The following is a 72,089-nucleotide window of genomic DNA, read 5'->3' on the forward strand; positions in this document are numbered from 1 at the left end:
AGGAGAGACCATTTGTTTATTTGTAAATGAAAAATAATTTAATAAAGTAATTAAGTAATTAATGGCATAATAATCTAAACCAAATTCTCAGACGTAGATATTAATAATACAACCTTACAAAATCCTCAACTTTTGGGGGGTCTATATATATAGACCGGATGATATATATATATATATATATATATATATATATATATATATATATTTTTTTTTTTTTTTTTTTTAAGAAACGTTTGTTGGACGAAATATTATTTTAGATAACATTTTACGTTTTATAAACGATATATTTACATTATACTTAAATGTTTCGGATTGAATGTCGTAGTGTTGGCATGTCAATCAAAGTTTCTAACGCAGTTCATTGGCCCCACTGGGTTTTGTTAGGAGCGTTTCTAGGATACGAGCGGACGGGACGGTTGCTCTTATTGATGTGTACTGAAAGGTTTTAATATAATTCTGCTTTAAATACGATTAAAATGTCTGATAACGAGGGAGAACAAGCCGGGCCAAAGAGTACCTTTACCACCTATATGTCTGAAGGTGACCAGCTGTTTCAGAAGAGCGAGTATGTCAAAGCTATCGAGTGCTTTTCCACGGTGAGCTAATAACTATGCGAACACACATATTGCATTGCTTACGTTCAGACGAAATTAAATGGATTGCTTTATTTTACATTTTATAATAAGCGTCTTCTCTGCTATCCAACAGGCTTTAAGTTTACAGCCGGATGATAAGGACTGTCTGGTCGCCAGATCCAGGTGTTATGTGAAATTAGGTGATGCAGAGAGCGCGCTGAAAGACGCCGAGACCTCCCTCAAAGACAACAAAAACTACTTCAAGGTGTTCATCCGTCCTAGCTTCCTTTTTTCCTTTTGTCTCATCGTTTGTTCCAAAAGTTCCCAGCAGCCACAGCTTTGAGTCACTGTATGTGTACCTGTAGTAAGACACTTGTCCTGAAGGGGGCGAATTTACTGATACTTTATCAGATGACGATTCGGTCTCAGAAAAAGTGACCAAATATCACAAGCACGTTTTTTGAACACAAAATATTACAAATATAACTTTGTGAATGAATATACTGTTTAAGATTAACACTAAAAAATGTTAAGGCAAAAATGACACTTGATGAAACATGACTCTACCTGTGAGGGGGAAATCCACTAAAATGCTAAATAGCCAAGAAAAGAGGTTCTCTTACGAGAGGTCTCTCGTACTGCGTAAGATATCTTACGCTAGGGGAAAATCCTTTTCCGCGAGATATTGAAGCCAAAAATTATCCTTAATTTTGTAATAATGCAAAACGCGTTGCAGCAGCAATGCAGACATAGGCGAGACAGCTCGCGCGCCTATTGGCTGCTCTGCGGCAACTGCAGCAGCCTATCGAGCGAGGCCTGGCGTGACGTCAGACCCAATCAGGGCACTTCGCGCCCGCTGCGTCACGTCCCGCCGAAATGGGCGTGGTCTAGGCCTATAAATATCGCTCGCAGGCAGCTATTATCTGATTTTTCATCCTTCAAGCGAAGCACACGCATCGCTGGAGCTGGATTAGAAGCCGCGCCGTCTGAGAGAGAGCACCTTCAGCGGGACGAGTCACTGAAGTCGCTGGCCGCGCCGCCTTCCTTGCCTTCCTGCTGCGCTATCCGGCGTTATATCCTTTCTCTGCTACTGTGTTTATGTATGTGTGTGTGCTCGCCGCCGCGACACACACTCCCATTGCACTAAAAGAGCTGGGCGTCTTTTTCAAGACGCCCCTTTTTTTCCTGATCACGCAGCTCTCGCGCTCGCTGACGGCGACTGCCCTCACTGCGAGCTAGGTACTGCCTATGGTGACTCTGAGGACTCACCTGGCATCCTTCTCCGAGACTGCTCCTCCGCCCCCCCCCCCAACCCGCAAAGCTTGCCGGTTCGCCCGCTTGCCTTGCCTGCTTGGGGGACGATACCTGTTCTCCCTCTGTTCGAGCCGCGCACACCGCGCCGTTCACAGAGGATGTCAGGAGCGGGCGGCCACGGGGCTAGCTTTCTCTCTCCCTCTGTTCAAGCCGCGCAAACTGCGCCGCTCACAAGGGAGGCTGGAAGCGGACGGTCGGGGTTAGTTTTTCTTTACGTTATAAGAAAGCTACCCTGCCTCTGCGCCCCATTCATGCGTCACTCACCGGCGAAAGGAGAAAGGTGTGTTTTAGTCCCTCCGAGGATGGACTGACCTTCAATTTCTCATACATTTCCCAGTTCCCTGATCATGCGACTGGAAATATCAATATTGCAGCAGGCGAGCCTGTTTTAATACAAGCGCGCCTGCAAGCATACGCCGAAGAAAGCATGTGACGCTGTTATATGCTCGTGCATCCAAAAGCCTTTGTGTTCCCCCCCTGTGGCTCAGTGGCGGAATCATTGGTTTTCCTCACGAGAGACCGGAGTTCGAATCCCGGTCTAGCGGCAGTTAAAATTATGCCGCCAATGCTTCGCTCTGTCAGTTCCCTGAAAAGCGACTGCAGATGTGCATTTTGCAGCCAACGAGCGCGTTGCACAACCCGCTCGCCTGCACCCAAACACCGTTTCTATGGTTTCCGTGCGTCACTGGCGAAAGGAGAAAAGAGCGTTTCTGGTCCCCCCGCGGACGGACCGACCTCCTCTTTCTCGTACATTTCTCATTCCCCTCTGAAGTTCGGGCGACTGGAAATGTCAGTATTGCAGTGAGCAAGCCTGTTGTAATACACGCATGCCTGCAAACAAACGCCAGCACGTTGACGCTCTCTTATAATACTCGCGCTAACTGAGTTATAATGTGTCTCCCCCTGTGGCCCAGTGGCAGACACTCAGGTTTTGCACGCGAGAGACCCGCGTTCGATCCCCGGGTCTACCGGCAGATAAAATTATGCCGTCAATGCTCGCTCTGTCAGTTCCCTGAAAAGGCGACTGCAGATGTGTATTTTGCAGCCAACGAGCGCGTTGTACAACCCGCTCGCCTGCACCCAAACACCGTTTCTATGGTGTTCCGTGCGTCACTGGCGTAAGGAAAAAAAGGGAGTTTTTCTGGTCCCGCTGCGGACGGACCAACCTCCTTTTTCCTATACATTTCCCATTCCCCTCTGGAACTCAGGCGACTGGAAATGTCAATATTGCAGTGAACAAGCCTGTTGTAATGCACGCAGGCCTGCAATAAACGCCAGCATGTTGACGCTCTCTGTTTCTATGGCAACTTCTCGCTCGTTCAGTTCCAGTAAATGTGACTGTTCCAGTGTATCCTGCAGTAAACAAGTCGGTTCTGTCACCCGCTTGCCTGCACACAAACGCCGTTTTTACGGCTACCCAGATAAATCCCATAAGCGTGAATTTTTCTGGTGTCCCGGCCACGGCCGATGGTGCTTTATGTGTAGAAAGAATGCCCACTGCCCAGTGCCCATCTCTACACACAAGCACAGCCCGTCACACAGGGCTTGCGCACATGAATCGACTCAGATCGATTGCGCTTCAAACATGGTGAATGTGCCCACTAACACCACGTTATGCATGTCTCACGGTTTCTGTAAAAACGAAACCAACGTGCATTCGCTTCACTCAAGCGAACAATGCTTTCAGTGTGATATGTGCCCGCTGTCCCGCGCCCACATCCACACATAGACATGACAGTTCCTACGGGAACCGCCCAGCCCTCCCCCTCGCGGTTGACCACCGCAGAGGAGTCGAGCGCGGGCAATCTGCCCGCTGTTATCAGCGCGCCCCATGCCTCAAATGTCACGAGCGCCATGCTTGTGTTACAGCACGCCGAAGCTTCTCCATCGCTGAGCGAGCGGAGCGCGCTTCGTATTCAACCCCTAGCTATCCATGCAGACGCATGGGCAAAGCTACCCGGGGTTTCGAAGTGGGTGCTGAACATTATAGAAAGAGGCTATTCGCTGCAGTTTCGCCGACGCCCTCGCCGCTATGTGGCGCGCGTCGAGACCACGGTAAAAACAGAAGTAGCACATTTACTTCGAGCCGAAGTGACGAAACCATTGAGCAAAGGGGCCATAGAGTCTCTCTCTCAAGTTCAGAGCGAAGGAGGGCTATACAGCAGATACTTCCTGGTACCAAAAAAAGACGGGGGTCTCAGACCCATACTAGATCTAAGGCAACTGAACAAAGTGCTTGTGAAGCGACAGTTCAGGATGCTCACGACCAGGCAAATCCTTGTGCAGATTCGCCAAGGAGATTGGTTTGTGTCAATAGATCTGAAAGACGCGTATTTTCAAATACAGATAGCGTCACGTCACAGGCGATATTTGAGATTCGCCTTCGAGGGCCAGGCATATCAGTACACAGTCCTGCCGTTCGGCTTGTCCCTGGCACCCCGTACATTTACGAAGTGCATGGATGCGGCGCTCGCACCCCTCAGAATGAGAGGCATGCGAGTGCTAAACTATTTGGACGATTGGCTGATTCTAGCGCAATCTCGCGCAGTGCTCATAGAACACACGACCATTTTACTCGATCACCTCGAGGATTTGGGTCTGAGTGTCAATTGGGCGAAGAGCTCCCTGTCACCCAGTCAGAAAATATCTTTCCTGGGCACAGAACTGGACTCACTATCCATGATAGCGCGACTATCACAACAGCGCGCGGTAGACATTCGACGCACAGCGAACTCTTTTCGCTGCGGCGCGTCTGTCCCGCTCAAGAGATTTCAGAAGATGCTAGGTCTCATGGCCTCAGCATCGTCAGTGCTCCAGCTGGGCCTGCTCCGCATGCGCCCGCTGCAGTTTTGGCTGAAAGCGCGAGTCCCACGCGAAGCGTGGGCACCCGGTTTGCTTCGCCTCAGGGTCAATCAGAAGTGCGTCACAGCTCTGAAACCCTGGAAAGCGAACGACTGGTACCAATCAGGTGTAAGCCTGGGGACTTCCTCGAGGGTAAAAGTGGTGTCCGCGGACGCGTCCACCTCGGGATGGGGAGCGCTGCTCGAGGGCAGACCGTTCTTCGGCCAATGGTCAGAACGGGAGAAGCTCCTGCACATAAACTGCCTCGAAATGCTGGCAGTAGACAACGCGCTGACGCGTTTTTGTCCCCAAATAAAAGGACACCACGTCTTGGTCCGTTCGGACAACATGTCTGTGGTGTCCTACAAAAATTGCCAGGGCGGCATCAGATCCGAGAAACTGTACAGGCTGGCAGAACGCCTCCTGGTATGGGCTCAGTGCAACCTGCGCTCGCTCAGAGCAGCGCACGTGCCAGGGATCTTGAATATAGGACCGGACAGACTGTCCAGGAACAATGTTCCGGCAGGCGAGTGGTCTCTACACCCACAGACAGTCCATCTGCTGTGGAAGAAATTTGGCAGAGCGGAAGTGGACCTGTTTGCGTCTCAAGAAAACGCTCACTGTCAAGAATTTTTCTCCAAGAGCAGGAGCGCGCTGGCCCATGTGTGGCCCCGCCGCCCGCTCTATGCTTTTCCCCCTGTCTCTCTCCTGCCTCAGGTAATAGAACGGATCAGGGAAGAAGGATGCTCAGTACTGCTGGTAGCACCGTTCTGGAAAAACCAACCTTGGTTCCCAGTCGTGATGCAGTTAGCAAGTACTGCCCCGTGGCCAGTACCAATGAGGAGAGATCTCCTCTCACAGGCCCGCGGCTCGATCTGGCATCCTCACCCGGAACTATGGTCCCTTCATGTCTGGGCCATCAACGGGTACATGTTGGACTCCCTAAAGGAGTATTAAACACGATCACGCAGGCTAGAGCTCCGTCTACAAGACGACTCTATTCTTCGAAATGGTCGGTGTTTTCGGGCTGGTGCACAGCCCGTGGTGTGTCACCCACAAACTGTGGTGTGACGGAGGTGTTTTCCTTCCTACAAGAGCTGTTGGATGGGGGCAGGGCCCCCTCCACGCTCAAAGTTTATGTGGCGGCTATAGCAGCGTTCTCAGAAACAACGCTTGGTCAGTCAATAGGAAGGAACGATTTAGTCATCCGCCTCCTTAGAGGGGCTAAGAGACTGAATCCTCCCAGACCTCCCTCAGTCCCCGTATGGGACCTTTCTACGGTTCTGGAAGCCATGAAAGGTGCGCCATTTGAGCCTTTACAGTCAATCGATTTGAAACACCTGTCTTTCAAGACGGTGTTTTTGCTGGCTCTCGCTTCAGTGAAGCGCATAGGGGATCTGCACGCGCTCTCTGTGAGCGCGGCGTGCATGGAGTTTGGGCCCAATGACTCAAAAGTTATACTCAAACCTAAGCACGGTTATGTTCCAAAATCCCTCAACACACCGTTTAGGGCACAGGTTATCTCCCTGTCAGCCCTACCGGTCCCTGATGAGGAAAAAGACGCGAGCCTCCTTTGTCCAGTCAGGGCATTACGAGCTTATGTGTCTCGCTCGTCTGTTTTCAGACAGACGGAGCAGCTTTTTGTTTCGTTTAGCGGACGTTCTAAGGGACTAGCCGCGTCGAAACAGAGCCTATCCAGATGGATAGTTGATGCTATAGCGCTGGCATACGCCTCCAAGGGCATGCAGTGCCCATTGGGTGTCAGAGCGCACTCCACGAGAGGCATGGCCTCTTCGTGGGCCTGGTCAAGTGGGATTGCCTTGCAAGATATTTGTATGGCGGCAGGCTGGGCCTCCCCGTCTACATTTATAAGGTTTTATAACCTAGAGGTTCCCGCCCTGCAGGCCAGGCTGCTGTCGGTCTAAATTTACCAGTATTATCTGACCTGATGCGATCAGCTCAGAATGCTGCGTCTGCTGAGCACAGCTCAATGTTCGACAGTATAAAGCTGGGCAAACTGTGTAAGACCCACATTTCCCCATCAGTTCAGGCCGTACCCCGCCCTGTCTGTATGATGAAATTTGCGTCCCATCGACGCTGCTATATGTGGAAGAGTGAGGCTGCACCCCTCCCTCTTCCCGGACTCCCTGTGAGTTCCCTGAGTGATTGTGCACTATATGTACCCCGGGCTTTCGCCCTTGGGTCTTTGGTGTCAGATCTCAGCATGCACTGCGTTTTACATTGGGTCCCCTAGCGTAAGATATCTTACGCAGTACGAGAGACCTCTCGTAAGAGAACGTACTCGGTTACTAACGTAACCTCGGTTCTCTCTAGAAGAGGGAACGAGTACTGCGTATCTTGCCGTGCATGCACACGCTCTGGTTGCTTCGATGATGAAAAACCAGATAATAGCTGCCTGCGAGCGATATTTATAGGCCTAGACCACGCCCATTTCGGCGGGACGTGACGCAGCGGGCGCGAAGTGCCCTGATTGGGTCTGACGTCACGCCAGGCCTCGCTCGATAGGCTGCTGCAGTTGCCGCAGAGCAGCCAATAGGCGCGCGAGCTGTCTCGCCTATGTCTGCATTGCTGCTGCAACGCGTTTTGCATTATTACAAAATTAAGGATAATTTTTGGCTTCAATATCTCGCGGAAAAGGATTTTCCCCTAGCGTAAGATATCTTACGCAGTACTCGTTCCCTCTTCTAGAGAGAACCGAGGTTACGTTAGTAACCGAGTACGTTCGTTCTGTGGAAAGTGTACTGTTAGCTTTTCACATGACACTTAGATTGGTATTTTGTATGCAATTGTAATCCAATGAAATTCATTAATTTTTAACTGTGGCTTTTTTGGAAACACTATATAAGCTCTCTAAAAAGCACAGTAAAAGCACATCTGAATTATCTGATGTTTAGCAAAGGTTTGGGGTCACTATTCATTCACAAAGGATGCATTAAATTGATCAAAAGTGATAGTAAATACTTCATTTTTACATAATAAAATGTGTCCGACGTTGTAAAGTCAAGAGCGATATCATTGTGCAGCGTTTACCTCAGTAAGTTGACTGAGTGGGTCTCTGAGCTGGTGTGAGTGACTGGAGGCGGGGCTAATCTGAAATATTCATGAATCCGCTTATACTAAATGAAGCAAGGATGTAGAGTTAAAAAACTTGTCATTTTGGTGTTCAAAGAGTTTTAAGCGATAAAATGATTGACTACAGTGGGACTTTAAGCAGCACAACTGTTTTCAACACTGATCATAAAAAAATGCTTGAGCACCAAAGCAGCATCTCAGAATATCAGAATGATTTCTGAAGGATCATGTGACAATGAATGAAGACTGGAGTTATAATAGTTCACAATATTCCTGTTTTTACTGTATTTCTGATGTGCTAACAAGTCACCTGATTCTCTCTGGTTCTCCATCCTGTGTCCTGCAGGGTCTGTATCAGAAGGCTGAAGCCCTCTACACTATGGGGGATTTTGAGTTTGCGTTGGTCTACTATCACAGAGGCCATAAGCTACGTCCAGAGCAACAGGAGTTCAGACTGGGAATCCAGAAAGCTCAAGAGGCAATCGAGAACTCAGTGGGCAGTAAGTCCTTAGACACAACATGATGAGAAATGAAGAGTTCATGTTTTGGTTACACAACAAAGTGACTAAAGTCAGTAACCCTCATCTGCCTCTCTCTCCCGAACTAAAAGATCCTTCCTCTGTGAAGTTGGAAAATAAAGGAGACCTGTCTTTCTTTTACAACGGGGTGAGCTATCTCTTGCTCGCTCTCTCTCTTCCGTTATGCCACCTACCCCGTCACTCATACCACACCGTCACACCATTGTTTATAATGTACGTTTATGTTCATTTTAGCAGTTAGTAATGCATAGGCTATTTGTTTGTTTGATGTGTTCCCAAAAGGTTCGTCCCAAGCATTTGAATCATTCTCATAAGAAGGAATCCAAAAAGCATGGCCAGAAGAAGAGCAAATATGAAAAAGCAGCCAAGCAACTTCTGGGAGAACTGTACAGTGACAGAGAATTCTTAGATAAACTTCTACAAGATGAAGGTGTGTGTTTACATGTTTTTTTAGGCCTTGTTTGATGTTAGTTTGCATCTATGATGGTGTATATTCTATATAAAGTATGGCAATCTGCTCCCATACAGATCTTATAAAAGGTAAGATTGGAACTGGAGAGCGTGTGCAAGATCTGATCGTGGGCTGTATCTCCTATCTGGACACGCGGACAGCATTCTGGCAGCAGCAGAAGCCCATCTATGCTCGTCAACAAGACCGAAAACTAACGCAGCAGCGGTGGAACCGGGTTCAACACAAGCCACCCTCAGACCCAACCCGATATGTCCTCGCCAGTCTGGAGGATATTGACAAAGGTGAACCTCTGCAGAGTTCAAAGTTCACAGCATTAGGTTCCTAACAACAAAGTTTAGCATTAGTTGCATACTCATGTTGCACATGCAAAATCATAAACTACTGTCAAAGTTGGGGGTCAGTAAGATTTTTTTTATGTTTTTGAAATAAATATTTGATGCTCATCAAGCATCAAGTTTGTTCGATCATACTGGGAAATATTATTACGGTTTAAAATAATTTCAGCATCATTACTCCAGTCTTCAGTGTCACATGATCCTTCAGAAATCATTATGATATGCTAATTTGATGCTCAAGAAATGTTTCTTATTGTTATCAATGTTGTAAACAGTGCTGCTTAATATTTTTGTGGAAAATTTTATACTTTCTTTTGTAACATTATAAATGTCTGTACTGTCACTTTTGATCAATTTAATGCATCCTTGCTGAATGAAAGATTAATTATTTATTTATCTTATCTATAAAAAATCTTACCGACCCCAAACTTTTGAACTGCAGTGTATGCCTATGATTATTAGCTAACTGATGAGTGACTGACCTACGACAACTTGGAGATAATGTTGGAATTATGATCCTAATTATTCTCTAGGTCACTCCACAATGTGTGTGTTAGCAGACCAGATACATGTAACACACCCAGCTGTGTTAAAATTTATTTAAATTTTATTAATGTAAGTTAATAGTGCTTGCTAAGGACATTTGAACAAACCCCTAAATATAACTATGAAACTTTGGCACATAACTGTGTACCATTTGTGCCATGGACATGAACAATACATCAAATTCTGCTACTTGTTGAGAAGTGTTATTACTTTTATAAAGCTGCTGCAGATTTACTGTTGTTCGGTGGATTTTCGTGGGTGAAATCCAGTCTTTTCAATGGGAATCCAGTCCACACATTCTGGAATTTCACATGAGGGAGAAACAAATTTCACAGGAGATTCACATTTGTCACGTGGGTTCACCATGTTGACCAACAGAAAACTTCCTGATTTGAAAATGACTTCTGTGAAATTTTACTAAAATTAACAATTACAGATTTTTTAGGTGGCACATGATTTTTTCCTGGTGGACAATAAAACAGGCCAAAAAATCCTATAGACTCATAGAAACAATCTTAGCAACACTCTGGTATCACATTTGGATTGGCAAACATTTTCAGAAAATGTTGTGTATGTTATTGGGTTTATTGAGAATTATTTGATTAATTGGCAGCCTTGAGTGCCGGCGATGCAGAAAGCGGCCTGAAGAAGGCCCGTGAGCTCATGAAGGCGGTGAAGGAATGGTCTGAGCAGGTGCTGCCCAATAAGAGAGAAGTGCTTGGGAACCTGCACAGCTGCATTGGTAGAGTCTGGGAATCTCATCGGCCCAATACTTAAATATATAATATCAATAGCAGAAGAATCAGAGATACAACATTTTCTTTTATGTCCTGTGTAGGCAATGCATTGATGGATCTTGGGAATATGGACAAGGTTCTGCATCATCATGAGAAAGATCTGGAGCTGGCCAAGAAAGGGTGAGCGCTCATGAGAGCAGGAAAACTACCTTTTGTTTTTTTTGGTTGGTTAATTTGGCCTAGCTTTAGCCTAGCATACACATAACACATTATAGACTTCTCATTTAATTTATGCATTTGGCAGACGCTTTTATCCAAAGCAACTTACATTGCATTTCAAGATACTCATTTACATTCTTATCAGTTCTTGCTTTCCCTAGCAATCGAACCCATGACCTCGGCGTTGCAAGCACCAACGCTCTACTGTTTGAGCTACTTGTTACATCATAAGAAGGATGGCGTCTACGCTAATATTAGTCTCTCAGTTTATCCGAGGTTTACCGCAGTTCGCCGGATGCAGGCCGTATCCAGATCTGATGAAGGACCTGCGCCTGGACACGAAGACAACTCAGTCCTGAAGTGTCAACCAATCCCCAGATAAAATGTTGTCAGGATAATTCCGGTTCGCGTGGCTACGCAGACGCGACAAAAAAAAATCTGTATAATAAATGTTTAAGGCCAGACAAGTAGTTTATTGAGGGTTGATTTGTAAAGAAGGACTGCACGCCTGCGCACATATATATTCAAATATAGTTTTGTGTGGATGGGTGGCCGGAGCGCGTTTAGGGTCTTCCTGTTAGAGCGGTGTTGTGTTAGCGGCCCCTACGTTAATAACTAATGATCTTCGCAACGGAAGTGAATCAGTCAATCAAAACTAACTTTAGCTGGACAATAACTTTATCCTAGAGCTGTTGTAGAGCCTAAACAATCTGTTACGGTAATTTCCTATTATCACTGTAAAGCTGCTTTGAAACAATCCATATTGTTAAAGCGCTATATAAATGAAGGTGACTTGACTTAATAAACTACTATTCATCAGGTGTGTTTGGTTTGTGCTTCGTGTCATAGCGACCTGACGGACAGTAAATCCAGGGCTCTGGACAACATTGGCCGTGTGTACGCACGGATTGGCAAGTTCCAACAAGCTATAGAAGTGTAAGTGCATTTGCCTTTAATTAATGTTTACTTTGGTGTTGATGTACACAGACAAGTCTATTGTAATAGTGATTTTGTTGTGTGTGTGTTTATGTGTGTGTTTGCATAGCTGGGAGGAGAAGGTGCCTCTAGCATGTGGCGGGTTAGAGAAAGCCTGGTTGTTCCATGAGATCGGCCGCTGTTACCTTGAGCTGAAGCGCTATGGCGAAGCACGAGACTATGGCTCCCGCTCGCTCACGGCAGCGGATGACATCACTGATGAGAAATGGCAGCTCAATGCCAGTGTGCTCATGGCGCAGGCCGAATGTGAGTCCAAACTACATCGCCCAGAATCCCAGGAAGTCAGCAGTTTAATGCACTCTGTGACCATGAATAATCTGATTTCCCACAATGCTCAGAATCAATAGGACGTTCATGTGGTCGTTATGTATATTTGATCTACGCCATGCTGTGCGATTACATCACTTTACATCCTCTTTCTCTCTTACATAGTGAAGCTGGGTAACTACAAGGCCAGTGTGTTACACTTTGAGAGAGCACTGGACCGGGCAATACTGCTGCAGGACGACTCCGCCAGCGAAGCCATCCAGAAGGTCTCACTCTCTCTCCCTCATCCCTGTCACCATCCATCTCGCTCGCGGCCTTTTCTATAGTCCCCTTCAAACTACATTAAAATTACTGAGATTCTGAATCACACAGGATGCACGCTATTGTTTCTGTGTATGTCACAGAGGACCAATATGGAAGTTATTGTCAGTTTGACTAAAGGTGCGGTCACATTTACCATTGTTCGGCAAATGTTTGCAGGCAAATTCCAGTCATTTCAGTTAGAATCCATGCGATCAGAAATTTTGCAAGAACAAAAGATTTCCCCTATGCAGATTTAGCATTGGGTTTATATTGGTCACGCTTGGTTTGTAAAGCTGCTTGGGTTGAAAGTGTGAGCCTATGCTTCATACATTGCTACTGATAATGGACAACTGACCTTTTTTGCCAGCAAAATTTTGAAATTTTCACATTTCCAAAATCTTGGTTTCAAAAAACCGAAATCTCACTAATGTGAGCACACCTAAAGCCTCACACCTTGAGAGTCTGGTTAGTAATATTCTGCAATGTCTATCCTGTAGAATTCCCTTGAAACTGTTTCTCACTGTTAGTCACTCATTTAAATGGTCAGGCAACTCCGTCAAGCCACACTACATTTTGTCTTTCGCTTAGTTTCTACTTCTATGGCATCACCCCGTGGGGCTTGTGCATATTAAACATTAAAAGGGGATAAAAGGATATTGATTATGGAAGCTAAGAAATATTAGCTTATATTATATGACAAAACCACCGTGACTTCCGTAAGGAAAGCAATGACAAAGATTATGCTTGGAGAAGCATTTTAGAAGTCATGAACATAAAAAGTTACGAAAGCGTTGTCTTAATTTTATGGCAGGAAAACAGCTGTTCTGATGTTGCATTGCACGCATTACGTCTCTGGAATCTTGTTGTGTTGTACGTAGTTAGTACATGGTGACAGAATACTCATCAATACTAGTTGTTTTGTCATAATATGAACTGATAATTTTAATATTTACTTTTTCATTTTTTGCATGTTACCTGATTCTTGACTATCCCGTTGCTCTAATATCATATTTCTTCATGTTGCTCTGATATTATTTGACTCACTTTAAAGGTGAACTAAGTAACTTTTTTACCTTAACCGAACAGCTTCGGAGTCATTGGAATAGTTATGACTTTTTTCGGGTTGAATGGTGGTCGTCTCGCACCCCCCAAGCGCCTGTGAGCCGAAAAACCACCCTTGCAACTTTGGGCAGGCGGGAAAGTACAAGGTTGGTACAGAGGAACAAATAGGTTGGTGTTTTCCTTCATTCTCTTTAAAGCAGCACTCAGTAACTTCGGGATTTCTTCGCTGTATTCTCGCTTTTTGCTCGCAGGTTTCTCTCTAGAGCTCCCTCCACAGCTTCGGAATAGATATTTGACAACACTGTTGTAAAAACTCGTTGGCTATTCTCAGACACCAGAGGCTAGTAGATCAACGACATCAAAGCAGATGGGACATTCTTTAAAATGTCTTCTTCCTTCGGGTTCGAACAGCGTGAGGGAGCGCAATAATGACGGCATTTTAGCAGATTTCTTTTGGCCGTAAAGCAATTGTTTACATCGCGAGACCTGATATCACGCGAGACTTCCTGACGCGGCGGCCGGCGGCCCGCCGGCTCAAAGTTGCAAGTGCGCATTTTCCGCTCACGGGCACCAGGGGGGTGCGAAACGACCACCATTCAACCCGAAATAAGTAATATAACCATTCCAATGACTCCGAAGCTGTTCAGTTAAGGTAAAAAAAGTTACTTAGTTCACCTTTAATCAACTCCTCAATTTCTCGCCCTGCAGGCTCTTCGTGAAGCAAGACACAGAGTGACCCAGTAAGACGAGGAACCCATCTGAATAAAATGTCTGCAATCAAAGTCAGAACTAATGCATTCTTACTAGTGGAATAAAATCTGCCTGAGGAACATTGTGTTGGATTGCATTCGGGTGTCATTGGTTAAGGATTACTTTATGACTGCCTTCTCTGTGCTTGTTTGCATATGGTAAAAAAAGATGTTTTGAATAGTTTTACATAAACAGACTGTCACAGTTTGAGTTATAACAAATCACGTCCAAGCGATGTTGCCCAGATACCGTTAATGTTTTGCTATAGACACACACTTGTGCTATTACCTTCTGTTGATAAAGAGAAACACTCATAATCCAAACATGTCTGAATTGAAAATCATTCAAATGAGTTTAGGTTTGACCTCTAATTAAGTTTACACTCCATCTACTGAGTCGATATTGACTTTGCGTATGTGCTCAACAAAAATGAACACAAGTATATGCCCTGACAGATTGCGTATACGAATTGCTGCCAATTTGTTTGTGTGAGAGAGTACGTTTGTGTGGGTTACATCTGCTAACTACTCAAACACACCACAAACACGTGTGAGAAAGTGGTCGCAGCCAACCTGCATTCATAGTAATGTATTCATTATAGCATAATCTGACAATCTTCATATTCCTTTTGAGTCTGCCAGAAGTCAAGTTCATAGTTGATGTGTGTGTGTGTGTGTGTGTGTGTGTGTGTGTGTGGAGCAAGTGGTGGTTTGTTGTTGTCTCACTAATTGCCTCATCAGGTTCATTTTACTGTTGCTGTAGGTTTATTCTGATTGAGGTGTATTTTAATTCTGATCGAATTAATTGATGAAATTTAAGAATCTGACATGAGGACACAGATATCACAATGCATTAATAAATACTGTTCTTCTTTGGCTTTATTGCTCAGTGTTTGGCTATTTCAGGGTTTTGATCTTTCAACAGAGAGAGAATCTCATGTATTTTATTGTATGTAATGAATGTTTAATATTAACTCTAAACTTTGACTAGGCTAGGCATGTTGCATTTTAATTGTTCTAGGAACCTCGAAGCATATTTACATTTTTGTGTATTTTGTGTTACTCCATAACAATGTTCTAGTTGATGTCATAGTGTAGGTAGGGCCCAAACATAAACTCAAGCCCAGGGGCCGTCAGTCCTGCCCTGTATGTGACCCTCCCAACACATAATTGATTCGCACCCTCTACTAACAGCATTAGACGGCTTAGATTGAGCCAGGATTAGGCCTTAGTTCAATTAGGATATTTATCTTAATTGTGTATCTTGAGACAAAACAATGGCACTGACATATTTTAAGATACACCAGTGTAAGTAGCTTTCAGTTAAGACAGCTCAAACATGCATTTTAGTCTGGGACTAAACTTAAACCTTGTTTGTGAAACCGGGGTTTAAGAGATTTACAGTAGACCTAGCCTATTTAGAGTTAAAATTTGTCATTGTTATAAAATTAAAGTTAAGATGGAATTGCAATAATGTAGGAATTAAACCATATGATAATTTGAGACATAAAAATGAGCAGTAAGATGTCAAAAAGTACAAATTCCGGCTGGTGACGTGTCCAGCAGTAGCGGGAGCGCGCTTAAAATTTGCCGTTCTGCATCTGCCTCTCCCTTCCGTGTCCGCGCTCTCGTGCACGCGCAGGGAGCGTGCTCAAGTGCAAGTGGTTTCTGTTTTGTTTCCAGATTATTGCTAGTGCTCGGCCAGGCGGGGGTTTCAGCGCAGCGCTCTGGAGAAACGTGGAGTTTGGCTGTACGGTGCTTTGAACCTTCAGCCTCGGGAAACGGTGACAGCTTTTCATACATATCTGCCAACGCTGTAATCAAGTGAGTTGCAATTACGCTGTGCACTGACTATTACATTTTTAATCTTGTTTATATTTGCAACCAATACGTTTGATTATGCAAATCTAAGTTTATAAAAAAAAAAAAAAAAAAGAGTTTAGATGTAACAAAAAAATGTGTTTGTGGTGTGCTTTATTTTCCAGCTGCGCGAGGCATTGCCGCTGATTTGTTTTGTCTGATGCACGGCCACTCCCCAAATCCCTGGCTTTAAGTGGCATACTATTTATTTGAATTATTTCTTTGTGTGTTTTTGTGTTTTTTTTTTTTTTTATACAGTGAAATAATGGCAGCTGAAAATGTCAATTGTAATAATATTTCAGTTTTCAGATTGTAGTATCCCTAAAAAAAAAAAAAAAGTTAAAGGCAGGTTTTTTCAAAAAAATTTTTTTCCAAATTTGTTTCAACTTTCTTTATATACCAATACATAATTAAAATGTAAGTACTCTGAAAAAGAGAGTATAAAAATCGAGTGTCTGTAGTCCTCTCAGGGGCTACTTATTTCCATTCGGCACGAATGAAATGATTGGCTGGGCGACTGTCACTCTCCCTCGCTACCATGGCTACCACCCCTGCTGCTACAGGAGCTGCCCACATGCGCCCACCCGTTTGACTCGAGGAGGGGAAGAGGCACGGAAGCTAGGAAGAATCACAATTATGGCAGAGAAAGAGCAGTCAAAATTCCCTGTACCTGCATACAGTCAGCGAAGGCAAAAAAGGAACTATTAAGGTAGAAAGGTAGGCTACTTGTCACCGGAGTAACGTTAGTCCTCATCAGAGCCAACAGTGCTTTCATCGTAGAAGCTCTTACATGCAAACGTACTCGGTTACTAACGTAACCTCGGTTCTCTCTAGAGAGAGGAACGAGTACTGCGTAGAATACGCTAGGGGAAAATCCTTTTCCACGAGAATACTGAAGCCAAAAAATTATCCTTAATTTTGTATTAATGTAAAACGCGTTGCGGCAGCATACAGACATAGGCGAGGCAGCTCGCGCGCCTATTGGCTGGTCTGCTGGCAACTGCTTAAGCCTATCGAGCGAGACCTAGAGTGACGTCAGACACGCTTCGCGCCCTCTGCGTCACGTCCCGCCGAGACGGGCGTGGCTTAGGTCTATAAATACCGCTCGCAGGCATTATATCTCTGGTTTTTCATAGTCGAAGCAACCAGAGCGCGTGCAGGCACGGCAGGATACGCAGTACTCGTTCCTCTCTCTAGAGAGAACCGAGGTTACGTTAGTAACCGAGTACGTTCTCTTACGAGAGATTCTCTCGTACTGCGTAGAATACGCTAGGGGAACCTACTGTAAAACGCCGTGCGTGCTGGGATCTGATACTATAGACTCAAGGGCGACAGCCCGGAGTTCATACAGTACATAATCACCCAGGGGACTCACAGGGAATCCTGGAAGAGAGGGGGGTTTAGCCACTATCTTCCCTATGGCAGCATAGAGCAAGGATTGCAATACTCAAATAGCTGCATAACTGACAGCGCCAGTTATGAGATTTGGCCATACTAGACCGACAGTAGTCTGGCCTGTAGTGCGGGAACCTCTAGGTTGTAAAACCTTATAAATGTAGACGGAGAGGCCCAGCCTGCCGCCATACAAATATCTTGCAAGGCAATCCCACTTGACCAGGCCCACGATGAAGCCATGCTTCTCGTGGAGTGCGCTTTGACACCCAGCGGGCACTGCATGCCCTTGGTTGTGTAAGCTAGCGCTATTGCGTCCACTACCCATCTGGATAGGGTCTGTTTCGAAGCGGCTAGTCCCTTAGAACGCCCGCTGAATGAAACAAAGAGCTGCTCCGTCTGTCTGAAAACAGACGAGCGAGACACATAAGCTCTTAACGCCCTGACTGGGCAAAGGGAGCTTTCGTCCATATTTCCTTCAGTGACCGGCAGAGCAGACAGGGAGATGACCTGTGCTCTGAACGGTGTATTGAGGGATTTAGGAACATAACCGTGCTTAGGTTTGAGTATAACTCTAGAGTCATTCGGCCCAAATTCCATGCACGTCGCGCTTACTGAGAGCGCGTGTAAGTCCCCTATGCGCTTCACTGAAGCGAGAGCCAGAATAAACGCCGTCTTGAAAGACAGGTGTTTAAGATCAATCTTCTGCAAGGGCTCGAATGGATGACCTTTCATGGCTTCCAGTACCGTAGAAAGGTCCCATATAGGGACTGTGGGAGGTCTGGGAGGATTCAGTCTCTTAGTTCCTCTAAGGAAGCGAATGACTAAATCGTTCCTTTCAATAGACTGGCCAAGCGTGGTCGAAGAGAACACTGCTATGGCCGCTACATAGACTTTGAGCGTGGAAGGGGACCTGCCCTTATCCAACAGCTCCTGTAGGAAGGAGAGAACCTCCGTCACACCGCAATGCAGGGGTGACACACCACGAGCTGTGCACCAGCTAGAGAACACTGACCATTTTGAGGCATAGAGACGTCGCGTAGACGGAGCTCTGGCCTGTGTGATAGTGTTTAACACTCCCTGTGGGAGGTCAGCGGGTACCCGTTGATGGCCCACACATGGAGGGACCACAGCTCTGGGTGAGGATGCCAGATCGAGCCGTTGGCTTGAGAGAGGAGATCCCTCCTCAGAGGCACTGGCCACGGGGCGGTGCTCGCTAACTGCATCACAATTGGGAACCAAGGTTGGCTCATCCAAAGTGGGGCTACAAGCAGCACTGAGCATCCTTCTTCCCTGACCCGTTCTACCACCTGAGTCAGGAGGGAGACGGGGGGAAAAGCGTAGAGAGGACGGCGAGGCCACTCGTGGGTCAGCGCGTCCTTGCTCTTCGAGAAAAATTCTGGACAGTGAGCGTTTTCTTGAGACGCGAACAGGTCTACTTCCGCTCTGCCGAATTTCTTCCACAGCAGCTGGACTGTCTGTGGGTGCAAAGACCATTCCCCTGTCGGAACCTGGTTCCTGGACAGTCTGTCTGGTCCTATATTTAGGAGCCCTGGCACGTGCGCTGCTCTCAGCGAGAGCAGGTTGCTGCGGGCCCATATCAGGAGGCGCCTGGTTAGCCTGTACAGAGTCAGGGACCTGAGGCCGCCCTGGCGATTTATGTAGGACACCACTGAGACGTTGTCTGAACGTATTAGCACGTGGTGTCCCTTTATGAGGGGACAAAAGCGCATGAGCGCTTTGCTCACTGCCAACATTTCGAGGCAGTTGATATGTAAGAGCTTCTCCTGCTTTGACCATTGGCCAAAAAACGGTCTGCCCTCGAGCAGCGCTCCCCATCCCGAGGTGGATGCGTCCGTGGACACCACCATCACTCTCGAGGAAGTCCCCAGGCTTACACCTGATTGGTACCAGTCTTTTGCCTCCCAAGGTTTCAAAGCTGCAATGCACGCTTGATTGACCTTGACGCGAAGCCGACCGGAGGCCCACGCTGTGCGTGGTACTCTCTTTCTGAGCCAGAACTGCAGTGGGCGCATGCGCAGAAGGCCCAACTGGAGAACTGAAGATGCTGAGGCCATCAGACCGAGCATCCTTTGAAATGTTTTGAGAGGGACAATCGCGCCGCAGCGGAACGAGCCGGCTGCGCGCCGAATGTCCAGTGTGCGCTGAGATGACAGGCGTGCTGTCATTAGCAGCGAGTTCAGCTCTATTCCCAGAAAAAATATAATCTGTCTGGGGAATAGCGAGCTCTTTTCCCAGTTCACTGCGAGACCGAGATTCTCGAGGTGATCGAGTAAAATGGTCCTGTGCTCTACGAGCTCTGAGTGAGATTGGGCTAGAATCAGCCAGTCGTCCAGATAGTTCAGCACTCGTATGCCCCGTAATCTGAGGGGTGCGAGCGCTGCGTCCATGCACTTCGTAAATGTTTTGGGTGCCAGGGACAAGCCGAAAGGCAGGACTGTGTACTGATATGCCTGGCCCTCGAAGGCGAATCTCAAAAATTGCCTGTGACGTGACGCTATCTGTATTTGAAAATACGCGTCCTTTAGATCTATTGACACAAACTAGTCCCCTCGGCGGACATGCGCGAGGATTTTTCTGGTTGTGAGCATCCTGAACTGGCGCTTCAGAAGCGCTCTGTTCAGCTGCCGCAGATCTAGTATGGGTCTGAGACCCCCGTCTTTCTTGGGCACCAGGAAGTATCTGCTGTAAAGCCCCCCTTCGCTTTGAGCTTGAGATAGGGGTTCTATAGCCCCTTTGCTCAACAGTTTCAGAATCTCGGCTCGAAGTAGATGAGCTACTTTCGATTCTACCGTGGTCTCGACGCGCGCCATGAAGCGGCGAGGGCGTCGGCGAAACTGCAGCGAATAGCCTTCTTTTATGATGTTCAGAACCCATCTCGAAACCCCGGGAAGCTTTTCCCACGCAGGTGCGCGAGTAGCTAGGGGCTGGATGCGAAGCACGCTCTGATCGGCTCGCGATACAGCGGCTTTTGTGTGCTGTGACATAAGCGTCGCGCTCATGACATCTGAGGCAGGGGGCGCGCTGATAACAGCGGGCAGAATGCCCGCGCTCGACTCCTCTGCAGTGTCTAGCTGAGAGGGGGAGGGCTGGGCTAGTTTCATGTCTGTGTGTGGGCGTGGGCGCAGAGCAGCGGGCACATACACCACCTTTACAGCATTGCTCGCGTGAGCAGAGCATATGCATACTGGTCCTGTATTTACAGGGACCGTGAGAAATGTGGGAAGTAGCGTTTGTGGGCACTGGGTAGTGGGCACGTTTGCTACATTTGAAGCGCAATCGATCTGAGTCGATTTTATGTGCGCGAGCCCTGTGTGAAGGGCTGTGCTTGTGTGTAGGAATGGGCACTGAGTAGTGGGCATTTTTTCTACACATGAAACACCGTCGGCCGTGGCCGGGACACCAGAAAATACACTCTTTAAGGGATTTATCTGGGTAGCCGTAAAAACGGCTTTTGTGTGCAGGCAAGCGGGCAATGGAACCGGCTTGTTGGCTGCTAAATACGCTGGACCAGTCACATTTCCTGGAACTGGACGAGCGGCAAGCTTTGGTGGAAGTCCGGCCGCAGCGGGACTTGGACACCGTCGCTTTCCTAGGCGTGCTAGGACGATTTCGGGGCCTCTGGCTTCAACGCAATCTTTTGGCGCGGGCCACGCGGGGCGGGGCGGCGGCCGGATGAGCGAGAGCGCGGTCTCGAGCTCTGGGTTTGGCGGCGTTGTGAAGAGGAGGCGGTGGGCGGAGGCTTAGGCTGTGAGCTCTGAGCAGACGGTTTCGCACGGCCTGCTGCAGAACTGGAGCGCTTCGGGAGGAAGTGCTTCATGGCCTGGGTCGCCTTCTGCACCTCAGCGAACCTATCGGCGAAATCTTTGACCGAGGTTCCGAAGAGGCCGGCAGGGGAAAGCGGCGCGTCGAGGAACGCGGTGCGTTCTGACTCAGTCATGTCCGAGAGCGTCAGCCACAGATGTCTCAGACACGGTGAGCGAGGCCATGCTCCGTCCAATGGCCTGTGCTGCTGACTTGGTGGCGCGAAGAGCGAGGTCTGTAGCGCTCCTCAAGTCCGGCACGCAGATTGCGCCAGTTCCTCTCTCATCCAGCTTACGGAGGAGATCGGCCTGGTATATCTGGAGCGTGGCCATGGTGTGCAACGCTGACGCGGCCTGCCCGGCGGCGGAGAAAGCGCGGCGGAGCAGGGCTGACGTCGTGCGGCAGGCTTTTGAGGGCAGCGCCATCTTAGCACGCCATCCAGCAGAGGGCGGGCATAAGTGCGCTGCAATAGCCTCTTCGACCGGCGGCAGGGAGTGGTAGCCTCTGTTCTTTGCGTCGTCGACAGCGGAGAACGCCAAAGAGACAGAGGATCGTGTCCTGGCCGAAAAAGGGGAGCCCCAAGACTTAGCGACTTCTTCATGAAGCTCAGGAAGAAAAGGCGCTGGCTTGGATGCAGGTGAAACGCGCTCCCCAGGCAGGAAGTAGCCGTCCAGCCGGTTGTGAGCAGGCTGCTCAGGCGTAATCCACTCGAGGCCGAGGCTCGCCGTGGCCTGAGTGAGTACGCGCATGAGCTCCGCCTCAATGCTCGCTCTCTTACCCGTAGAAGCACGGGCAGGGGGGGCGGGATCCTCAGAGCTCGCCCAATCCTCACTGCCTGATGCTATGAGAGAGCAGGAATCCCCCTCTCGCAGCAGCGCGTCGATCTCATCAGCGTCATCGACAGAAGCGGTGGCAGACCGCGGCCGCTGTCCGTCCAGAAGTGAAGCTGATGAAACCGGAGAAGCAGGCGGGCGCACCGGCGAGCTTTGACGGCTGGGAGAGGGCTCCGGGATTCGCTGAGCGCGGCGCTTTTTACGGCGCGGCACAACAGCAGGTGTGGGCGCAGTCTCGCTGAACAGTGCCAAGCGAGTCCTCAGAGTCGCTAATGGCAACAGCTCGCAGTGATGGCAGCCGCCATCAGCGAGCGCGAGAGCTGCGTGTTCTTGACCCAGGCAGGAAGCGCAGATGACATGGCGGTCCCCGTCGCTGAGTGTGGCTTTGCACGAGCCGCAAGAAGGCATCTTGAAAAAGACGCAGCTCTTTTAGATAGTGTGAGTCGCGCCGGCGAACACACACACACAGTGCAAGAAAGGATATGGGCGCTGGATAGCGCAGCAGGAAGGCGATGAAGGCGGCGCGGCCAGCAGCTTCGTCGACTCGTCCCGCTGAAGTGCTTCTTCAACAGCGCGGCTTCTTCTCGGATCCAGCGATGTGAGTTGCTTCGCTGAAGGATGAAAAATCAGAGATATAATGCCTGCGAGCGGTATTTATAGACCTAAGCCACGCCCGTCTCGGCGGGACGTGACGCAGAGGGCGCGAAGCGCCCTCATTGGGTCTGACGTCACTCTAGGTCTCGCTCGATAGGCTTAAGCAGTTGCCAGCAGACCAGCCAATAGGCGCGCGAGCTGCCTCGCCTATGTCTGTATGCTGCCGCAACGCGTTTTACATTAATACAAAATTAAGGATAATTTTTTGGCTTCAGTATTCTCGTGGAAAAGGATTTTCCCCTAGCGTATTCTACGCAGTACGAGAGAATCTCTCGTAAGAGAAACACTGTATATGTTATGAATCTTACACGAAATTCACCTTCATCACAGTGTAACTGATGGTAATGGGAAAACGTGTATCAATGCAACCTGTTTTTAGCTTTGCCTTATGTTACTAGCTCGTTACCGAATCAAACTCAATATATTTTAAACTTTACCAGTATCGATATGCCAGCTTGATAGTGAGTACTAACAGCCATGTTAGTTGTTTATATTCATAATGATAAAGTTAGGTATTTTATTACATGTGATTCTGACATGATTCTGACATGATGTCACTACATGCATTGCACTGCGCTCCTCTCCTAGCCAGGCAAGCCAGACCTACATCAAGATGTTGGGTCTGGCAACTCACCATAGGCACGGCTCAATCCGAGGGGCGGGATAAACGGCTGTCTTTCAAATTCCCTCTGCACGCAATAGGACAGCGCTTCAACCAACCAGAGCGTTTTCCCAACAGCGGAGCTAGTTGATAGATTAAACTTTTGGCAAAACTACGAACACATCTTCCTTTTTTTAGGAATGACTTAAGTGCCGTTCTATGCTCTTTTCTCAAAGAAAAACTTAATTCCAAGTCCTCCAGAGTCGCGGACAAAGCCGATTCGAAAGATGTTCTCCAGCATCAGCCATTCTTTGTTTTCAAGTGGCAGGTAACCGTCGCAACTCTGTCGTCATATGTTAAGCCCGCCCCGCCCCCTCTATACACGACATGATTGGCCTGACCCAATTTAGGTTTTTGCAGCTCGAAAGTCAATGGAGAGTTGCTAGACTGCCCTGGCTGCAAAATACATTTTGCTGCCACTAGGGTGTGTCTAGATTTCTAGGCTACTCCTCTCCGCTCTGCGCTGGCAAACGCGTCCTCCAGCTGAGCGGTCGGCATCGCGCGTTCGTGTGTTTTGGGGGCGTGGCTTTGGAAGGAGCCCAGAAGGGAGGGGGTGGGAGTGAATGGAATAAGTAGCTGTGTTTATTGCAGTCCTGCGAGGACTACAGACACTCGATTTTTATACTCTCTTTTTCAGAGTACTTACATTTTAATTATGTACTGGTATATAAAGACAGTTTAAACAAAAGTTTTTAGAAAAATCCTGCCTAACCTGCCTTTAATGATCTGTAACTGTGCGTTCACACCGGACGCGAATAGCGCATCAAATTCGCGCCTGCCGCGTCTAGTTATACGCTTGACCACTTTGTGTTAATTCGTGCGTAGAAACAAAAGTTTGAAGCGAAATTTACGCGCGTCAGAGGCGAAAGTTTCGAAACCCGATGGCGGCCATCTTATTTAGATGTTTATCGAGCATTAGCGTTAGCATTAATCGAGAGAGTCACCGCTCGTATATGCTCTGGAGAGCACAAACAGCTGCGTAGGGGACATCGTTGCTGTACTCGGGTCCACCAGACCCTCTGGAGGGTTTCAGGAGTTTCACAATTTGCTCCAGGAGCTAGGTTTGGTGGACCTAACGGTGAGGATGCTGACGAGGACAGCGTAGGCCGTATAAGGCCTCGGCCTCGAGTGGTCGCTGCCTGACTAGCCCACGCTGTACAGCCCGGCGCGAGGTTCACCCTCGCCCGCACCCACCTAATCTGTCATTTATTTTTGTTTTGATAATAAATGGAGCCAGCCTCCAAAAGTGAAACCTGTCCTGTGATTTTTTTTGTTTGTTTGTATACACTAAATTGTGTTTGTTGTCTTTACATTAGATTAATAATGTTTCATATAATCTAGAATAGATATGGAATAAATTGCATTCAAAACAAAATGAGTATCTCTCACATATTGAAATCGAGTTTTTATGTGAAAGATTTGCTTTGTTGTGCATTTTAGTCATATTACAAAATAATTGATTGAAGCCAACATAAAATAATATTATAAACTATCCTTCACCACGTGACAACAGCAAGCAGGCTCCTGATTGGTTAACGCGGCGCGAATTGACGCAGAAGTTCAGATTTTTCAACTCGGGCGGCAGACGCGAATTCGCGTCAAACGCGTGAATGCACAAAAAGCACAAATAAAATTATTCGCGCTTAACGCGCCAGACACTCGATTCGCGCTATCCGCGCGAATGAGGCGTATTCGCGTCTACCGCGCCACGCTCTACGCCTCATTCGCGCCGCAGGATTGTTTTACACGCGCAACGCGTCTTTGCATTGACTTAACATTGAAATCACTCGCGCCTGACGCGCTATTCGCGTCCGGTGTGAACGCACCATAAGACTGGGGCTTTATTAGTGCTGTTCATTGATTCAAGTAATTTTTTTGACATTTGGGTATAAAGTGTTTTAATTCTACAATATATGGTGAGTGCTGCCCTCTTCAGGTTGAACAGTGGCTACTGCAGTTGAATTTTCCTATTGGAAGTTGTGGTGCCCTGTGATGTAAGAGGGCACCAGTTAACCACGCCCTTGCCTACAGAGAGACGCTCTGACCAGGGGTTGAGTTACCCTTTAATTAAAAAAACTAGAAAAAAAAAGTTGGTTGAGACAAACTTTAAGTTGGCTTGAGAAAGCCAGACCAGAGAGTTTGAAGAAGTTTAAAGTAGTTTGATGTTTAAAGTAGGTTAAAGTTTGATAGAGAGAAAGAAAGAAAGAAAGAAAGAAAGAAAGAAAGAAAGAAAGAAAGAAAGAAAGAAAGAAAGAAAGAAAAAAGAAAGAAAGAAAGAAAGAAAGAAAGAAAGAGAAAGAAAGAAAGAAAAAAGATTAGTTAGAAAGAAAGAAAGAAATATAGATTAGTTAGAAAGAAAGAATGATAGATTAGTAAGAAAGAAAGATAGATTAGTTAGAAAGAATAATAGATAGAATGATATATAGATTAGTTAGAAAGAAAGAAAGAAAGAAAGAAAGAAAGAAAGAAAAATTAGTTAGAAAGAATGATAGATAGATTAGTTAGAAAGAAAGATTAGTTAGAAAGAAAGAAAGATAGATTAGTTAGAAAGAAAGAATGATAGATAGATTAATTAGAAAGAAAGAAATATTAGTTAGAAAGAATGATAGATAGATTAGTTAGAAAGAAAGAATGATAGATAGATTAGATAGATTAGTTAGAAAGAAAGAATGATCGATAGATTAGTTAGAAAGAAAGAAAGAAAGAAAGATAGATTAGTTAGAAAGAAAGAAAGAATGATAGATAGATTAATTAGAAAGAAAGAAATATTAGTTAGAAAGAATGATAGATAGATTAGTTAGAAAGAAAGAATGATAGATAGATAGATTAGTTAGAAAGAAAGAATGATAGATAGATTAGTTAAAAAGAAAGAAAGAAAGAGATTAGTTAGAAAGAATGATAGATTAGTCAGAAAGAAAGAATGATAGATAAGTTAGAAAGAAAGAAAGAAAGAAAGAAATATTAGTTAAGCCTGGTTCACACGGCAGGATAATTAGGCCGATTTTAGCCCTGATTCACCCCTTCCGACAATCTTAAGGATGCTCCGATTATCGTAAAATAATCTGATCAGATATTCCTGCCGTGTGTGGTGTGTTAAGACTGCTCTCGGCTGCTCGGAAGGACGTCGGGACCGCTCCGATCTCAAATCGGGGATATCCAACATGTTGGATTTATTTGGCCCGATTTCTTCTCGTGTGTGGTGTCCCCCGAAGACAAACGAGCATGCAGCCTGTGGACTGTGGCGTGTAGCCAATCAGAAAGCGAGGTGACGAGGCGACGAGGAAGCACCGGGAAACATAATCAAAACAGCCGGCGGCATGGCGCACCAGAAAGTCCAGTGGACGTCGGAGATCATCGCCTTTTCTTTTGATAAAGTTTTTTTTCGGTTAAAAACAAACTACAAACTATTGCCACTGCATCCTCTTCGTCCGCCATGATTGTTTACTCTGAAGTCACGTTTGATCTCGAGGTATTTCGCGAGATTTCCCGTCTGACCTGGGAATGCTCTGGAGTCAAATCGGTTCGTGTGTGATGTGTTGATTTTGCCGTGTGGCTGCGCACCACACACTGTACGACCAAAACCGTTAGACCCGTGATTTTTTATCCCCGTGTGTGGGGTCTCTCAGGTTTGGAAAATCGGCCGACAATTTTAAAATCACCCTGTGTGAACCAGGCTTTAGAATGATAGATAGATTAGTTAGAATGATAGATAGATTAGTTCAAAAGAAAGAATGATAGATAGATTAGTAAGAAAGAAAGAAAGAATGATAGATAGATTAGTTAGAAAGATAGAAAGAAAGAGATTAGTTAGAAAGAAAGAATGATAGATAGATTAGTCAGAAAGAAAGAATGATAGATAAGTTAGAAAGAAAGAAAGAAATATTAGTTAGAATGATAGATAGATTAGTTCAAAAGAAAGAATGATAGATAGATTAGTTAGAAAGAATAATAGATTAGTTCAAAAGAAACTATAGATAGTTAGAAAGATAGACAGATTAGTTAGAAAGAAAGAATGATAGATTAGTTAGAAAGAAAGATAGATAGATTAGTTAGAATTATAGATAGATTAGTTGAAAGAATGATAGATTATTTAGAAAGAAAGAAAGATAAGTTATAAAGATAGATTAGTTATAAAGAAAGATAGGTAAGTTAGTTAGAAAGATAGATAAGTTAGTTATAAAGATAGATAGATTAGTTAGAAAGAAAGAAAGATAGATAGATAAGTTAGTTAGAAAGATATATTAGTTAGAAAGAAAGAAATATAGACAAGTTAGTTGTATAGATAGATAGATAGATAGATAGAAACAGTTTATAGATAGATAGATAAAGACAGAAAGTAAGATAGATAGACAGAGAAAGACAGAAAGTAAGATTCAGTACTTCAGCTGCTCGCTCTTTTGGAACTGGCCCTCTTCCTCTGTCCATATAGACCCACAGTCGTGACACCACTGGACAATCCCGCTGTGCCCTCACCCACTCGGCCAGCAGGCTGGAGCCAACTCTGTCTTCATTTATTTGTGATATACCCTCCTCCAGTATGACATATTTAACCACTGGTACAAAAGCATGGACACAGGCACGGACCACTTCAGATGTTACATGTCCACCCTCACCACCTGGGGCTATCCTATCCCCTCCTGACAGAGGTCTCATTCACAGGCCACCTGGAGAGAGCGTCAGCATTTCCATTTGTCCGCCCCGGTCTATTTCGCACCTCAAACTGAAATCCTGCAAGCTGGGCCACCCATCGTTGCTCCACTGCACCCAGATTTGCCATATTCAAATGAGCCAGTGGATAATTATCTGTGAAAACAGTAAAGGGAGAAACAGCAAAATATTACAGAAACTTTTATACTATGGCCCATTTCAATGCCAGCAGTTTTAGTTTGAATGAGCTGTAGTTTTTATAATTTCTTTCGGTTGGGCGGAGGCTTCTGCTTGCATAGGAGATGACTCTCTCCCTTCCCTCTTGCACCTGTGCCAGCACTGCCCCCAAGCCTGTCTGACTGGCATCAGTGTACAACAGAAATGGCAACTGAAAGTCTGCATAAGCCAGTATGGGTGCTTGTAGGAGATTCTCCTTTAATTTTTTTAATGCCATGTCCTGTGCCTCTCCCCATGCCCAGCAGTCTTGTTTACCTATGGCCGGTCGGGTGCGTCGTTTTGATGTCCCCCACATCATAGAGTTGAGGGGTGCTGCAATTTGGGCAAAGTTTTTAATAAAATGTCTATAGTAACCTGCTAAGCCCAGGAAAGCACGCAGCTGGGTGATAATCTGAGGAGTTGTCCAGGCCTCCACTGCTCGCAACTTCTCTGGGTCTGGTGACACCCCTCCTTGTGCAATCACATGGCCTAAGTAAGTAATGCACTTCATGCTGGAAGAGAAAGCACTTAGTAGGTTTAACTTTCAAGCCAAAGTTCTCCAAGCGACTGAAAACCAAGTCCAGGTGGGCAATGTGGGCCTCAAAAGAAGGGGAGAAGACAATTATACCATCCAAATAGAGCAACAATGTTTCAAAATGTTGGTCACCCAGGCAACTTTCAACCAGTCTCTGAAATGTTCCTGGAGCATTGCATAGCCCCATTGGCATCCAATTAAATTCATTTAACCCCATGGATGTCACAAAGGCAGTCTTCTTATCAGCTGGATGCACCCCCACCTGCCAGTACCCATGTGCACCATTCAACCTCCTGTAGTCTACACAGAAACGAAGAGTGCCATCCTTCTTTATGACAAGCACTACAGGCGCTGCCCAGGCGCTATAGCTCTCCCTAATAATACATTTTCAAGCATGTTACTCAAAAGCCCCCCTCACTTCCTGATACAATTTTGGTGGAATCCTATTATAACGTTCTCTAATTGGGGCTGCATCGCTTGTTAGTATCACATGCAACACCCTATCAGTGTACCCATAATCCTCATGTTCTGAGAAGACCTTCTGAACACAGAAGCAGGAAACTCTTTCAACTCCTCAGTTCAGGGAAATTATGTTTTATTAACAAAGTTCGGGAGGAGCACGTTCAGATAATTAACACGAGTGGAGAGCACTCAGCAATCAACAATAAGAGGTGTGTGTGTGTATATATATATATATATATATATATATATATTCAGCAGTCTCACCTCAATTCTGACTCTGATTCTGATTCTGATTCTGAATTCGTTGACAGTTTAGCAGCATCCCTCCACCACCCCTTCTCCACACTTCTAATCCTAACCACTTACATACGAGGGGGAGTACAATGGGTTCGGGCCGAACTCTGTCTCCCGGACAAATACGCATTCAACTTTACTCCCTCTAATTGTATGTAAGTGTGAACTCGTGAAACAGAAACTGAAGTATTGTTGAGCTGTTGTGTGTTTGTGTCTCTCTGTATTCATGCAGTAAAATGGCAGAAGCCAGATTTTCTCAGGATGAGTTCACGTGTCCAGTGTGTCTGGATCTCCTGAAGGATCCAGTGACTATCCACTGTGGACACAGTTACTGTAAGATCTGTATTACAGACTGCTGGGATCAGGAGGATGAGAAGAGAGTCTACAGCTGCCCTCAGTGCAGACAGACCTTCAGTCCAAGACCTGCTTTAGCTAAAAACACCATTCTGGCTGAACTGGTGGAGAAACTGAAGAAGACTAAACTTCCTGCTGACTGTTACGCTGGAGCTGGAGACGTGCAGTGTGACGTCTGTACTGGAAGAAAATACAAAGCCGTCAAGTCCTGTCTGGTGTGTCAGGAATCTTACTGTCAAACTCATTTTGACCGTCATGAGGAATTTCACTCTCGTAAACCACACAAAGTGATTGATGCCACTGGACGACTGCAGGACATGATCTGCCGTAAACATGATAAAGAGCTAGAAATGTTCTGTATCACTGATCAACAGTGCATCTGTGTGTGGTGTAAGGAGTATGAACATAAAAACCACAACACTGTATCAACTGCAGCACAGAGGACAGAGAAACAGGTATGAACTGAGAGGGACTGATCACACAGAAATGAAAGTGTATTTACTCACTCATTTACTCATGTTGTCCCAAACCGGTTTGAGTGAGTTTCTTCTGTAGAATTTCTCATCTATTTTAGTTTATTCATTGAAAGTCAGTGAGAAAGTCGTTGTAAGTCAATGGAGTAAAAAGTTTCAAGCTCCAAAAAGGAGAAAAAACATAAAAGTAATCTAAACAACTAGTGGTTAAAGAAAGAAGTTCGCTTAAGTGTATTGACATGCACTTGTAGTGCACTTCAAATTAAAAGTATATATATATTAAAAAAAAAAAAAAAAACTGTACTTGCAGATAATATAATATTAATGAAATGAAAGACCATTTAAGTGCGCTTAAAGAAAGTCAACTTTTATGACTGTATTATAAGTACACTTTATAAAGTACACTTTTTTATAATGTAAAATTAAATATATATTTTATACATACATATATATATATATATATATTTTTTTTTAATATACATACATATATATATATATATATATATATATATATATGAAGAGTTCAGATGCAAAAGCCTCTAAATGCCAATTTTCTTCTAGAATGATAATTTTTATCAAGCTTGTATATTTAAGTTCAGTAATTTCACTTAAATGGCAATGAAAATTACCTATGAATTGTCATTTAAGTGAAATTACTGAACTTAAATATACAAGCTTGATAAAAATGATCATTCTAGAAGAAAATTTCAGATGGCACTTAGAGGCTTTTGCATCTGAACTCTTCATATATATATATAAATATATATATATATATATATATATATATATATATATATATATATATATATAATTTGGCCTCTGTAAACAGCTGAGACATTCTTCAAAATATCTTCTGTTGTGTCTCACAATAGACAGAAAGTCATACAGGTTTGGAGTGACATGAGGGAGAGTAAATGATGATACTAATGATATAAAACTAGGCACTGATGAAATACTGCTGACATTCATTTCAGGAAACCATGAATCTGTGATTTGAACCAGACAGTAAAAACTTACCATGCAAGATCTTTAACCACTTCACCAACTCTGGATTCATGTAACTTTAATGTTTGTATGACAGTAGTTTTATGTGTCATTACCTGTCAATGGTTTGTCCTCCAGAAACAGCTGAAGGAGACACAGATGAAGATCCGTCAGAGAATCCAGCAGAGACAGAAAGATCTTCAGCATCTGAGAGAGGCTGTGAAGTCTCATAAGGTGAGTCTGGAGAAGAAGAGAAGTTTGAGACGTCTCAGTTTGGACTCTGTCAGTCGTGCTGAAGCCACTGTGTGATTGTGATGTGTGTGTAACAGCGCTCTGCACAGACAGCAGTGGAGGACAGTGAGAGGATCTTCACTGAGATCATCCGCTCCATTGAGAGAAGCCGCTCTAAAGCGACACAGCGGATCAGAGATCAGGAAAAGACTGCAGTGAGTCGAGCTGAAGGACGACTGGAGCGACTGGAGCAGGAGATCAATGATCTGAGGAGGAGAGACGCTGAGCTGGAGCAGCTTTCACACACACAAGATCACATCCAGTTCCTGCAGGTAACAGAGATCTAGAAGAACAGGATCATAGTGGACTTGAGCAAGATCCTGCTATGACAGAGAAACATTTCATGAGAGCAGAATGAGCCGTTGACTGAGATGTTGTCAGGAATTCAGTCAGATTCAGTCAAGTGTTGTGTTATCATATAATCATCAGTCAGACTCTCATCTGATCATCTTCTGTTTAAAGAGACACACTTACAAAGCCCTGGGAAATTTACCATTAAATATTAACTCATTTTTCCTTCTGGTTTCTTCTGTATTGATGAAATCAGTGAACTTGTGGGTATCAATATCCAGCCAACTAGATTTTTCATCCTCTTTTTAATGAAATCTTTTATTTCTACTAAAATATTTTCAGTAATTTGCACCAAAATTGGGTCAGATGATCTTCAAAGTTGATAGTATTGATAACGTTCATAAAATTAAACAAACAAATTTCAATAGAAATTACATTGAGTATATTTTAGTTTATCATAAATGTGTGTCAGTTCATTAAGCAGTAACTAACCATATTTCAAAGACAATAGAAATAATTATGAAATTACATATACAGATACTTAAATCCTACTTAAAGGGATAGTTCACCCAAAAATGATATTTAACCCATGATTTACTCACCCTCAAGCCGTTCGAGATGCATATGTCACTCTTTTTTCAGACGAACACATTTTCAGTTATTTTAGAAAATGTCTTAGATCTTTCAGTGTTTATAATGTGAAGCTATGGGGTCCACATCGTACAAGTCCCAAAATGTGCATTCATCCTTCACAAAAGTAATCCATCCGGCTCCAGGGGGATAAACGATGGCCTTCTGAGGGTAATCCGTGCGGTTTTGTCGTAAAAATATACATATTTAAAACTTTATAAACGAAAATAACTGGCTTCCGGTAGCGGTCGACGCGCGTTCACAGAGATGGATGCTGGCGTATGACGTAGGACGTAGCGTAGGAAGCGTCGTGACGTAGAACGAACGTAGAGTTTTGTTTTGCTCTGCTCTCTGGCTGCGCTGTCACGTTCGTTCTACGTCACGACGCTTCCTACGCTACGTCCTACGTCATACGCCAGCATCCATCTCTGTGAACGCGCGTCGACTGCCTTCGTTTATCCCCCTGGAGCCGGATGGATTACTTTTGTGAAGGATGCATGCACATTTTGGGACTTGTACGATGTGGACCCCATAGCTTCACATTATAACCACTGAAAGATCTAAGACATTTTCTAAAATAACTGAAAATGTGTTTGTCTGAAAAAAGATTGACATATGCATCTCGACCGGCTTGAGGGTGAGTAAATCATGGGTTTAATATCATTTTTGGGTGAACTATCCCTTTAAGTGGGTCAAAAAGCTCTCTAAATATTAGCTAAATGCATTTAATATACACTCACCTAAAGGATTATTAGGAACACCATACTAATACTGTGTTTGACCCCCTTTCGCCTTCAGAACTGCCTTAATTCTACGTGGCATTGATTCAACAAGGTGCTGAAAGCGTTCTTTAGAAATGTTGGCCCATATTGATAGGATAGCATCTTGCAGTTGATGGAGATTTGTGGGATGCACATCCAGGGCACGAAGCTCCCGTTCCACCACATCCCAAAGATGCTCTATTGGGTTGAGATCTGGTGACTGTGGGGGCCATTTTAGTACAGTGAACTCATTGTCATGTTCAAGAAACCAATTTGAAATGATTTGAGCTTTGTGACATGGTGCATTATCCTGCTGGAAGTAGCTGTTGACTTAAAAATCGTGCTTTCCCCTGTTGTTTGATTTCATGGAAACAGACACCAGTGATTTTGCCAAGAGATCTCTTATTTATTTGGTTTATAAGACATAGGAGGAAGAGACAATGGACCAAGCGAAGGTCTTAATTCAGCTTCTCAGTCACCTTCTCTGCATTTCCATCTCTTCCTGATTTTCGGACAAAGGGGCTTGGTTTTTATACCACTGACCAAGGGAAAAAACTACATCACCATAGGAACACATACATTAAGCAGAGGAACATATGGTTTCCATTAACATTGAAATGTATATCCTCATGCTATGCTGGTGGAAAAACACTGCACATTCCAGTCTCTAACTCAGCACACAAAGTCCCAAAGTCTCTCTTTCTCCTACATCTTCACAAAATACAATGAGTATAAGTGATTATGAATGTATATAAAAAGTATAGTAATAATAATACTAAAAAAAACATTAAACGATGAAATTTGAGTCTTCAGTAGCCATCAGTGGATGGGTACATGATGGTCATAAAGGGATGGACATGGTCAGAAACAATGCTCAGGTAGGCCGTGGCATTTAAACGATGCCCAATTGGCACTAAGGGGCCTAAAGTGTGCCAAGAAAACATCCCCCACACCATTACACCACCACCACCAGCCTGCACAGTGGTAACAAGGCATGATGGATCCATGTTCTCATTCTGTTTACGCCAAATTCTGACTCTACCATCTGAATGTCTCAACAGAAATCGAGACTCATTAAACCAGGCAACATTTTTCCAGTCTTCAATTGTCCAATTTTGGTGAGCTCGTGCAAATTGTAGTCTCTTTTTCCTATTTGTTGTGGAGATGAGTGGTACCCGGTGGGGTCTTCTGCTGTTGTAGCCCATCCGCCTCAAGTTTGTGCGTGTTGTGGCTTCACAAATGCTTTGCTGCATACCTCGGTTGTAACGAGTGGTTATTTCAGTCAAAGTTGCTCTTCTATCAGCTTGAATCAGTCGGCCCATTCTCCTCTGACCTCTAGCATCAACAAGGCATTTTCGCCCACAGGACTGCCGCATACTGGATGTTTTTCCCTTTTCACACCATTCTTTGTAAACCCTAGAAATGGTTGTGCGTGAAAATCCCAGTAACTGAGCAGATTGTGAAATACTCAGACCGGCCCGTCTGGCACCAACAACCATGCCACGCTCAAAATTGCTTAAATCACCTTTCTTTCCCATTCTGACATTCAGTTTGGAGTTCATGAGATTGTCTTGACCAGGACCACACCCCTAAATGCATTGAAGCAACTGCCATGTGATTGGTTGATTAGATAATTGCATTAATCAGAAATTGAACAGGTGTTCCTAATAATCCTTTAGGTGAGTGTAATTTAGACTATAAGACATTAATTTAATTAAAATAATTATTTTTAATTATAATTTTACAAATAATTAAGTGTCTGAAAGCATTACATTCAATCTGCTCTTAAGTATATATATATTTAAATTATATTATTATTAAGTGTCAAAGACTAGAGTTAGTAGCATTAAATGATGAATATGAGGAGAATGTGCTGATTGTGTGAAAGTGCTGGATTGAAGCGAGTCACTGAAGAGAAGTCAAGTCAACAAGAGCCGCTCATCTGATATAGTGCAGGTTATTGGCTGAAGTGTGGAGATGATGAGTTTTGATTTCTGTAGAGTTTCCAGTCTCTCTCAGCACCTCCTGAATCTACAGACGAACCCGACGTTTCCTTCAGTTCTCTCTCCTCTTTTGATGGCGTGAGAGAATCTGTCCGTCAGCTGAGAGACAAACTGGAGAATTTCTGCAAAGAGGAGCTCAAGAAGATCTCAGACGGAGGTAAAGTCCTGCGCCTCGTTTATACAGACGTGTGGAGAAAGATCCCAAATCTGAACGTACAACAAGTTTCTGAAATGTTCCTACGATTTATAAAACATCCATTTGCACAAAAATGTCCTTAAATGCATCCCAGTTTTAAATCCCAGTTATTAATAAATTACATTCAAGTCCATCAAATCCTCCTACAGAACGGCCACAAATATCCCTTGATGATTCAGAAATACGGACTCATCATCGTGGACAAGCGTTTATACACACATGACGGAGGATGAAATCCATGGAATTTAGGATCAATCCGATGTGTGTGTTTTATAAATGAAGCCCCTGGAGATTATTAATCTGCTCTCAGAAATGAGTCCATCATCTAATATTATAGAGCCTCATATTAGAAATGTCTCAGAAATGAATGTATTTTATCTTGTCATTTCTCTTCACACTGTTCATGTCTGTTTATTTACACAGTCACTTTCACCAACATGAATCCCAAGACCAGGAACGACTTCCTACAATGTGAGTCACTAGAAAACAAGCAGAAAAACTCACTGAATGTGTTCATGTTCTTCCTGTAGAAGGAGAAATAAATCATGATAGAAGAGTTTTATAATTGATCATGTAAATGATGATTTGCACAGGATATTTGGTCAGCTGTACTGAGACACTGATGATACACTGAACATTCATGAAGAGTTCAGATACATTAAAAGATCAGACAGATTCATAATTCCTGTTTCTGATGTGTTTTCTCTCCATCAGATTCCCATCAGCTCACTCTGGATCTGAACACAGTGAATAAACTCCTCAGTCTGTCTGAGAGGAACAGAGTGATTACTAACACTGACAGAGAGCAGCCGTATCCTGATCATCCAGACAGATTTGATCAGAGGTGGCAGGTGTTGTGTAGAGAGAGTGTGTGTGGACGCTGTTACTGGGAGATTGAGTGGACTGGGAGTCGTGTGTATATATCAGTGTCATATAAGAGCATCAGCAGGAAGGGACGGGGTAATGAGTGTTGGTTTGGAGGTAATGATCAGTCCTGGAGTTTGAACTGCTATTCCTCCAGTTACTCATTCTGGCACAATAACATACACACTGATCTCCCTGTAAAGCCCATCAGCAGGAGAATAGGAGTGTATGTGGATCACAGTGCAGGAACTCTGTCCTTCTACAGCGTCTCTGACACAATGAGCCTCATCCACACAGTCCAGACCACATTCACTCAGACGCTCTATCCTGGGTTTTGGGTTTATTCTGGATCATCAGTGAAACTGTGTTGATGTTTCAGAACAGATTGTAGAGAGATTTTACCCAGAATACTTTGAGCTGCACGATAAATCAGTAACAGTGAGATACAGAGACTCTTATTTCCTCTTCATTACATTATTACTGATGAACTTCACTGAAATAAAACAGAATAAATGTGTGTACCAAATCCTCAGAGACAGTAAGAACAGTGTGTGTGTATGTGTGTGTGTGTGTGTGTGTGTGTGTGTGTTTATCAAGCTATAATTGTATTGATGGAAATCATATTCCTTTAGTTGTTATTGTAGTGACACATAATAATTTTAATATTACTATTACTATTAAAAGTACCTTTCATTTGAAAATTTTAAACACAAACAAAATGAAAAGGAATAATGAAAATGAAATAACAGAAATGGTTGTGAACAATGTAAGGAGTGAAGATGTGGAAAATGACATTAGTAGTGGAGAAAATAGTGCTGGAAAACAATCACAGTTCAAAATGTGAGGAAAATTGTGATGCAGAAGATGAGGGATGAAGAAGCACTTTCTGAGATTTCAGATATTGGGTCACAAGAGATGGAAATCATGAACTCTTTACAAGAAATAAATGACTTTCACAACGTTTGATAAAGTTGTTGATGTAAAATAGTTCTTTCCAGATATGGAGAAATATATCAGTGTTGTTGGAAAAAGCAGTGAGCTCTAGTTCTGGATAAAAAGAAAAGATTCAGCTGAAAAAGATAATGAAATTAAGGGAAAGAAAAGTGCAGATTCACAAAAATATTTCCTCTGTGCTTTTTCTTTTCTCTCTCTGTCTTCTTCTTCTTGCTTCTCTATATGAGTGTGTGGAGAGTCTGATCATCATGAGAACATGATTAAACCTGTGTAAAATCAGGGCATTTCTGTGTAGATGTAGTGAGGGCAGGGAGAGACACGCGATTCAAATTGCTGTTTGGTCACCATTATACTCCTGTCTTTATATATATTTGCTTGACTCAAAGTCAAACAAACAATAAATAGACAAAGACAATTTCACACAGAGCTCTTGTTGAAGGCACAGAAGCTGACATTGTTTTTATTTTATTTATTTTTTTAAAGTTTTTTAAATTAATTAATTTAGTTCAATTACAGACAATTACAATGCAACAAAAAACAAGACAAATACAAGGCATTGTAAATACAGTTCAGAATGTATAAAACAAAGAATAACAACAACAACTAAAGTATAAAATGAACATGTATGTAAAAAAAAAAAAAAAAAAAAAAAAAATAATAGTAATAAAATACAGAAATAAAAGTGCTTTATAATATCAGTGTCACGATCACAGACTCCATGATCTCCCTCTCTGGCCGCCAGAAGGCGCCCTTGCCTGAACACTGACTTTCCGATACGAACTCCAATTCCCATGATACAGCATTCCTGGACTGATCCCGCATCCACCTGCAATCACTGATCACACACACACACCTGCACCTCGTTCCCTACCCACATGAAAACCACACTCACACTGCAACCAGTGCGAAGTCTTGTTTTACTGCTGTGAATATTTTTGACCCGTTCTCCTGCCTGTGTTTGACCCGTTCTCCTGCCTGTGTTTGACCCGTTCTCCTGCCTGTGTTTGACCCGTTCTCCTGCCTGTGTTTGACCCGTTCTCCTGCCTGTGTTTGACCCGTTCTCCTGCCTGTGTTTGACCCGTTCTCCTGCCTGTGTTTGACCCATTCTCCTGCCTGTGTTTGACCCATTCTCCTGCCTGTGTTTGACCCATTCTGCACTGGTCTTCTCGTTGCCTGCTGCCTGCCCTTTGGGTCTGTGTATGTTTTGGTAGTTTGCTTTCCAATTTGAAATTAAATAAGCAGAAACGAGAAAACGGCCCCTTTATAGGGAAAGTGAAGGTATGTCACGCAGTGTTGCATTATGGGACGCGGGCGCCATGTTTACAGGCACGATCACTGTTTACCTTTTCGCCGGCCGTTGCTATGACATATTATAGTGGGTGTGTTGGCTAAAATGAGGTCAAATTGAAGAAGTTGAAATAAAAAGAGAAGGTACCATATTGGGAGAAATTAAATGCCCTTGCCAAAAATGTTATTTGGACAAACTGTCCGCGATAAACAACGTTGATTCATATGATTTAGCAGCCCAAGACTGGATTACGGATCCAGACGCACTACCTCTGCTCTCATATCTGGACATTGTTAATTACCTTGTTTTTGGATTGAGTGCGTACACTTTGCAGGAGTTTAAGAGCTATAAATCGCTTCAAAATAGATTGATGAATCTTTGCATATCCCAGTTTATGAGTACTTAAAGAGTCTTTGTATGTGAATGCAATCAGTACAGAAACAGATAAAAGTCACTTAATGTATTTATTACGCAGTAATTTAAAACCTTGATTCACAAACATTTTAAAAAGGCATGTAAAAAGATGTACAGAATATCGAAGCAAATTGTTAATTGAAAACAAAATAAATATAATTTATTTGATTAATGCAATGTGGCCTGGCTTTATCATATCTGCTAACATGAACCACACATTCAACATCATTCATCAACCATTCTACAAGTCATCAAGGAATATACAATACACAACCTCTTGCTTTGTACAACTTTTAACAAACGTTTTTACAAACCAGTTGATTTAGTAGTCACTGCACCACACTTGGACACATGTTTGTAAGAGCACAGCAGACTGTGACAACTTTGTCCAAGAAAACCACAGTCTCACCCTCACATGGCAGAACCATATTTATGGGAATTTTAGAAGACAATATTTTGTATTTGTTTATTAAATTTATTAATTTCCTCATGATTGCGGCAACCCACGCGATCCGGTGTCTTCTCGTCAGCTCCTCCACCTGCTTTCCTTGTTTTTTTCCAGGAAGGAAAGCTGAAAAAACTTGTTTTTTTCCTGCTTGAATGATCGTGTGACCTGCTATGGCAGTTTTTGATTGAGCAGACTGAACAAACATATAGACGATTATTAAAAAAAATCGACAGAAAATCCAAACACAGCCTCCAACACACGAATTCAAATACAGCGGGCCAGGCGGGTAATCTATCGACCGGAAGTTGAAGCCGGCCGCGTGCCGCCATCTTGTAGCAGAACTTCACTTGCGTTAGCATTCCCATTCATTTTGGCGTCACTTTGACAGCGAATAACTTTACATCTGAGGCGTTTAAAGACTCCATTTGTCCATTATTTATTTCTAAAGAAACACGACAATGTATAAAATGCTCCATTACCTTGTATCTTACGTTACGGCCCCGTAGAAACAGTTTTTGTAAAAATAGGCTAACGATTGTGTCATAACCACTCGACTCTCTGTCGCACAGTAGAGAAATTACCGTACAGACAGGAGGAGAAGCTCGCAGGCAATCGGGGGGACGTCAAGGGAGAAGCCCATAGATATAGAGTCCATAAAATACTATACAAAATAATTAATCAGAATACTTACTCCTGCTCACTCACGCCAAAGAACTCTTTGCTCAAGCTCGCCGTCTCTGCAAGATTAACGTTGGCAGTTTGCACACACAGCTACTAGAAGATTTACATCTGTCAGACAGGTTGCTCACGTCATCAAGCTTAGTTTGAGTCGGTTTGAGTCTGCGCGTCAGGAACGGAAGTGCTAAAAAAATCGCTAAAAATGGGCTTCACTTGTCTCAATTGAGTTCCAATGAGATGGCTCTGTCCACTTCTTATACTGTCTATGGGTAGAGCGGGATAGGGCGCGATCCTCTAAATATGGCGGCGGACCCATAATGCAACACGGTGTGACGTCACCTTCACATTCCCCATTCGTGTTTTCGTTTTTTTTTTTTTTTTTTTTACGAAAAACGAGATTTCGGCTTTTCGAGATTTTAGTTTTTTAGTTCACAGGCCAAAAACGAATAAATGACTTCAAAATTCATTTTCCACACATGGGCGGCCTGACACGCCCCCTTCCGCCGATTGGTCAAGCAAATCTGAGCATGTGACGTCATCAGTTGTCGCTCAGATTAGGTCTGTTCAACAAAATAATAGTCCTCTACTATGGCTACAGATTCTTAAACTGTACAGAGCAGGTCCTATTGGGCTTTCTTCTGTGCAACTTTACACGTTTCACAGAAATCTTTACATCATAAATATTAGTTATTAGTCTGCCACCAGCCTGTTTTATTTAGCTGTGCGGAGTTAAATCTGTGTGGTGAAGCGAGGCTCACTGACCAATGTTCAGTCAGCAGTCAGAACTTTTCTTTTAGACGCTCCGTTTTAACACGGGGTGGTGATTGCAAATACTGTAATGCCAATCGGCTGAGGGTGGATGATGGTGAAATACATTTTTACTGAAACTGTAATCATAGCCGCGACCCGCGTGAATGAGACAGATGATTGACAGGACGATAGCGGAGGCAATTAAAGGCGCAAGATAACTTCTGTTAACAAAAACATAAATAAAAAAGTGTTTAATATAAGTGACTTTGTCTTTGTTTTATTGTTTTTGTTGTTTTTAATCAAATAATTGTGAACCACAAACTGAGCCTTTGTTTTAAAGGGCAATTTCCAAATATATTTTATTTATTTGTTATAATATGGGTATTTTATAATACAGCATAAATAAAAACAAACACACGTAATATGTATGCCTATAGGCTAAACACCACAGTTTTTTGGTTTTGTTTGTGTGAATTTTTATCCCCAACCATATTTCTTCAAGGGCTCCACGCCAGGGGTCACGCTCAGCACCCCTACTTCCCATAGTACTCACTATTCTCACTTCCACCAGTATCAACAGCCTCATACACTAATTAAAGTGGAGTATTAGTGTTATATATATATGTGTGTGTGTGTGTGTGTGTGTGTATGTGTGTATGTATGCATGTATAAAGTGTGCGTATTTTTCTTGTACCTGTCTCTTCTTCACCTGTCACTTGTTCTGGCCTCCTGTTACAAACAGAACTGTCTCCACCTTGGTGTAAAACAACCACCTTATTGTAATTTGTTTGCCCAGAATCTACATTTATTTTAGTAAAAAATCAAAGTATTATATTTATGACAAAATGTTGTTGTTTTCATCTTAAAATTACTTAAATATCCAACATTTAGCAACACCAGGCTATATTTCACACAATATGTTAAAAAATAATAATAATCTTATTTTGCTTCTACATGTCATCTCACTCCCTGGCTGAATGTGTGATCATTGCACCACAGCTAGTGCTAGGTTGACTTTTCTCCACCTTCATTTGATAAAAAAAAAAGGAAAAAAGTTTAAAACCTCACAAATGGGCAGACATAATTTTCTAAATTGTCAAATAAAATGTTATTGCATTATGTTTTGTTGATGTCTGCACTATCACTCCTGTCTCCCTGCTCCCAGTACCCCATAAATGTTAATATTTGTTTGCTAAATTACTAATGTAACTTTACACTAAATAATATTTATCTTCTTTAGCATACAGTATTTTGATTGACGATAGTAATAGGGGCGCTATACCGCTTACATTTGCTAGCATTTCAATACTGTAACGGTCACCAGCTGGAGTGCTCTTGAGAGCCACCAGAGGGCACTCCACACCAGACTCTCACGTTCACTCACAGACTACATCTCCCATCATTCTCTGCCTGGACTCATCAGCACTCATTATCACATTCACCTGTATCTCATTATCTTGTTTAGTTCACCCCATATAAGCCTGGTTCATCCCTTCACTCACTGTGAAGTTTTGTATGTTGTTGCACTGCATTTCTGAGCGTTTTCCCCTGGTTGTGTGTCTCTTGGATTTTGGATTTCTTGCCTGTTCCCTGGATTACTCTTTTGCCTCTGACCCCTGCCTGTTTTGGTTTGTTTGTTTGTTTCTGTTTGTTTCTGTTTGTTTGGACTGCCTTCCTGTGTTTGACCCTCTGCTTGTGTTGATTATGATTCTGGATTACGCCTTCTATTAAAGCTGCATTTGGATCTCTACCTTTGTGTCTCGGAGCAGTTCGTAACAGAAAACTTCGCCACACCTAGATCCAGCAGCGATGCCAACCATGGATACAGGAGTACAAATCCTGCGTCTCCGTCAGGGGACTCGGTCGATTGAGAGGTATGTCGAAGAGTTTATTGAACTGGCATATCTCACCTCAATGACCACAGAGTGCTTAATGATCTTTTTCCGCAGACGATTATCTGAACCGCTCTGGTCATTGATGCCCGACCATGATCCTCACGGGACATTAGCACAATATATAGATCTGGCCCTGTTGTTGAGCGGTTCATCGTCTATTGTGGCCGTGGAGGAGAAGAGCTCTGTGAACCAGCAGTATCCCCTCAGCCTGATAATCTTCACGTCACAGCAACCATAAAGCCTGCCACCGGATGGATCTATGGGCGTCCAGGACTCATTTCCAACGTGACAGATCCACTGCTGATGTCAGCACGTTCTGCCAAGAGGGCCGCCCGAACAGAGTCTCGTTCCGCCGAGACCACCGTCTCAGGGTCTCGTCTTGCCGCGACCACTGTTCCAGGGCCATATACTAAGATGGCCACCGTTCCTGAATCTCTGAAGCCAGAGCTTCAAGTCAGTCCTGCCGAGCCAGAGCTTCAAGTCAGTCCTGCCGAGCCAGAGCTTCACGTCAGTCCTGCCGAGCCAGAGACTGTTCACGTCACTGCTGCCGAGCCAGAGACTGTTCACGTCACTGCTGCCGAGCCAGAGACAAGATGGCGGCCGCCGCCGAACCAGTGTCTCAGGACAAGATGGTCTCCGCCGAGCCAGTGACTCAGGACAAAATGGTCGCCGTCAAGCCAGTGACTCAGGACAAGATGGTCTCCGCCGAGCCAGTGTCTCTGGACAAGATGGCGGCCGCCGCAGAACCAGTGTCTCAGGACAAGATGGTCTCCGCCGAGCCAGTGTCTCAGGACAAGATGGCGGCCGCCGCCGAACCAGTGTCTCAGGACAAGATGGTCTCCGCCGAGCCAGTGTCTCAGGACAAGATGGTCTCCGCCGAGCCAGTGCCTCAGGACAAGATGGTCTCCGCCGAGCCAGTGCCTCAGGACAAGATGGTCTCCGCCGAGCCAGTGGCTCCGGACATGTAACGGTCACCAGCTGGAGTGCCCTTGAGAGCCACCAGAGGGCACTCCATACCAGACTCTCACGTTCACTCACAGACTACATCTCCCATCATTCTCTGCCTGGACTTATCAGCACTCATTATCACATTCACCTGTATCTCATTATCTTGTTTAGTTCACCCCCATATAAGCCTGGTTCACCCCTTCACTCACTGCGACGTTTTGTATGTTGTTGCACTGCATTTCCGAGCGTTTTTCCCTGGTTTCGTGTCTCTTGGTTTTTGGATTTCTTGCCTGTTCCCTGGATTACTCTTTTGCCTCTGACCCCTGCCTGTTTTGGTTTGTTTGTTTGGACTGCCTTCCTGTGTTTGACCCTCTGCTTGTGTTGATTACGATTCTGGATTACGCCTTCTATTAAAGCTGCATTTGGATCTCTACCTTTGTGTCTCAGAGCAGTTCGTAACAAATACTAGTTTACTAGTTTAAGTTAACGAAGAAAAAATTATAGTATTTTACAGATGAAACTGACCTGCACTTGAAGCCCTGAACAGGTCATTCATTTTGCAACATTTTGCTGCTTGTTCTTGGAGTGCTTTCTTTTTCGTTGTCCTTTCCCTCTCTGCTCCACCTGGCTGTTTTCTCTCCATAATCGGGTGCTGCTCGCATTTTCTGTTTAACCGTTTGGCTGAGGCTTAAAGTGGAATCGTAGCCTTGCCAGTCAAGACTAACAGATTCATGATTTTATTTTTAAATAATATTATAATAATTTTACTGAATGACGAATTCGAAAATGATCACTGGACACTGGTAAAGGTAGTAGTATAAAATTTTTTTTTTTTAAAAACACTGGCTGGCAGCAGGCCAAATTAGTCACCAGGCCACCGGGAATTCTCCCGGTGCTCCCGATGGCCAGTCTGGTCCTGTCTTGAAATGTAATAAAAGTTGCTTGGATGGAAGCGTCAGCAATGGACAAACGTTTACGTATATATTCAGCAGCAGATATTAAATGCACATGCGTAGTACACATCTACACATAATACCTTTCAGGTTTTCGGTTTCTAATTATGATGAAGTGGCCTCTTACTAATTAGCTATCGGCCTATGAGGCGTTCCATGTTCGTGCTTATGTTAACTCTTTTTCTTTTATGTTTTAGGAACTTCAGGATACACGACCGGTGGGTATACTTTATTTACCGTTTTTTGGGGGTGGGCTCTGTCCCGGTGGAATTATTCTTCCACCTAATTTTGGAGGTCGGCTGCACCCCTGCCTTCAAGTTCGCGTTCATTTACACTTAATCAAAACAGTATCAGAGTCGCCTTTGATACTATGGGGCTGAGGTGGGTCATACCCCTCATATTTTAAGTCTTCTTTTATGCAGCTCTGTGTCTTTACACAGAACTTTGAGCAGACACAGAGCCGCATTAGAGCAGCGTTAATTTGGCTGTGTAAAGATGCCTTTAGAGCTGCATTTGACACTATAGATCATATCACCTAAGACAGGGGTTTTCAAATTGGGTGAATGTGAGCCTCCCCTTAGAGTAGGTAAGGACAGCCGAGCCCCCCCCCCCCTTCCCCAAAAAAGTCCGCCTGCCCTAACCCACACACGCCTCTGCAGTAAATGCTATCTTTTGTGTGTTCCAGGCAATGATGAGTTTGATAAAATGTAAATATTATTTTATTTCCACAACTTTCTTAAAAGTGCATTCATAAACGATTCTTTGCAACAGCAAATAATTTCCAACTTCATGCAGGCCTAATTGAGGCTACTTTATAATCACTGAACATCAGTAGGCCTAACCACAAGTCAACTAAACATGCTTAACATGTGCAATCGGTGCCAAAGCTATCGCCGACGACACCTGACGGCTGAAATCGGCACGGTGTGTCTGGGCTTTAAGCGCACATTTGAAGGAGATGCACATCATCTCGAACAAAATCAGCAGTGGTGGAAAGAGTACTGAAAAAACATACTCAGGTAAAAGTAGGCTACCATTACATGTCAAAATAATGTAGTATGAGTAGAGTAAAAAGTACTTGTCCAAAAAACTACTTGAGTAAGAGTAAAAAAGTAGCTTATTTAAAAGTACTCGTGAGTAGTGAGTACTGAACTGCAGATTCTACCCCCTGATAATAAACACTGTGCACTACAATTTATATATTAAATGAGAATCAATAATATTATCATATTACCTCACATAATGCACTGAAAAAGGCTAAGATAGTGAGCTAACACTAATTACACTGTAATTCCATGCCATTAAATATGTTACAATCTAAACGTAAATGCACATTGTTGTAGAAGGGTGGCATCATCCCTTACATTTTACACGGCTACATTTACTCACATTGTAATGCTGATAATATCATTTGTAAGGAAAATTGTGCATTAAATAGGCAAGTTATATCCGGGAAACTTTTACAAAAGAAACAAACAAGCACACACACACACACAAATGCATGTCTCTTTGTAGTCTCGGCGAAGCTGTTTTATCAGCAGCATCCACACACAAAAAAACAGTTGAACATGAAAAACGTTTTTGCGTAAGTGGACTTGACAAATGAAGACGGATTGTATGAAATGGATCAATAAAAAAAATAAAAAAACAGCTGTAGTTTATTAACGAGCTGTAGTCAAGCTCTGACAGAAACGCAGAGTTAACGCCATGGTTCATAAGGTGTACTGATACTGAAGCTGGCTGCATGGCGAGCGCGAGACGCGGCAGTGCACAGATCGTGACGCGCGTCTCTCTATAGCGTTAATGAGATTGTGAAGTAAATAGGAGCGGGAATTCACTGCATTATGAACTCGTCACTCAATACTACGTGGAAACGGATTGCGAAAGCGTGGGCACGGTTTATGAATTTGTGAAAAAACTGAAGGAACGGTTAACAAGTCTGAGAGCGCGGATTAGAAACTCGTGGGTACGGTTTATTAATCCGTTGGCAAGATTTGTTAAACCGAGAGAACAGTTTGAGAATTCGTGAGTAGGCTACTGTTTATAAACTGAGCGGACGGATTGCAAAACCGTCGCCACGGATAATTTTTTTACTCACACAGGTGACTTCCCGGGCTCCGTATCCTCCCTTAATGCTGACTTCTGTTGACTTGGGACAAGGAAACGACGCATTTTAAAGCTAATACTGGCACACACAATTACCGATATCAATAGAGCTGCATAGTTATTTTTTCTTTGCGTGTCGCGCCTCCCCTGTGGCTCTTTGGCCATTGGACCAAAAAACTGTACAGATAATCTAATGCTTTACTTCATCCTCTACAGTTTAAAATCTGGGTGTTATATTAGACAGAAACTTGTCTTTCGAAAATCACATTTCATGTTACAAAAACAGCCTTCTTCCACTTCAGAAACAGCGCTAAGCTACTGAACGTACGTAACATGCTATATGTGTCTGATGCAAAAAAGCTATATCATGCATTCATGACCTTTAACTGGATTACTGTAAAGAATAACTAGTTGGTTGTTCTGCATCCTCAATAAACAAGCTACAGTTAGTTCAAAGTTCAGCTGCTAGGGTTCTTACCAGGTCAAGAAAATATGATCATACACCTTCAATTTTATTATACTGTGGTTACCTATTAAGTTCTGTGTCGATTACAAAGTATTGCTACTGACCTGTAAGGCCCTAAATGGTTCAGTTCCTGTGTATTTAACCAATTTCCTATCGCTCTACAATCCATCACATTCTTTAAGGTCACAAAACTCTGGACTTCTGGTAGTACCTAGAATATCCACTAAAGTCCACTAAAGGAGGGAGAATGTTTTCACATTTGGCTCTTAAATTCTGGAATATCCATCCTGATGTTCAGGGCTCAGACTCACTCTCCCAGTTTCTTTAGCAAAGCATTCACATAATGCATCTCACAACATTATACTCCAGTTATATCAGATTAAAAGCATGTGACTATCACTTGAAATGTTATGAACAGCAGCTATGCTAATTAGTTTCCATTTGCTTTTCTGTTTCTACCTTGGGATGCCATCCGGAGTACACCAGCTCCAGTTTGAATCCAGTGCTTACAAAGATTTCAGATGACAAATCAGATGACGAAGATTTCAGATGAAGAAAATTTCAGATGACCCAACACCTGCGAGTGGAATTTTCAATTATATATGAAACAATGCTTCTCTGCCATTGATGAAATGTTTCGGGTTTTTCACTGTTATACGGTATTAAGCATCTTCTGAAAGATTACAGAATTTCCTGATCAAAATACAATAAAAAAGAAGCAGAAACAAGTGATAATGCGTATGCACGTGGATTTTCTCAGCTTTTTGTTCTAAATGTTGCTATTTTTATGAAGTGTTGATAAAAAAGAATGAATGAAGCTAGAATAAAATTTAAAACTTAGGTTTCTGCCTAAAATAATGCATGATGTTAGCTAACTGCATGATCTATATTACCTTAGAACTGTACATTCTGAAATATGTACATTACTTTGACACATGTAGAAACATGCAATTTCAATAAAGCTGCTTCACGGCATTGTGAAAGGCACTATAAAAATAAATGTACATTTATAAAAATTATAATTCAAAAGTGCTGTAGTCTAAAGGCGACTATACATGACAGATATTTGCCCAAATTCCCAGTCTGGAGAAGATAATCATCTAGTGTCTAGAATTCTGAGTTTGGCATTCGTAAATAAAACTTTGCTCAGTCATTCATGTGTTTGGAACTCATAATTACAATAATTTAGATGTTTTCACATAAACACAGCAGTAAAGTGACTCTCATTGACCAGGAACGAGGAAGCTGGTTTACAGACACTCCTGTTTTACACACATCAATCAAACACAGAAGCAAGAAACTATTTCAACTCCTCAGTTCAGAGAAACAGAAACTGAAGTATTGTTGAGCTGTTGTGTGTTTGTGTCTCTCTGTATTCATGCAGTAAAATGGCAGAAGCCAGAATTTCAGTGGATCAGAATGAGTTCACGTGTCCAGTGTGTCTGGATCTTCTGAAGGATCCAGTGGCTATCCACTGTGGACACAGTTACTGTAAGATCTGTATTACAGACTGCTGGGATCAGGAGGATGAGAAGAGAGTCTACAGCTGCCCTCAGTGCAGACAGACCTTCAGTCCAAGACCTGCTTTAGCTAAAAACACCATTCTGGCTGAACTGGTGGAGAAACTGAAGAAGACTAAACTTCCTGCTGACTGTTACGCTGGAGCTGGAGACGTGCAGTGTGACGTCTGTACTGGAAGAAAATACAAAGCCGTCAAGTCCTGTCTGGTGTGTCAGGAATCTTACTGTCAAACTCATTTTGACCGTCATGAGGAATTTCACTCTCGTAAGCCACACAAAGTGATTGATGCCACTGGACGACTGCAGGACATGATCTGCCGTAAACATGATAAAGAGCTAGAAATGTTCTGTATCACTGATCAACAGTGCATCTGTGTGTGGTGTAAGGAGAGTGAACATAAAAACCACAACACTGTATCAACTGCAGCACAGAGGACAGAGAAACAGGTATGAACTGAGAGGGCTTGATCACACAGAAATGAAAGTGTCTTCATTTACTCACTCATTTACTCACTCATTTACTCATGTTGTTCCAAACCAGTTTGATTAAGTTTCTTCTGTGAAATATATAAAATATGACGTTTTGAAGAATGTCTCGCCTATTTTAGTTTATACATTGAAAGTCAAGTCAAGTTTATTTATATAGCGCTTTTCACAATACAGATTGTATCAAAGCAGCTTCACAGTATTAAATTAAAATAATACATCAATGTTTGTTTCTAGTGGAAAACGTCCACGTTTGGTAATGCTGATCAATAGTATTGTTGATTGATTAATTAAATTAAATATCCTCAAATATTCCCAACTGAGCAAGCCAAAGGCAACAGTGGCAAGGAACCGAAAAACTCCATCAGGTGACCTAATGGAGAAAAAAAAAAACCTTGGGAGAACCCAGGCTCAGTCGGGGGCCAGTTCTCCTCTGGCGTTTATGAACTAGAGGTCGGATTTAACTGTAAGATTAAAAGTATTATATGAATGCCTGGCTGAAGAGATGCGTCTTTAATCTAGTTTTAAACTGGGAGAGCGAGTCTGAGCAACGAACAGTATCAGGAAGACTATTCCAGAGTTTTGGAGCTAAATCTGAAAATGCTCTCCCTCCTTTGGTGGATCTGGATATCCTAGGTAAGCCTCGAATTTAGTGATCTTAAAGAGCGCAATGGATTATAGGGCGATAGAAGATCCGTTAAATAGACTGGAGCTAAGCCGTTTAGGGCTTTATAAGTCAGTAGCAATACCTTGTAATTAATACGGAACTTTTTAGGTAACCAGTGTAGTGATGATAAAATTGGTGTTATATGATCATATTTTCTTGATCTAGTATGAACTCTAGCTGCGGCATTTTGGACTAACTGTAGCTTGTTTATTAAGGATGCAGGGCAACCGGCTAATAAAGCATTACAGTAATCTAGTCTCGAGGTCATGAATGCATGAACTAACTTTTCTGCATCAGAAACTGATAGCATGTTACGTAGCTTAGCAATGTTTCTAAGGTGGAAAAAGGCTGTTCTTGTAACATGAAATATGATTTTCAAAAGACAGGTTGCAGTCTAGTATAACACCCAGGTCTTTTACTGTAGAGGATAAAGTAACAGGACATCCTACTATGTTAAAGTTGTAGTGTGAGAGGTTTTGTGGGCGTTTTTTTTTAACCGATGATTAGTACCTCTGTCTTGTCTGGATTTAATAAAAGAAAATTGCGCGTCATCCTTTTATATCTTTAACACACTCTGTCAATTTGGATAATTTAGCGTTTTCATCTGGCCGTGATGAAATATAGATTTGAGTGTCATCAGCATAACAATGGAAACTAATTCCATGTTTCCTTATAATATTTCCAAGTGGCAGCATATATATTGAGAATAACAGAGGGCCTAACACAGATCCCTGCGGCACTCCATAGTTTACTGGAGTTATGATCAATTTTTCTCCATTTAAATAGACAAAATGGTAGCGGCCAGATAAGTATGATCTGAACCAGCTTAATGCTTGTCCTTGAACACCAGTATAATTTTGTAGTCGATCTAAGAGTATTGTGTGATCTATAGTATCGAACACAGCACTAAGATCATGTAAAACTAATATTGAGATACAGCCTTGGTCAGAAGCTAAAAGTAAATCATTTGTGATTTTAACGAGCGCAGTTTCAGTGCTATGATGCGGCCTGAATCCAGACTGAAACTTTTCATAGATGTCATTTTCTTGCAAGAAAGAGCCCAGTTGGGCGGACACAACTTTTTCTAGTATTTTAGACATAAAAGGAAGATTTGAAATGGGTCTATAATTTGCTAGATTATTATGATCTAATTGTGGTTTCTTAATGAGAGGTTTTATAACTGCCAGTTTAAATGTTCTTGGAACATGACCTAAAGATAAAGATGAGTTAATAATATTGAGGAGAGGCTCTTCCACTATAGGTAACACTTCTTTCAGTAGTTTAGTGGGTATAGGATCTAATAAATATGTTGTTGTTTTAGATGAAGTGATAAATGTATTTAACTCTTTTTGTTCTATAGTTGTAAAGCACTGTAATTGTTCTTGCGGGGTGATAATTGAGGCTGAATTATAAGGCGTGATTGAGGATTGAACGTTTACAATAGTGGTTCTGATGTTTTCTATTTTCTCAGTGAAGAACTTCATGAAATCATTACTACTAAACTGTAATGGAATATTTTGTTCAGTTGACATCTGTTTATTTGTTAGTCTAGCCACGGTGTTAAATAAAAACCTAGGATTGTTTTGGTTGTTTTCTATTAGTTTGCGGAGGTGCTCAGCCCTGGCCGCTTTTAGGGCCTTTTTATAACGTGACATACTGTCTTTCCATGCGATTCTGAAGACCTCTAAATTAGTTTGTTTCCATTTACACTCTAAATTACGGGTTTCTCTCTTTAGAACATGCATATTATTGTTGTACCATGGTGCTTTACTTTTCTCTCTGACCTTTTTTAATCTAATGGGTGCAACAATATCCAATTTTCCAGAGAGAATGGTGCTCATAGTGCTAGCTAATTCCTCTAGTTCATCTGTTTGTTTGGGTTCACTGAGCAGCTGAGACAGATCAATTTGAAAAATTATCTATGGTGGATGGAAGGATTGTTCTGCCTGATCGATAACGCGGCGCAGCATGATATATTACAGGAGTACGTAATATGCAAGTTACCATGTAATGGTCAGTGACATCATCACTTTGTGGAATGATATCTATATCGGTTGGATCGGTTCCATGTGATATAATTAAATTGAGTGTATGATTAAAACGATGAGTTGGTCCGGTAACGTTTTGCTTGACCCCAAAGGAATTTACCGAGTTGACTGGAGCAGTCAATGGAGTAAAAAAAGTTTCAAGCTCCAAAAAGGAGAAAAAGCATAAAAGTAATCTAAACAAATAGTGGTTAAAGAAAGGAGTACGCTTAAGTGTATTGACATGCACTTGTAGTGTACTTCAAATTAAAAGTATATTTAAAAAAGTGTCCTTGCAGATAATATAATATTAATGAAATGAAAGGCCACTTAAGTGCACTAAAAGAGAGTCAACTTTCATGACTGTTTCATAAGTACACTTTATAAATGTAGCAGTAGGGGATTTCCCCTTTCCTGTTTCCTTGCGTCATTACCCTTATATGGGAGGGGGAGGATGAGGTAATAAAGTCAGAATTCTGAGATATAAAGTCAGAATTCTGAGATATAAAGTCAGAATTGCGAGATATAAAGTCGCAATTGCGTCTTATAAAAGTCAGAATTCTGACTTTATATCTCAGAATTCTGACTTTATATCACGCAATTCTGACTTTATAACACATAATTGCGAGTTTATATCTCGCAATTCTGACATCTTTTCTCCGAATTGTGAGATATAAAGTCCAATTCTAAGGGGGAAAAAAAGACGGACTTTTTTTCTTTTTTTTTACCTTAGAATAGTTTATATCTCACAATTCTGACTTTATAACACGCAATTGCGACTTTATATCATGCAATTCTGACTTTATATCTCCCAATTGCGTGATATAAAGTCAGAATTCTGAGATATAAAGTCAGAATTGCGAGATATAAAGTCGCAATTGCGTCTTATAAAGTCAGAATTCTGACTTTATATCTCAGAATTCTGACTTTATATCACGCAATTCTGACTTTATAACACATAATTGCGAGTTTATATCTCGCAATTCTGACATCTTTTCTCCGAATTGTGAGATATAAAGTCCAATTCTAAGGGGGAAAAAAAGACGGACTTTTTTTCTTTTTTTTTACCTTAGAATAGTTTATATCTCACAATTCTGACTTTATAACACGCAATTGCGACTTTATATCATGCAATTCTGACTTTATATCTCCCAATTGCGTGATATAGGCTAAAGTCAGAATTCTGAGATATAAAGTCAGAATTGCGAGATATAAAGTCGCAATTGCGTCTTATAAAGTCAGAATTCTGACTTTATATCTCAGAATTCTGACTTTATATCACGCAATTCTGACTTTATAACACATAATTGCGAGTTTATATCTCGCAATTCAGACATCTTTTCTCCGAATTGTGAGATATAAAGTCCAATTCTAAGGGGGAAAAAAAGACGGACTTTTTTTCTTTTTTTTTACCTTAGAATAGTTTATATCTCACAATTCTGACTTTATAACACGCAATTGCGACTTTATATCATGCAATTCTGACTTTATATCTCCCAATTGCGTGATATAAAGTCAGAATTCTAGATATAAAGTCAGAATTGCGTGATATAAAGTCGCAATTGCGAGAAAAAAAGTCAGAATTCTGACTTTATAACACGCAATTGTGACTTTATTTCACGCAATTCTGACTTTATATCTCGCAATTCTGACTTTAAAAAACGCTATTGCGACTTTATTTCACGCAATTCTGACTTTATATCTCGCAATTCTGAGATATAAAGTCAGAATTGCGAGATGTAAACTCGCAATTGTGAGATAAAAAGTCGCAATTATCTTTTTTTTTTTTTTTTTTTGTGGCGGAAACAAGCTTCCATACGTATGGGAGTGCGCGCTCGTGGCTCTATTAGAAACGCGCCGGCCACTACCAGCCACACGATCTCTCACCGGGGATAAAAATAATTAAGCAGAGGCAGGGATACATTGACCAGAAAGGGGGAAATCCCACGCACCACCGGCGCGATGCTAATAGAGCCACGAGCGCGCACTCCCATATGCGGGTAAAAAGAGCGAATAAAAATATAGGATTTAGTTGAGAAATGTAAATAAGATCTGTATTGCACTGTCTTTGTGCTCTCGTGTATCATTAGGAGTGTCTGAAAGATGTAAACAGTGAGAGATCGTGTGGCTGGTAGTGGCCGTAAACAGCGAGAGATCGTGTGGCTGGTGCGACGCTTCGCTTAGCCACGAGCGCGCTCCCATACGGGTAAAAAGAGCAAATAAAAAAACAGATAAGATGAGAAATAGGTAAATAAGATATGTATTGCACTGTTTGTGTGCTTTTGTGTATCATTAGGAGTGTCTGATAGATGTAAACAGTGAGAGATTGTGTGGCTGGTGTGGCCGGCGCGATGCTAATAGAGCCACGAGCGCGCACTCCCATATACGGGTAAAAAGAGCGAATAAAAAATAAGATTTAGTTGAGAAATAGGTAAATAAGATCTGTATTGCACTGTCTTTGTGCTCTCGTGTATCATTAGGAGTGTCTGAAAGATGTAAACAGTGAGAGATCGTGTGGCTGGTAGTGGCCGTAAACAGCGAGAGATCGTGTGGCTGGTGCTACGCTTCGCTTAGCCACCAGCACGCTCCCATACGGGTAAAAAGAGCAAATAAAAAATAGATAAGATGAGAAATAGGTAAATAAGATATGTATTGCACTGTATGTGTGCTTTTGTGTATCATTAGGAGTGTCTGATAGATGTAAACAGTGAGAGATTGTGTGGCTGGTGTGGCCGGCGCGATGCTAAGAGCCACGAGCGCGCACTCCCATATACGGGTAAAAAGTGCGAATAAAAAATAAGATTTAGTTGAGAAATAGGTAAATAAGATCTGTATTGCACTGTCTTTGTGCTCTGTGTATCACTAGGAGTGGCTGGAAGATGTAAACAGTGAGAGATCGTGTGGCTGGTAGTGGCCGGCGAGATGCTAATAGAGCCACTAGACACGCGCTGGAATTTTTTTTTTTTTTTTTTTTTTTTAAACCTTACATATTGTGTAAGTTCGAGTGGCCGGCGCATATATCCGTGACTGGTCGAGTGGCAGGCGCACATATCCGTGACTGGTCGAGTGGCCGGCGCATATAACGCAGTGGCAGGCGCATATATCCGTGACTGGTCGAGTGGCAGGCGCATATATCCGTGACTGGTCGAGTGGCAGCTCCCCCTGCCACGCAAAGATTTTACCCCTTCTCCCATTTTATGTAAGTAGTCACTATACTGTAATAGAAATCTCATTGATTTACATGCTATTGATTTATAAGCTATCGGAATTTCATCTTACTTTTTGACCCTATAAATATCAGCAACTGCACCAAACTGCGTATTTTTCCTCAGTTTGGCCCTCTGAATAAAAGTGAGGTGTTTTGTTCTTCCTCTAGTGTGAGCTTCAAACTCTCCCTATATCATACTATATGAGCCATAAAAGCCTGATGTGTCATATATATGACATAAAACATAAAACACTTTTGCATTTATTTATTTTATACTTTGTCTAAAGGTTCAATAAATCGTTTCATTTCAAATAATGTTCTTTCAGACTATTATGTCATATGTCAGGTTTACAGGGTTCCGATTGTTAAGTCTGGATTTATGTTCTGTTACACATGCATTAGTTATATTTGCATATACAATTTTTTTTGCATTTCTTTATATTTGTATTGGCTTTGAATGCAGTCCATCAGAGCTGTTTGAGGCGAGGTCCCGGAGCCATAAGATACCAGTGAGGGGTCAGAAAGACTTCCTGCCCGATGGGTCCGAGAAGCAGGCGGCCCGTCTGCAGCAGAGTCTGGACGAGCACTGGACGCTCCTGGCCGAGGAGAGGGTGGAGAGACTGTGAGTGATGTCTTAAAAACACACGCTCACTTTCTGCACAGAAGAGCTAAGCTAAAGCTGATGCGCTTGTGTTTCCGCACAGAGGGAATCTAGTGAAAGCTGTCTGGACCCCTGAGGAAAGACTAGTGGAATTGCAGTCACCAGCAGTGAGTCCATGTCAAACATCAAATGAAACATCATCTCCATCTGGTCATTGTTAACTGTTTACATCTGGCGTTAAGATACGTTTCGGTCGATCGGATCACAAGTGGACGACGCTAAATACAGGTGTAAACGGAGTCTAAAACGTTATGAGCTTGTCCACTTTCGACCACTTACTTCGAAAATGCATTAGACCGGATTGCTTTCGTAGTGTAAACTCTCATGTGGTCGGATGCGTTCAAACAGCCACAAAAGACATCTACTCTCTGCCTACTGACCTAATGAGTAAACAATATGGGAAGATATTTCATGTGTTCTAGCTCAAGCACACCTGGTGCAACTAATGAAGCCCTTGATTAGTTGCATCAGGTATGCTTGAGACTACACCTGTTTTGCAGATTTGTGAGCTTGTGGGATTCTCTTTAGGGGGTAGAATAATTTTTAGACTGCAGAAGTCATTAAAAAGTTGAATTTTCAGATGAATTCTGGGGAAACCACTTGAAACATTTGTTGTGTTGAGCTATTGCCATTACCTTTGTTTGATTTGTTCATTGCAAACAGATGAAAGTCTGTAAATTTTGCCAATAAACCTGATTTGCAATGGGAGTTTTGATTACAACTGTAAATTGCATGACCTTAATATTTTGTCCATTTAGATTAGAGATCTGAAAGAAAAAAAAAAACATACATTTACCCGCTCATAGACCCTCCCCTCGAAGAAATCAGGACAGAAGTGGTTGAAAGTGGACAAAAGAGACGGATTAAAACACCAGGAATTGTAAACAGGAATGTGTCTCTCTTGTCTACTTGCGATCCGATCGACCAAAACGCATCTTAATACCAGGTGTAAACAGGGCATTATAAATTATCATGTGTGTTTGCAGGGGAAATTTTGGCAGACGATGGGTTTTTCAGAGAGAGGGAAGCAGTACCTGCGTCCTGAAGAGGCTCTCTACCTCATGGAATGTGTGAGTGGACATATCATGCTATTATCTTTTATTATGGGAACTGTATATTTATGCAGACTTCGGTGTCACATGATCCTTCAGAAATCATTCTAATATGCTAATTTGCTGATCAAGAAACATTTTTGATTATCATCAATGTTGAAAACGGTTTAGTATTTTTGTGTAAACTGTATCTTTGCAATGTTTTCTTCCTAATTCAGGGCAATGTGCAGGTGTTTTACCGGGACCTTCCGTTGTCTATTCAGGATGGATATGAGCGCTTTCTCTCTAGTGAGACTGTGGCTGCGTCCGAAACCGCATACTTCCCTACTATATAGTATGGAAAAAGCAGTAGGCGAGCGAATAAGTATGTCCGAATCCTTAGTATCCATAAAAGAGTAGGCGAGAATTACCAGAGTGACGTACTAATTATCGCGAGATTCGGGCGTACATATACTTATAGTGCGTCCGAATATTCCTACTTTCCTACTATATAGTAGGGGAAAACAGTACGTGAACGGAGTAGTATGTCCGAAACCTCAGTACTCATAAAAGAGTAGGCGAGAAGTTCCCGGATGGCTTACTGCTTCAACCCAGATTTTGAAGAGCTCGAAGATGAATACTTCTATCCCAGGAGGCCACGCGAGAGAGGATACGTCATTATCAAACATCGCAGAGATCAGCGACGCGGGTGCTTTCAAATGTGAGTAAACACGGGTCCTTGTGTTAAAATTGCATGTGTTGAACTACTGTAGAGTAAACTGTTGAATTGTTGAAGGTGTAAAGACGTTACACAGTGTAGTATAGTTGTGATTTTGCTGTAAAAACACGTTTTATTATGTATAACGTTAGCTAACAGGCGAGCTCCAGTAAGGACACGTAAGTTACGTCTCTAAAGTGGATTTACATAAACCATATGCATCCTAAAGACGCTTATTTTAAATGTCTATTTACTTCTGACAGGAAAATCTTCAGTAAGTATTGCAGAAGAGCACATCACAACATGAAATAGACATCTGAGTGATGAATGTGTGCTATTATGTAGAACAAATCTATAAAGTAATTAAACATAAGTTATCTATTTTATTTGTCCATTAGTACTGTTGATAAATTGAGGAACATTTATGTTGGATAAAAAGTTAAAACAAGCTCATAAATCACAGAGGTAATGTGAATCTCGTCTGGATGTTACAGGGACAGATGAACAGATGTGTGTTTATCCGGTGGAGAGTGGCTCATGAAGCTGAATGCTGCCATCAAAGGCTTTGAGTGAGTATACCACAGAAATTAATAACAATAACTAATTATTGTAATTTCAAACAGAGCTATTACAGCACTTTTCTGATTCTTGATTTCTGTGCATTAGCTGCACAGCTTTTGTGGTGGAGCAGGACCTGCAAGGGAAGATGATGGCGGCGTTTGTGAAAAAAAAGTGGTTTTGTCTTCTAAATAATACTGAAATCATATGACATTGTGTGGTTAAAATGACTGCTTTTGTGTTATGATTGTGCATTTTGTAGAATCTGAAATGTCAGCAGGCTGGTGTGAGTGCTGAGGATGAGGAGCCCAGAGCTGAATCCTGGAGATGGTGCCATGAGTCCCTCCATCACTCCACCAGCCCTTACGAGACCAGCCCTTACGAGTCCCTCCATCACTCCACCAGCCCTTATTGCCTCAGATTGTGAAGCACAACACGCAACAACCTCAGCGCCTTCAGCCTACATACATGATTGTAGTTTGAATAAAGCTTTGTTTCATGTGTTGACTTGTATATGCATTTGTTTATTGTGTGATGGTGACTTTCATTCATTCTTTTACTAATTTATTAATATTTCTCATTGTTGTCAGTAAATACAATATAATTATTTAATTAATGCTTTATTTAATTGTTTGAATGCAAATGTAGATATGTTCACTATATACTTTTTACTACTATTTTCAGTAAAAAGTAATATAATTAAGTATTGGTCAGCATTTATCGTTGTTATTATTGTATGTTTTGGGGTGGGATATCAATGCAATTCATTCTGGGGTAATATTAATTTTTAATATTAATGATACTTAAAATTTTTTGAGTATAAAATCAACAGTTTTCTCCAAAGGCAAATCTTTGCACAGCTGCCCTTTGTGCAGACATTACAAACGCTGAGGAAACCCGTTCTAGGTAGGGCTGTTGAGTTACTGATGTTATGAGGTGTATATATATATATATCATGGGTTTGCATACATAATATGAGATTTTTTACACAGGAAAAAATAACCTAGTACAAGGTTGAATATTTTAATATATTTTTTCTTAAATAATTCATTATAATACATTTAAAAATGCATTTAAAAAAAATATATATTTATAGGCCTAGGCCAGAGGGATGAAACGAGAGTTAAATTCAACAAGAAAAAGAGGAAAACATAAAGCAGTTAGCCACTTTTGCTTGTGGATAAAAATGTTTGGATATAAAATAAAGAAATTAACAACATTCAAGAGATGACCATTTTGGGATTTCGTAATAAAAATAAATAATATTGTAAGGATAAAACGGTGGGTCACATTAGTAGGGTTAAATATAAGAACTTTAATCAACCCTAAATGTATTCACAAAATAAATGGGCAGCAGTTTCTTCAAAATGAGCAAGTTTAATCAATATCAATATTTACAGATAGATGAATTAAACGTGTCGTTCAAATCTTTTAAGTTGTTGCGCGTGTGATAATGCGTCGTAGGTCACATGATAACGTCAACATGGCAGATGTCCGGTTCGCGTTCATACTCAACGAGATTTGGCTATAAAGTACCTACTCTTTTAGCGCTCGTTAAGTAAGTACTCATTGAAAATAAGTACCTACTCATTGAGTACGCGGTTTCGGACGCAGCCTGTGACTCTTCATCTCATCAGTATCAGGTTTGTCTCCTGATGAGAAAACTCTTCTTAAAGGTGCACTCAGTATTTTTTGCTGTTAAAAATATTTTGCACTTTTGACAAATGTTTAAAATAATATACATAGTCAGCGTCAGAAGAAAATTCCAAACCACTGGAACAAAGAAGAGCGAAACGTACCATAAACTTATACTGATTCATAAGTGTAAATTGTCTTCCTTCATTTAGGTTTTTGGACATTTGAAAAGGCTTGGGTATGTTGTGAACAGATTTGACCCCAGGTAAAAATCACGTACTTATCCTCAGCACAATCAATTGCGTTGGCGTGTACCGAAATTATATCATCAGATATTTCACTACAGTGTCCAATTAAAGTCGTCTTTCACACAGTTCAGTCCCATCCACATATGAGAGACAGCTGAATCTGCCGGCATCATCGTGGGACAAGCAGAGAAAACAGCTGAAGAGGAAACGCTCTCAAAGTCCTGTATCCAGGTACACCTCATGTCTTTTTCAGCTCCTGGAAAATTTTGGATTATGATTTTTATTTTTAGGTGTGTATAGAGCGGTAATACATACATACAATTTACATACTCTATTAGGTACTCAAGGTACTTAACATGAGATTGGCAGAAACTGTGTGTGTTATGTGCCCTTTAAAGCGAAATCGAACGAATTGGTGTGACGTCATTTAGAACAAAATCAAGGCAAAACAAAGTTTGTTTGGTGTTCATTTCGGGAGTTTGAAACAGCTTGCCAACACCTTCGAACTACCGATGGTCTGTGGCGATGATGTAATTGGTGGGTGTGGCTCTGAAACTTCAATTATATTTTTATTGTTTATAAAAAATACGAACGAGTTTAACCCACGGGGAAAACAGTCGAACCGTGGCAACAATTTAAAAGCAGCCTGACTTGGTAACACTGGCCGCAATCAACACTTTTCATTCATGTTCACGGTTTGCTTTAATTGTGACGATTGTTATAGATTCTGTTTAATTGTGCTGGAGCATTTTTTGAATTTGAGGGGCATTTTTGTCTATTTTGGTGGCATTTTTGCTCTACTCTACTTAACCTTCTGCTGCTCTTTGCATTTCGGTCAAAAATTACAGAATTTTTTTTAATTCAATGAAATTTATGTACTATATTTTAGTTCGATGATGTTTTTTATTTAATATTTTGTATTTTTTAGGGGATTTTATAGTACTAAATTATAGTTACGATGTATTGATAATCCATTTATTCACTTTTTGAGCATAGACCTGAAATTGTAATTTCCAACTTAAACTGTTATGAAAAATGCACAAAAATACTATTTTCAATTTTGATATGAAATATATATTTTCAAAAACACATTTTACTTTAAAACTGCAAGAAAATCAAAGCCATGAATCGAAACGATTTGTTTCAAATTTGAGCTTGATATCTAAAAAAAAGAAGAGCCTTCAGTCAGATTTTGTTAGGCCGCAGTACCAAACGTTTCCACTAGATGAAATTCGTCTCCCATTAATTTCCAATACCGCAATTTTGATCACAAGGACCACAAGTGTGACTATTTTTTCAGGACCATTTAACTTCTTTGAATCATGTCCATGATTTTTTTTGTTCACACAGCAAGTGCCAAAACCTTTACCAAGTTTCGTACCTTTCCGATAAAGTAAAAAAGAAAAAAGTAAACCAATACGTACATTTTTTCGGTCAAAAATGACCGAAGAGCATTAAGTTCTAACTGTAAAAAAATATGGACATAGTGTCCTTGACGTCACCCGTAGGTTTCTGAAGAGCATTTTTGAAGCCCAAAGTGGGCGGAGCCGACCATCGCCATCTTGGCAGCGCGTCACCTTACGTCACTCCCGGATAAATGAAAATGGGCAAAGAGGCAGATTATCTGAGGTGACGTGACAGCTAACAGACAGCAGACAAATGGCTAATGACAGCAGCGGCAATCCACCTGTCACTCAAGTGGCCACGCCCTTAATTATGCAGAAATTTAAGGCTTAATATCATTTAAACGGATGAGTTATAAAAGAATTCACCGCCCTCGCAGTTGTCATGAAGGGCAAAATTAGCTATATAGACCAAAACCACCTTTTGTACCAGACTGTAAACATACTTTTTTCTGCTGTGAAGTTGGGCATTTTAACATGGAGGATATATGGAATTGACTCTCTTTTGGAGCCTGCCTCTAGCGGCCAGTCGATGAATTGCAGTTTAAGTCACTTCCGTGTTGGTTGCAAAAGAGAGACCGGAAGGTTGCCGCTTAGTTCTTATTCCCTATTCTCATCTCTGTCTTGATCGGCCTCAGTGACAAACAGAACACGTCACCAGTGGAGAAGACGACAGCTGAAGACCAAAGTGACGAGCTAGTTAAGAGCAGTGAATCGCCCCTGGAGTCTGCCGATGCCTCGGACAGGACGTGGTGGATGGAGAGGGATGTCCAGCCTCCACCTCCTCAAGCCCAGAGCGCAGCTCCTCGCTGGGACTTCAGCAGCATCTCTTTCCCAGACCTGGGCTCTCGCAGGAGCCGCTCCGTGTGCCTGGCGTCCCCAGACCGCAGCCTATTACCCGGCGCTCTGGAGGTGGGCGACTGTGACGTGGCTCCATGGCTCAGCAGACTCAACATGAAGCAGGAGAAGCTGTCGCGCCGGGACAGGGAGCGGCAGAGAGAGCACGATCGCTACCGCAGGGATGTTAACAGCGACCGAGAGGTGCGGCGCTGCAGGAACTGGGTGGAGTATTTCCAGCTGCTGGAGGACAGGAGGAGACGGGGACAGAAGGACAGACCCGCGCATCTGTGGGAGAGGGAGGTGACGCCGCTCACTCAGCCCGGCCAGTGCGCCTCGCACCGTAAGAAAACACTCGTTCAGTAGACATGCAATGACTAGATTCCTAAACGACAGTGTCAGAACGAACCTTGACCTCCATTGTTTGGTCAAACAGATATCCTGTCTCAAACTCACAAGACCTGATGGGGCCACTCAAACTCACAGATGCCGTTCTGTTTGGTAGGGCTGTGAAACGATTAATGTATGTGTGTGTATATATATATATATATATATATATATATATATATATATATATATATATATATATATATATATTATACACATGCAAATATTTCTTAAATATATACATGCATGTGTGTGTATTTATATTTACAAAATAATTATACACAGTGCACACACATATACGACGATGAATTGTTTCACAGCCCTACTTGGTTTAGAAAATTCACGTCACTTTAATGTGTTAGTTTTTTTGTTCTCCGTGAATAAATGCATCAGCAGTCTGAGCATAATATCTGGTGAAGCTGACATAAGAATAAAGAAGCATTTGGTTATTCTTTCTAATAAGGTTTATTACATGACTGTATCAAAATAATAATAATTAAAAAAAAAGTTTCAATTTGTTAATATTAGTTAGTGAATATGATTTCACAATAAACAATAATTGTTTATAGTATTTATTAATCTAGTTTAATAATAAATGTATATTACTTTTCTAAATGGAAAAAAGAAAGAAATGTAAATACATTTAGCAATACATTTATAAAATAAATTGGTATTAACAGGTATTTTAGTATTGTTCATACACTATCATATCACAGCTTTTATTTTATTTTTATTTAATTTGTTTAATTTCAGTATTTTAATTATATGCTTTGTTTTTACATTTTTTATGTTGTTTTTTGCCATTTCTATATATCCTTAATTTATTTTTATTTCTGCTTCAGTTTTAGTAATTTGTGTACTTCTTTATTTCAGTTAACTGCAAAGGTTACATTATTAGTTACGTTTTTTTTTTTTATAGCTGTAGTTTTAGACAACAACAACAACAACAACAACCAAACAAGTAATAAATTGTTAAATGAAGAAATATAATATAATATAATATAATATAATAACAGTGATAATATAATGTTAGTTCATAATACATTGAGTAATAGTAATTTATAGTTTAAATGTTCAAAAATGTATTTGTTTATAAATTAACCAAGATTGATATTTATTGTTCATTGTAAGTTCATGATACCGGATGCATTAAGCAATTGTATTGTTAATGTTATTTAAAGGGTTAGTTTCAATGTAATTTATTTATACTATGTACAAATTATAATTTAATTGTTATGTAAAAAATGAGATATGTGTGAAATGCATTTAAAATAGGTTTGCAATGATGTTTTTAATTATTCTACGGTGAGGTTTCCGTGTCAAACAGATAAAAACTAGATGATTAGGTTTAATATATGATCTTGGTTTTTGTGCTTAGAAAATGTAATGTTTGTGAAAGATGCGTGTCATTGCCTCACTCTCATGTGACGTTACATTTTTTGGTATTATCATGGTGCAGGTGAACTGCTGGACCAGATCAGCATTGTCAAGTCTTCGAGCTGGTCTGAGGGAGTTTCCAGGTGAATAAGCCCACATTTACTGTCCTGTAGCCGTATCATATTCAGGGATGAAATTAATCGCTGTCAGAGTAAACCTGGTAGCTTTCTCCTGAAATTGACAGAGAAGTCAAATAAGCCTTTGAGATGATTGAACTGCTGTTTTAAACAAACTGTATTTTTTGTCAGATTGTCCCCGTCAGACCAGTGGAAGATTAGTTTTGATGTTTACCAGCCGGACACGGTGGCGGAGTTTAAAAAGAGCCATCCTGGAAAGCCGTACAGCCGCATGTGTGTCTGCAGGTAAACATACACTGATACACAATACACTGAAATTAGTCCAGCCATTCATTACGTGCTTTAATGGTCGTCTTTTTCCTGCTGTGTTGGTTTTGTTATTTTGCCTTAGTTATACAGTGTCTGGATCAAACAGACTGCTGATTCATGCTGGAAAACTGGTTTTCATGATTTTGCAGGACTTAGCAACGACATGGAATAAGCATAAAGTCATAAAAATGTTTGAAATGTGCTATTTGGCCTCATAATATGACCCGTCTGTGATGTTTTTACCCTTTACAATTTTTTTTAGGATTAGACATAACAAATTTAGTAATAACCGGATATACTGATTTTTTTTTTTTTTTTTTTTTTTACAGCTCAAATAAAAAAAAATGTTTTAAAGTCCCCCTGTGGCAAAAATCAAGCTTTTAATGTTGTTTATATGTCTATGTTTAAATGTCATTTTGGTGATCAAAGATGAATTGTAAATGGATATAATTATAGACTACAGCGGGACCCTTAACAGAAGAAATAATGTAAATGCTAAATGCTAATTATTAGCTTCACAGTTTTGCTCTTAAATCCTCTCAAATATTATAGTGGTGGTCATGAATAGTAATTTAAATATAAGGCCAAATCTATAGCAAAAAAATCACTTTTGAAATGGCTATAACGTTTGAAGAATGCTACAGTTTAGCGGGTAGAAGTTTGATACGGTTAGACTTTGTGTGAGAGCACTTTGTGGACTACAACTCTTCGCTGCTTTCGACGCGTTTGAAACGTCACCACCACTCGCACACGGACACTAGCTCACGGATCCCGCTAAACATGACTGTGTCTTTGGTGCACTTCACCGCCTTCTTTCAGGGAGAGGACAAAATCGTTGAGCGTGGCGAAAACCACGGGTAAGTCAACTTTATGGGGTGACGTCACATAGGCGACATGTAGTCTTTCTCGTTATGTCTTTTCCACAACTGCTAGCCGAAGAATCATACCATATACTGTCGAACTCGTAACATGAAAAATTATATAAAAAATTCACAGACAACATATGTTCACATTCATGGCACAATTCAAACGGGACCAGAAAATAATTATTTTCTCCCATTCACTTGCATTGACGATTTTTCAACCTAGAGGTCCAGCGGGGTTTTACGGATGGGCGGGACTTACCAGCTCTATATCCTGGCCAAACTCTGATCAATCGAAACAAACTTGGTACACTTTGTCAGCACCCAGATCTGAGGGTATATCCGTAAGTTGGGAAAAACAAGCACATTACGAACATTTTTTTCACATAAATTTTGAAATCTTTATCAGAAAGTCAAGATCTTGGTGTCTGCAGATTCGAATCCCTCTACCAAATTTGCCAAGATCAGACAAATTGCCTGTCCACCATTTTGAAATTTGGCATAAATTGCAATATCTTTTAAACGATTTGACATTATCGGCAACAAATTAGGTAGGGATCATTGACAGCATGTCCTTAAGGTACCTGAGGAGTTTGATCACAGCGCCACCTAGTGTTCCAGAGATATAAGGATTTTTGCAAAAAAGGCATAACTTTTGAAAACATTGTTCAACTTTTGTTTTCTGAACCTTGACAGCTGGGGGAAAGCATGTCTTCCTTGTGCCGCCCAGTGACAAGCGACAAGCACAAAGTAAAATAACACTTTTTCATGTAAAAAATGCTCCACTTTTAAATTAAGCAAACCAGGGTGTATGAGTGGCATGCTGTGTGAAGCAACAGGTTAGCGGTTTAAAGACTGTTTGATCAAATCCAGTCTAAAGCAAGTGTTAAGCCTTGTGAATTTTGCAAGGTTCATAAAGTTCCTTAAATAAAGTATATGTCCATCAATGTAAGTAATGGCCTTATTAAGTGCTTGGCCCCGTAATTGCTGCTTTCAGCTATATTTATTATTATTAACATGTGACAAGAAATTTGTACAGTCTGAAAAGGTCCTGATCTGAGCATGCCAACTGATTTATGTCTTCGTTCATTGACAGTTTTGACGGTCCCGTCCCTGATCTGCATGTCATGAAGCAGCTGTCCTTCCAAAGTGGAGATGTCCCAGTAACGTTTGCAGTGGTGGATCATGGTGACATCTCTTTTTACTGCTTCAAGGATTTCAAACTTCCAACAGATGTGTATTAAAGGAGCATTTCTAAAACTGAACTGAAAAAAAAAGGGTATTTATCTCAGGGTATTAAAAGTTAGTTCACTCAAAAATGAAAATTCTGTCATCTTTTGCTCACCCTCATGTCACTCCAAGAATGTGGGTAATCAAACGGTTCCCATTGACTTTCATTGTATTTTTTTATTTCCACTGGACAATGGGAATCCATGGGAACAAAAAATGGTTTGATTAACAACATTCTTCAAAATATCTTCTTTTGTGTTTCACAGAAGAAAGAAAGCCATATAGGTTTGAACGACATGAGGGTGAGTAAATGGTGGCAGAATTTACATTTTTGGCTGAACTAACCCTTTAATTAAATTTTAATAAAAAACTGTTGAGTTTTTCAGGTGCAAGTTAAGCCAAAACTCTACACCAGCATTTATGTCATGAAAATGTCTATTGTTTGGACAGAAAACATTAAAGCCTACTTTGGTAGGTTAATTATGTATTGTCTTCAGGACCATCTCTACTGGTTGGATTTCATTAAAATTGTTTTTTATTGAAGAAACATTTCATTGAAAAAGCTTTCAGGGTATCATGTTTAAATTTTGTTTTTGGCTTTGTTTGTGTACTCCATATTGGCAATAATATATGGATATCTTGGTTCACATATATTGGTGATGGTGGTTCTTCATCATTCTCTGCTTATTCATTACTGTACTGAAGTGGAAAGGCCGCCACAATACACATATCCTGTTAAGAATGGGAAAGATAGATGAGCATTTCAAATGGTCAAAGTTTGGCATTGTAATTAAACGAATAACACAATAGAACAATCTGTTTTATCTGATGTTTATCAATAACAGCGTATATCTGGGTCCTGCCATGTTTGTGAATCCACACACCCAGATCTCTGCATCTGCATTCTTGGATGAGTTTCCAAGTTAAAATTGCATTTTGAGTTTGATCTGTTTATTTAGCTAGAGCCGTCAATCAATAAAAAATTGGGACCCACTTTATATTAAGTGTCTTAAACTATGTATGTACTAAACTACTCATTTGACACAATGCACTTATTGTGTAAATACTAGTGCTGTCAAACCGATTAATCGTATCAACATAAAAGTTTGTAAATATCTATAAATAATTTGTGTGTGTGTATATACAGTGGGTACGGAAAGTATTCAGACCCCCTTACATTTTTCACTCTTTGTTATATTGCAGCCATTTGCTAAAATCATTTGTTCATTTTTTTTCCTCATTATTGTACACACAGCACCCCATATTGACAGAAAAACACACAATTGTTGACATTTTTGCACATTTATTTAAAAAGAAAAACTGAAATATCACATGGTCCTAAGTATTCAGACCCTTTGCTGTGACACTCATATATTTAACTCAGGTGCTGTCCATTTCTTCTGATCATCCTTGAGATGGTTCTACACCTTCATTTGAGTCCAGCTGTGTTTGATTATACTGATTGGACTTGATTAGGAAAGCCACACACCTGTCTATATAAGACCTTACAGCTCACAGTGCTGTCAGAGCAAATGAGAATCATGAGGTCAAAGGAACTGCCTGAAGAGCTGCCTGAAGAGACAGAATTGTGGCAAGGCACAGATCTGGCCAAGGTTACAAAAAATTTCTGCTGCGCTTAAGGTTCCTAAGAGCACAGTGGCCTCCATAATCCTTAAATGGAAGACGTTTGGGACGACCAGAACCCTTCCTAGAGCTGGTCGTCCGGCCAAACTGAGCTATCGGGGGAGAAGAGCCTTGGTGAGAGAGGTAAAGAAGAACCCAAAGATCACTGTGGCTGAGCTCCAGAGATGCAGTCGGGAGATGGGAGAAAGTTGTAGTAAGTCAACCATCACTGCAGCCATCCACCAGTCGGGGCTTTATGGCAGAGTGGCCCGACGGAAGCCCCTCCTCAGTGCAAGACACATGAAAGCACACCTGAAGGACTCCAAGATGGTGATAAATAAGATTCTCTGGTCTGATGAGACCAAGATAGAACTTTTTGGCCTTAATTCTAAGCGGTATGTGTGGAGAAAACCAGGCACTGCTCATCACCTGTCCAATACAGTCTCAACAGTGAAGCATGGTGGTAGCAGCATCATGCTGTGGGGGTGTTTTTCAGCTGCAGGGACAGGACGACTGGTTGCAATCGAGGGAAAGATGAATGCGGCCAAGTACAGGGATATTCTGGATGAAAACCTTCTCCAGAGTGCTCTGGACCTCAGACTGGGCCGAAGGTTCACCTTCCAACAAGACAATGACCCTAAGCACACAGCTAAAATAACAAAGGAGTGGCTTCACAACAACTCCGTGACTGTTCTTGAATGGTCCAGCCAGAGCCCTGACTTAAACCCAATTGAGCATCTCTGGAGAGACCTGAAAATGGCTGTCCACCAACGTTTACCATCCAACCTGACAGAACTGGAGAGGATCTGCAAGGAGGAATGGCAGAGGATACCCAAATCCAGGTGTGAAAAACTTGTTGCATCTTTCCCAAAAAGACTCATGGCTGTATTAGATCAATAGCAGCACAAGTGTTTAACAAAACAACATCAACACTATAAGTGCATTGTACCCAACAATAATTATTATGTAAGTCCATAGTAGTTAAAGACACCTGATACAAATTGGGGCCAAAAACGATAATCAATTTAATTTTGTTAAATGTTGTTTAATTAAATTACCCACATATACGCTCATAATAGTTTAAACTGACATAGTAAAGCGCTATTAGCGTTGAAGCCCCAGTGAAACTGCACACCACCTTATCTGACACTTCTACCCTAGTTATTCACTCCGTCAGTATGCCTTTGGAAAGCTATACTGAGTCAATAAAGCATTACCCACTACATCAACAGCTGAAGTGGTGATATAAGATAGAATTCAATTACAGTTGTGTACATTTTGATGTCACTGCATGGACAGAGTCATACAGGTGAATATGAATCACAGTAGATCTACATCATGATTGTATATGAATGGCTGATTAGGTTGTCAGTAAGCAGACTTCTCATTTCACATTCATCTGTCAGTGTCATGAACTGCTGTTTCAGAGGAATCAGGCATTAGATTACACTCATAATCCTCGTAAACGCTGGCACAATAGACTGACCACATGTGTCTGTGATTCTTATGTCACATAATGCATAATTCAATAAGATTTTTAATAATAAAAAAAATCATTTGTATTTTGTTGTTTCTTAATAAAAACAAAACAACTGTTTTTTTTTTTTGTACAGCAGTGGTATTTTAGTATCATTGATATACTATTATAGTTTTTTTCTATTATAGTACTATTATAGTGGCAACTAGCTGAAATAAAGTAAGTTTAAGTGTCTTTATATTTTATTTTAAGTAATGAAAAAGATTTTTTATGGTTTTAGTTAATGATAATTACTCTGTTAATAAAGGAATATTCAGAGGTTCCATTCAAGTTAAACTTAACAGCATTTGCATTACCTCCCACTCTTGGGTTCCCCTCACGACGACCCACTCTGATGAGGATCAGATGTCGATAGCTGCATCAGATAGAGGGCTATTGTTCTCTGGAGAGGAAGATGATGCTGAGCTTCAGCGGTGTTTGCTCATGCTGAATCAGATTCGGAGTTGACAGCCATGCTAGCCATTTATGCTTGTAAAGTGCTGCCACCTGGATGAATCGCACTTGTCCAAGGCGCCTGTGAGACGACGGCAGCTTTGGCTGCTATTCTAGGGTTTACAGTGCCGATGGACAGGCCGCCTTCGCCTTGCATGCGATGGCCATCCTGCAAGTCCACCAGACCACTCATAATGCACAAGGGTAGTTCTGAACCGGGGTTGATGCAGGAACTGTGCATGGCGACTGACCTTTCCATCCGGGCGACGAAAGTCACGGTGCAGGTCCTCGAGCAGACAATGTCCACCTTGGTGGTCCAGGAGCGCCATCTCTGGCTAAACCTTGCAGACATGCCAAATGTCGACAGAGTGCGCTTTCTCGACGCTCCCATCTCGCAAGGTGGCCTTTTCGGAGACACTGTCGAGGACTTTGCACAGTAGCTCTCGGCAGTCCTGAATCAGACCGAGGGTCGAGCCCCCCCACAAGAAGATGATGCAGCCCATCCCCCAGGCCACCACTAAAGCTTCCCAACGGTCAACGAAACGGCCCTGAGACGGGCGACCGGAGATGGAGGGGACTGCTGTTTCCCAGGAGGTGTTGAACGCACCTCTCCTCCCTGAGGATGGCGGGCGAAGGATTTTTTGTTTTGGTCCTGAAAGACTGCTTTTTCAATGATCAAAGAGAGAGCTGTTTCCTCACTCTTCGGGACATGCGTTGAGAGACACACTGCTTCCTCACTCCCAAACCCCTCTCTTTTCGCCACAGTCTAGGAGTTCGCGCTTTGAGTATGCGCTGCTTTTGTTAGACTTATTCATCTAAATAGCTAAGCTGATGTTATTTAAAGGAATTTTACCTGTGCAGCTCCTACTTGATTCATAAGCCATGAATGACAGGGATAACCACTGTTCCCCAAAAGTAAAAAAAGTAATTTCACATATGTGTCAATAATGTCACATATGTGTCAATTCGGCGACAGAGGGCTAAGGCTGCTCGATGGACAGCTCTGCAGACAGTGGATTTGACAGTGGCAGACTGAAAAGTACAGCAAGCAAAGCAATTAACTTTCAGTGCTGGGAGTACATGACTCCTTTGGGTTTGGTGCTCAATGTAAGGCTTGAGTGTTGCGGTGAGACAAAGGATTGACTGACGCTCAAACCTACAGTATATTCCCTCAATAATTGGGTATCAATTATTAAAGCAATAAAAATGCGCATAGGTACTCCCTCTTCTTCAATGACCAGCTTTAGAAGCTCAGAGCAGTGCATTGTCTGCTTTGGAGTCTGCTTTGGAGGTCAGCAGAAGAGAAAGTCTTAGAAAAGGTAGATTTTCCCCTACGCACCTGACTTAAGTTTACCTGGGGCGTCTCCAGTGGACACCCAAACATCTACAGTCGACACTTAATAATATTAATACTCTAGCACTGCGTCTACAGTCGACAGCTGGCTTCGAGGCATGAGTTTATATATTGAAACATCTGTATAGTTTAATTTCCCCTTTTGTTATATTCGGAGATGATTCACACACACGCTGACTAACTCTGACCAAAGTGTTTGGAAACATTTAGGTTTCAAAAGCATATAAATGTTATTCCTGCAAGGAATATTAAAATTATGATTAATTTAAAATAGTTTACAACCCCAATTCCAGAAAAGTTGGGACATTTTGTACAGAATAAAATCAAGAATCTGTGATTTGTAAATAGTTTTTAACTTTTATTTAACTGACAAAGGTACAAATAAAAGTTTTCCAATGTTTTCACTGACCAACATAATTGTATTTTGTAAATATGAACACATTTTGATGGCTGCAACACACTCCAAAATAGTTGGGACAGAGGCCAAATAAAAGTGAAAAGATTATCCAGGTTAGATTATCCAACTCTTTAGAAACAGTCCACAATGAGCAGGTGAGCTGGTAATAGTTGAGGGTGTTTGGGTGTAAAAGAGCCTCTCAGACTTTGTAAGCAAAGATGGCTCATTACTTTGTGCCAAATATTATGAGAGAATTGTCAAACAATTCAAAAA

General features: G+C 42.0%; 3 protein-coding genes across 3 annotated transcripts; all 3 read left to right on the top strand.

Moving 5' to 3' along the window:
* Window positions 1–476: 476 nt before the first annotated feature.
* LOC308702858 (outer dynein arm-docking complex subunit 4-like) lies at window positions 477–14,043 on the top strand (the record flags this gene model as incomplete). The annotated part of the gene is made up of 12 exons (XM_081385992.1): window positions 477–596; window positions 709–840; window positions 8,170–8,323; window positions 8,434–8,489; window positions 8,645–8,792; window positions 8,891–9,115; window positions 10,329–10,457; window positions 10,554–10,632; window positions 11,521–11,607; window positions 11,717–11,913; window positions 12,100–12,200; window positions 14,008–14,043. The coding sequence occupies 12 exons, from the start codon at window positions 477–479 to the stop codon at window positions 14,041–14,043; spliced, it is 1,464 nt and encodes a 487-aa protein (XP_081242118.1).
* A 15,607-nt stretch (window positions 14,044–29,650) lies between these two features.
* Window positions 29,651–37,856, top strand: LOC308702764 (tripartite motif-containing protein 16-like protein). Its single transcript, XM_081385841.1, has 6 exons — window positions 29,651–30,236; window positions 31,377–31,472; window positions 31,568–31,801; window positions 35,212–35,371; window positions 35,834–35,881; window positions 36,125–37,856. The coding sequence occupies exons 1-6, from the start codon at window positions 29,664–29,666 to the stop codon at window positions 36,643–36,645; spliced, it is 1,632 nt and encodes a 543-aa protein (XP_081241967.1). The 5' UTR covers window positions 29,651–29,663; the 3' UTR covers window positions 36,646–37,856.
* Window positions 37,857–48,562: 10,706 nt separating this feature from the next.
* LOC308696357 (tRNA-splicing endonuclease subunit Sen54-like) lies at window positions 48,563–66,487 on the top strand (the record flags this gene model as incomplete). The annotated part of the gene is made up of 14 exons (XM_081375021.1): window positions 48,563–49,141; window positions 54,168–54,260; window positions 54,352–54,366; window positions 54,557–54,647; window positions 54,738–54,759; window positions 55,543–55,701; window positions 55,784–55,847; window positions 56,727–56,810; window positions 59,895–59,947; window positions 60,057–60,161; window positions 61,972–62,513; window positions 64,017–64,077; window positions 64,243–64,356; window positions 66,340–66,487. The coding sequence occupies 14 exons, from the start codon at window positions 48,563–48,565 to the stop codon at window positions 66,485–66,487; spliced, it is 2,130 nt and encodes a 709-aa protein (XP_081231147.1).
* Between the last annotated feature and the right edge of the window lie 5,602 nt (window positions 66,488–72,089).

The sequence above is a fragment of the Scardinius erythrophthalmus genome (genome assembly GCF_964197995.2).
Source record: "Scardinius erythrophthalmus genome assembly, chromosome: 1".
In the NCBI taxonomy this organism is placed as follows: Eukaryota; Metazoa; Chordata; class Actinopteri; order Cypriniformes; family Leuciscidae; genus Scardinius; species Scardinius erythrophthalmus.

Excerpts from the sequence above, each read along its gene's own strand:
- LOC308702764 (XM_081385841.1), top strand. The coding sequence starts at position 29,664 with ATGGCAGAAGCCAGATTTTCTCAGGATGAGTTCACGTGTCCAGTGTGT. Across the intron at positions 35,372-35,833 it reads CAAGAAGATCTCAGACGGAG|TCACTTTCACCAACATGAAT; the intron begins GTAAAGTCCTGC and ends TTATTTACACAG. Across the intron at positions 35,882-36,124 it reads CAGGAACGACTTCCTACAAT|ATTCCCATCAGCTCACTCTG; the intron begins GTGAGTCACTAG and ends TCTCTCCATCAG.